Below are 72089 nucleotides of genomic sequence, written 5' to 3'. Positions count from 1 at the left end.
AGATATATTCGGATCAGCTCCAGGTATATCATAGGTATACCCATGTACATAGGTTTTGATGTAAGCATGTAATAATATGTATGTAAATTATTTGAGCAGTTGTATAAAAACTCTTGTAAAACATTTTGGTATGTAATTAAATGTAAATTATTGTAAATATAAAGTTGAGATTTCATTTACTTGAATAGTTTGGTATTATAAATTTTGAGTCTTGAAATGAATGAAATATTTCTTTATGATGGGACTAGTTTGAAAATGAACTGATTATGTATTGAGAATTGAATTGTGAATTGAATTGAAGTTACTGAAGTTGTATTTGAGAAAACATATTGGGAGCATTTTTCTTTTGCAGGATTGAAGAACTGTTTTCTCAAAATACAGCCGGCACTTTGCCGAAATTTTAAAAAAAATTTTATAACACCAGATTTTAATCGATGATTTAAATTGCACGAAAATTGTTTAAAAATCCCTTGTAGTATGTCTAATGGGTTATCGGTAGGCGAAGTACGGTAATTCATTAGGTGTACTACGGGATCATGTTACATCTTACAGAGGAGTAGGGTGTGACATGTTTTAGTGGTATCAGAGCAATGGTTTTAAAGTGAATTTTGAACTGTGAATTTGAAATCTTTTTGTCAGAACTACAACTGCTCAAATGTTTGATACATATAGTACATTTACATCATAAATGTGAACTAATGGAGAGGAATCTCCTTGTGTTGGTTGTACAGGAATAGAAAATTCTTGGAAAAAAAAAATGGAAGAGAAGAATGAGACAATAGAACAGTCTGTGATGGCAGAAGAACAAGTTGAGGCCCCAGCTCCACAAAATGTCGAAGGTCCGATCACCAATTTTATGGTACAAATTATCGCACAAATGGCCCAACAAATGGCCACTTTCTTTCAACAAATGGCTGATAATCACACCCCAAGCCCAAGTCTGCACTCCAACCCCCACAAGGGCAGTGTGAAATGGAAAAGAGGGAGAAACCTATGGGTCAGAGCCCGAACAGTAAATTGAGAAAGAGAAAAGAATTTGAGGAACCCAGAGCTCACGGATACGATAGTGGTGAATCATTAAGACAGAGACCACCAAGGTCCAGTCGTCGAACAACTAGAAGTTCCTACCCTTCCCGCCTATGTGAAACTTGTGGAAAATATCATGGTGGGATATGCTATAAGACCTCTGGAGCCTGCTATAATTGTGGAAAACTTGGACACTTTGCTAAAGATTGTACTAAACCACCTCGATCTGCTCTCCGAATTTCACAGACCATCAGTCAGAGTCAAGATAGAAATAGAGTTGGTACTCCTCACCACTATAACACAGTGAATCAACCCGAATATGGTAGCGCACCAGTCAGAGCGTCCACTATGCGCCAAGGAGAAAGAGCAGAAACTTCAGATGTAGCTGCTGGTAAGTTCTTAATTTTTGAAAGAAACAATTAGTTATTATTTGATCCCAGTACTACTTAGTTGTGTGTTAGTGTCAAAACTATATGTTCTGTTGTTATTCCTTCACATGGAAATGAATTTTGATGTATTAGTGACTAGTCCTTTAGGATAATAACTATAATAACAAGTATGATTGACATTAATTTTGGAAGAATTGTTAGTTAAAAGTAATTTCTAACATACCATAAATTATAAAGCTAATTGGCAAGCCTATTTAATGTAAGGCAAGAGGACCTAAAAGTAAGTTACAAGAATAGAATTGCTCTAGATGAGGGCAAATATGTTACTGTTAGTAATTATTAATGGATATTGTAATCAGAACTGGTTTAGGATATTAGTGGATTCGAGAAAGATAAGATGTTGGGAAACCTAGTCCATGAGGTTATGATGTAGTGACTATATAGTGTTCTCAATGTTTGTATTGTAAGCCGTAGATTACAGTACCGACATGGGATTATTGTGTAGTGCTACGTGCTTCCTCGTGGTATAGTAAATTAAGAATAATTGTAAGTAATCTATAAATTGATATAGTTGCACCCGAATAGAGTACTATTACTGGAAATAAATGTGGAAATTTTAGTCAGAAATTTAAGACTTCAGAACTAGCCTATCAAACGACTACACTTGTAAGGTAGCTAGAGTCAGTGACTCAGTTATATTAATGTGAACTACCTGTACCACAGTAATTGTTATAAGCTTAGAGATATCAGTACGACTTATCATCCTCAGACGGATGGACAGTCGAAACAAGTGATTCAGGTAAATTTTAAAACTCATTGAGTTCCTGTAAATAATGAAATGAAATGATAATAATAACCTGTAATGCGTGATAAGCCCTCGAGAATATACTGAGACCTTGTGTCATTGAATCTGAGGGGAGATGGGACAGATACATCCCACTAACAGAATCTGTATACATTAATAAGTGTCAAGCTAGCATAGAAGTGGCACCCTATGAAACATTATAAGGGAACAGATAACTATGGATTTTGTGATGAGAATTCCGAGGACACAGAATAGTCATGATACAGTATAGGTTATAGTTGATAGACTAACCAAGTCTGCTCACTTTTTGCCAGTCCGGATGGACTATAGCCTTAAAAGATTGGCCAGATTGTACATATATAAAATTGTAAAATTGCATGGAGTGCCAGTATCGATTGTGTCTGACAGAGATCCTAGGTTCACTTCTAGATTCTTGGGTAGTCTTCAGAGAGCCCTAAGAACTAGATTGAACTTCAGCACAGCATTTCGTCCACAGACAGATGGCCAATCTGAGAGGGTTATTCAGACATTGGAGGATATGCTATGGGCTTGTGTGATCGAATTTGAAGGTAGTTGGGACACACACTTGCCTTTGATTGAGTTTGCTTATGACAACAGTTACCGATCAAGCATTGGGATACCTCCATATGAAGCTTTGTATGGCAGAAAGTGCAGAACTCCCCTATTTTGGGATGAAGTAGGTGAAAGGAAGATGATTGGGCCAGAAATTGTCCAGCAGACAGAGGAAAAGACTAGATTGATTAGAGATAGACTCAAAGCTGCATCAGACCGTCAGAAGTCCTATGTTGATCTGAAGAGAAGAGATATTGAATATGCAGTGGGTGATAAAGTATTCCTCAAAGTTTCTCCTTGGAAGAGGATTATGAGATTTGGCAGAAAGGGGAAACTGAGTCCTCGTTTCATCGGACCATATGAGGTTCTGGAAAGAGTGGGTCCTTTGGCATATCGGTTGGCATTACCTCCAGAGTTAGCAAGGATACACAATGTCTTCCATGTGTCCATGTTAAGGAGGTACAGATCAGAAAAATCTCATGTACTATCAGTTGAAGAGATTGAAGTAAATCCAGACCTCTCATATGAGGAAGAACCCATAGAAATTATGGCATATGAGGTGAAGCAGTTGAGGAACAAACAGATACACCCGGTTAAAGTGTTGTGGAACCATCGTTCAGGCTAGGAAGCTACTTGGGAACGTGAAGAGGATATGAGGAGACAACACTCACAGCTGTTCAGAGACTAATGTCGTGCAAAAATTTGAGACGAAATTTATTTTAAGGGGAAGAATTGTAACACCCCTATGTTCTAGAGTGCGTTCATCGTTTCCAAAGAACTGTTGTCCGGACAGCTAGGATGCCTAGAACTACACTTCGATATGAGTGAGGAGACATAAAATAATGAAATACAAGAGAAGAAAACACAAGAAAAACAAAGAAAAAATAATAGCAAAGAAATGTAACCAAGTTAAGCGAGCCGAGAAACCTAACAATGGGTGACCGCACTGGGAAGTCACGGCGTGGACCGTTGACTAGCTCCTCGGATCATGGGAACCCCGGAAAACATTTTTAGGACTTAAATAGACCCTTATTGAAGAATAAATATCATTATAAAGATCAAAGAAAAATTAAATAATTAGTAAAAAGAAAAGTGAGAAATCGAAAATGCATAAAACCCAGAGATACCGAAAAATCGGGAATGCAACCCGAACAGGGGCATTATGGTCATTTGACATCCCGAATTGTCTTTTGACCTAAATGTCCATTAAAAATAAATAATATTACACTTAGAAAATGAAATGAAAAATTAATTTGGTGGTACCTAAAGTAAATAGCTAAAATTATGGGTTAATGTGGGATTAAGTGAAAGTTTAACATATTATATGATTAAGTGACTAAGTGGACCACTAAGGGAATTAATTAAACACATAGTGGGACATGTGTACACTTAATATGCAGCTGAAACTCCATCTTCTCCACATGAATTCAACATTGCCGAATTGAAGGAAATAAAAACCTCCATGGCCATTTTCTTCAAGCTCACCTAACTCCCTCCATTTCAACTCCAAATACTTAGATTTCTTCACAAAAATTTGTCCCCACATCACAAGGAAGAGTTTGATACCAATTTCAAGAAGTTTAGTCAAGGTTTAGCAAGTTACAATCAAAGGTAAGTTTACATTTTTTGAGAATTCCTTTGTTAAGTTTTGTGTGCATGTTATGGGTGTTGGTTTGGTGAAGGAAAATTTTGAGTTTGAAGAGTTATTGTTGTTTTCATTTTGGACAGCCATGAGTCACGTTTTTGATGAGATATTTGTGCATATAATTGATGAGAAATAATGTTGATCATGGTGATTTAGTAACCTAGTGAATTATTTCATGTTTATATGGTGATTTATGCACTTGGATGGGAATTGGTAAATTGTAGGGCACTTTGATGTTGAAGAAGGTTTATGCAGCTTGGTAACACTTGAGTAAATGTATATATTGAAGGAAGTGTAGGCAGAATATTAACCTAGAAGGATTGATGATATGTATGTAGATTGATATTGTAAAGTGTATGTAAAATTTGTAATGGTTAGGTGTGTATGTAATGGTACTTAGAAATTGTAAATGTGAATTATAATGGGTGTGTTGAGGGTAATGGTAATCTGCCCAAAGTAATGTTGATGTAATGTAGAAAATGCTTTTGGTAATGTACCAAAACAGATTGGCAGGTAAGTAAACAAATTGCAAAGGCAAATGTGTGTTTGAAGTGGGGTGTGAAAGGCATATTGAGGGAAGTGTACATTTTAGCCTATAACCTTAAATGTGTAACCTCAATTGGTATGAGACCAATTTGAGGTGAAACTAGGCACAAAATGTGCCAACTTTCATTGAGAAACCATACCAAAATTCTGCTTGCAAGGTGACCTAAGAAAATGACCAATTCGGATTAGGTGCAATTAGGACCTGAAAAATGACCAATTGGGCAGCAGTGAGTGTTTAGGCCATAACTCACTCAAACCAGGTCCAATTGACCTGAAATTTTGACCAAGGATAGTTAAGACCCATACCTACAAGTCTTATGAAGACACCAAAGCCCAGAAATGACCATAAGCAAGTCAAACAACTTGCACAAGTTCGGCTCCAAAAACTGGCCGAACCAGAGTTGACCAAATTGACCTAAAATTGACCTAAATTGGTGCCATTTGACCAGCAGTAGTATAATGACCATAACTTGGTCTACTTAACTCGGATTGACCTAAAATTTTGCACCGCGGTCCATAAGACCTAGATCTACAAGTTTGTAGTTTTGACCGAAACCCAAAAACCGAGGGAACTAGGCCGTCCGACTAGGTCAAACCAGTATCCCGGAATCCAGCAATTTGCATTAAAGTGCACTAAGCAAGGAAATGACTTTGGTAAAACATACCAAACCTAAAACCCTATCGAATGTGACATATTAACGACACTAAAACCTAATTTACCTAAAACGCAATGAGGGTCGGTATATTAGGTGATTAAGTGAATAATTGAGTTCAGTGCATTATTTACCAAACACCATCAATAGAGACAGTTTAATTTAGCACTGAAACACTTCAAATTGTATTTCTCAGTTAACAAGGACTCAGCAAAAGGGAAGGAAACACTGAGTCCAGATCAGGGAGACAGTCATCAGAGGTTTGTGCACAACTAGTTTTTAACTGATTTTGTTTTGAATATTTCATATGATTAAATGATATATTTTTCTTATGAATTATGTTTAACAAGCATTGGATTTAATTCAATGATTATTGAAATTGTTATAGTAAGTGTGAATTTATCTTTGTGAAATGGTATTTCCACAAGTATTAAGCATTGTTATGGATTGAATAAATTATGTTTTGGAAAATTGTGATAGAACATGTTTTGAATTGTGATGGTAATTTTCATGGAAAAATGCAAATGTATGATTTGAATTGTGATGAGCATAAAAATTATTGGATATTGGAATTGATTTTGAATCGAATTGTATTGTGATTTATGCTCACTAAAAGGATTGTGATATTGTTTTATATCTCACTATAGATGCTTGACTAGGTGATTACCCGTCTCTCTGATTTGTTGAGAAGACAATGGAGTTAGTTGTGTTTTGATTACCATGGTACATGCACAGGCTTAGATTTTCCTCTGATTTGAGGTTAGATCTAAGTTTATTTTATCGTTATGGCCCTTGCGGAAGATGCATTATTGTGATGGTACTGTGCACGATGATTCGACCTCCCCGACCATAGGGAGTTAGAATCAGATTCGACCTCCCCGACCATAGGGAGTTAGAATCACATCGAATATGGCCCTTTCGGATTAGTCTTGCATAGTTAGTGAGATAAAGATTGATTTTTGAGATACATAATGACTTTTGAGATACAGTATGATTTTTGAGATACATAATGACTTTTGAGATACAGTATGATTTTTGAGTTACATAATGATTTTTGAGATACAGAATGGCTTTTGAATGGTAAGAAAGTGTGATTTCAATTATGGTTTATGTATAATTGATTTTGTTGGAATTACTTAAATGGATATTCATGATTTGATAAATTGAATTTTGTGATCAAAGTCATTTAGACAAATGATTTATATTATTGGCAAATGAATATTTTGAATTGTGGAATTTGATGAGTATTCAGATTTCCAAGTTAGTTACTGTAAATTTTGTCAATGTATATTGTATTATGTTTTAAATTATAGTTGTGCACCACTGAGTTCACCACTCAGCGATAGCTTTGTATGCTATCGCAAGTAAGAAGAGCATAGAGCAGTAAGTAAATTTCGTTGAAGATATATTCGGATCAGCTCCAGGTATATCATAGGTATACCCATATACATAGGTTTTGATGTAAGCATGTAATAATATGTATGTAAATTATTTGAGCAGTTGTATAAAAACTCTTGTAAAACATTTTGGTATGTAATTAAATGTAAATTATTGTAAATATAAAGTTGAGATTTCATTTACTTGAATAGTTTGGTATTATAAATTTTGAGTCTTGAAATGAATGAAATATTTCTTTATGATGGGACTAGTTTGAAAATGAATTGATTGTGTATTGAGAATTGAATTGTGAATTGAATTGAAGTTACTGAAGTTGTATTTGAGAAAACATATTGGTAGCATTTTTCTTTTGCAGGATTGAAGAACTGTTTTCTCAAAATACAGCCGGCACTTTGCCGAAATTTTAAAAAAAAATTTATAACACCAGATTTTAATCGATGATTTAAATTGCACGAAAATTGTTTAAAAATCCCTTGTAGTATGTCTAATGGGTTATCGGTAGGCAAAGTACGGTAATTCATTAGGTGTACTACGGGATCATGTTACATCTTACAGAGGAGTAGGGTGTGACATTTAACATGCTTGATTCCAAGAGAGGATTGTTACCAGTGAGACATGGTATCCATCTTTCTAAAGAGATGTCTCCAAAGACACCTGAAGAAAGAGATAAGATGGCCAGGATTCCATATGCTTCAGCTATTGGAAGTTTAATGTATGCAATGTTGTGTACTAGGCCGGATATCGCATATGCTGTTAGTTTGACTAGCAGGTATCAATCCAATCCAGGTTTGGAACACTGGATAGCTGTCAAGAATATCCTTAAGTACTTAAGAAGAACTAAGGATTTATTCTTGATTTATGGAGGTGGAGACTTGCAACTAGTTGGTTATACAGAAGCTACAGAAGCTGTCAAGAATATGTGTTCATTTGTAATGGAGGTGCAGTCAGTTGGAAGAGTTCCAAACAGAGCACGACTGCAGATTCCACTACGTAAGTCGAGTATATTCTCGCATCGATGTCGCAAAGGAAGTCGCTTGGATAAAGAAGTTCGTGATGTAACTTACAAGAGTTCCTTCCATTGAGTCGCCAGTTCCACTACATCGTGACAACAATGGAGCACCATACAAAGCTAAGGAACTAAGGTCTCACCCAAAATCCAAACACATAGAAAGGCACTACCACATTATCGAGATATAGTTGGGCAAGGCGATATAGCCATGCAGAAAAATAACATCACCAAAAAATCCAAATGATCCATTCACTAAGCCTATGTCACAGCACTCGCTAGACCGACATCTTGAGAAGATAGGTCTAAGATATTGTACTGAATGGCTCTAGTGCTAGTGGGAGATTGTTAGTATTATGCCCTATAGCATATCATTTAGTATGTATCTTGTACATATTTTTATTAATAAAAGCCATTTCCACTTTTCTGTTTACATAATATATTTATGTGTAATAGAAAAGGTCCATTGATATTTTGTTAGAAATATTATTCTTAAGTTGTTAAGAATATGAGTGACAATATTTCTAGCACAAAGTATCATAAATAGGTTCACAATCGAGGATACTTCATAATAAGGACATGACTTATCCAGAAAGATTGTATTCATGTTTGTTCCCAAGTTATTTATATGAGATATAAATAAGATGGAATGGTGAGTCTCATGCCATATAACAAACATGATAGGCACTTATAAATGATAAGTAGGTCGAACCAGTTGACACTTATGACAAGCACATGGAGTTTACTCTTGTCAATGTTTTGTCATAAATCATATCAATGCATATAATCTTTAGACTGAGATAGCACAGATTATCTTGTATATAGGTAGTTTGAGTTTGATATCGCTTTCATACTTGTACCGTGTATGGGTATATGGGCATGTGTTGGCTCCTACTAGTTATATATGGAGGTAGGTGTTGATTAAGATGGAATCTGTTCTCTAAGTAAATAGAGATAAAATCCTATGTTCATTTAATTGTTCTTGATGTTTCAAGTTCCTGCCAGACAGATAGATTTATTCGTAAAAGAGTTTCTAATGAGAAAATCTTTTAATCAAGAACTGGAATTAAAAGAGAACATAATATTCATAGCAAATGGAGTTTGACGTAAACCATGACTCCAAATTGAGTTGGGATTTTGTAAATGCAGAGATTCTAGTGCATGGTAACATATGATTATAGGTTCATTTAAGGTAAACCTTATTACTAATTGGGTGGCCATGGCATGCTATGCTAGGTGTTAACCATGGTCTATGAGGTTCATAAAATGATTTAGAGAAATCATTTATGGTAAGAAAGAGTTCTGATGATATTAAGAGTTGATATCATGTCTCATTGCCAATTAGTGATGAGCCTAGTAAGTCACACACATACACAAGTTATCACCTAATTAAATATGATTTAATTAATTAATTAAAGAGTTTAAATTGATTAATTAAATAGGTTTGGTTTGCAATTAGATTGCAAAGTCCCTAGCATGACTTGAAACCAAATCTAGATTATTGGATGTATAATATAAGTTAAATTTATATTTAAAGTGTTTAAATATGAATTTAATTAATGAGAAATTAATTAATAGAGATTAATTAATTAATTTATATTTGATATAAATTAATTAGAAGAAGAAAATAATTATTTTGGGTTAAGAACTCAAAATTAAGACACAGGGGCATTTTGGTCATTTTGCAGTGTGACACGTGGCACCATGAGATGGTGACACATGACATAACACATAAGCTTGCCAAATGTTTTTTAATCATGTAAGATGATTAAAATCAAGATTAAATATAGGTTTGACACTTGGCACAATGTGATTGGGCCACTTAAACCTAGAGCTAATCAAAGGGTGACATGTGGCAAGGGTTTAATGTGTTAACCTAGCTATTTAAGTGTTGTTATGAGAAAATAAAACACAACCAGCAGCCACACTCCTTTGTCACGCCACTTTGAGGGTTTTTATCTCTTCTTCTTCATCTCTTATCAATTCAAAGAGATTAGCCATCAATCTCTTGAATTAAGAACACTAGAAATTGTTTCTAGTGTCCTGTTTACATCTCTAATCTCTTAAAAGGCAGAACTTGAATTTCTAATTAATAGAAAAGGCTTTAGAAGCTGTTCAAGGGCTGCCATAGGTGTTCTTGGTGTGGACAAGCTAGAGGGACAACATCCGTGTCCTCAAGACGAATCTCAAAGGCGCAGACACTGCAAAGTTGCATCAAGAGGTTAGTGTAATCGTTCTTGATTTAATCTAGGGTTCTAAAATTAATCTGATTAATTTTAAAATCTTAAATGACAAATACAGATCCAAAAACATATTAAAAGAGTTTTAATATATTTTTTATCATTGAAATCAAATAAATAAAAATAAATCTTGCATGATGCATGTGACCCTAGGTGAAAATTTTTGAATTCAATGGTATAAACTTGTATTTTTCACGCTTCCGTTCCTTCAAAAAATTAAGGAAAAATAAAAGAGATGAAATGTGACTAAGTTAAACGAGCCTAACCCGTAGCGATGGGTGACCGCACTGGGAAGTTATGGCGAGGACCGTTGATTAGCCCTAGACTACGGGGGACCCTGGGAAATATTTTCGGGACCAAATTAAAGGTCTACAGAGGTGTAATTGACATTGGAAATGTCAAAAAAAATTTAGTAAGTTAATATAAACAAAAACAAAAATTTAAGGAATTGGCGGTACAAGGGGTAAATCGGTAGCACCGAAAAAGTCTAAATTTGACCCGAAGAGGTGCATTTTGATCAATTGACACCTAGAGTTGACTTTTGACCTCAATGTCCATTAAAATAAATGGTATTACACTTTGAAAATGTCATGAAAAATTAAATTGTGGTACATTATATAAATAGTGAAAGAAATGAGGTAAATGTGCAAATTATGAAACTTTAATTAATTAAACATTAAATTATTCCTAAGTGCTCCACTAACTCTCATCTTGAGCTACCTATATAAGTAATTGGGATAGATTATTCCACTAAACCATCTCATTTTCTTCAAGCTTTCATCCATGGTCGAAATGAAATCCTCCCAAATTCACCATGGCCATTTCATGCATGAGCTCAAGTTCTCCATGATCAAACCATTATTTCTTCAAGCGTCCTTCACGAAAAATGATCCGTACACCATGGGAAACCTATAGGCAGCAAATAGGAGAGGAAATTTCAAGGATTTGTCAAGCTCAAGTTGAGGTTAGTGCTTAATCTTTTCATTTTCCTTCATTAATCCTTGTGTTGAGCTTTGGGTAAGCTGAATTGCTAAGAAAAATTGAGGAAATGATGAGTATTGGTGAACCTTAGTTTTGGCAGCCATGAAAATGCATGGTTAGTGACTTATTCTTATATGTATTTGATGGGATTTAAGGTGGATTAACTCAAATGGAAGTTGAAGTAGGTTAATGTTCAAGTATGTGTTAATGCTTCAATTAAGGGTTTGAAAATGGACTTTGATGCTTTGGTAAACTGCCATGTTTGGAAGCCTATAATATCATGAAATTGTTTGTGAGTATATGTAATTTATTGATGAGATGTCATAATGTTAAATTGTGGGCAGCATGTGTAGTTGATATTGAGGTATGAGTGTATGGAAGTGTATGTGTAAAATTGATATTGAGGTATGTTGAATTTTAGTGGAAGTGAATGTTGAACTTGAATGGTGTATTGTGTGCATTGAACACTTGAGTGTTCTACCCAAAATGCTTACTAGAATTGTGTACAATATAAATAGAAGTGCCATGATTAAATGTTGAAGTATTGGGAGGAGGAGGATTGTCAAAATTGGAAGTGTAATTGTCAAATGCAGGTTGTATGTGTTGGCAGCACCTAAATTAGGTCATAAGTGAAAAACTATGAACCCAATTGGTATGAGGCTAATGGAGGGTGAAACTAGACACCAAATAGGCCAACTTTCGTGTAGAAATGTTGCCAAAATTCTGCCTAGAAACTGACCTTAAAAATGACCATATCCGTAATGTCAACCTTGCAAACTCAGATTTTTGACCATATGAATAGTAGTCATTGGGATGAGCATAACTCACTCAAAACATATCCAATTAACCTGAAATTTTTACCATAGATAGCTTAGACATAGAGCTACAATTCTTATGAAGTAACCAATGCCCAGAAATGGCCATAACCAAGTCAAATAGCTTGCACAATTTCGGGTAGCAAAATTGCCAAAACTAAAAGTGACCTAAAATTGACCAAATTTTGCACTAAAGGTGCAATCTGTCCAGCTTTAGTAAATTGACCATATCTTTGTCTATACAACTCAGAATGACCTGAAATTTTGCCCCGAGTGCAACAAGACATAGAGCTACAATTCTTATGAAGACACCAAAGCCCTGAAATGGCCAGAACTAAGTCAAATAGCTTGCACAAGTTCGGGTACCAAAACTTCCAGAACTAAAAGTGACCTAAAATTGACCAAATTTTGTACTAAAGGTGCAATCTGTCAAGCTTTAGTATATTGACCTTATCATGGTCTATACAACTCAGAATGACCTGAAAGTTTGCCCCAACTGCAATAAGACATAGATCTACAATTTTGCTTCTTTGACCAGAAGCTAAAAACCAAGAAAAATAAGACTTTAAGCTAGACCAATCTGCCACACTAAAATTGAGAATTTGACATTTACATACAATGATGCTTGAAACAATTTGGAAATGAATGCCAACTTGTAAAAATGGTAAATTGCACTATACTGGCAGCATATTGAAATACGAATTATGACATATTGATACTAGAATCAACTTATGCATGATGTATGAAAACGTCAACATTTTCATTGACCAGTGAATTGTATAATGACCAGTAAACCCTAAAAATAAATATTTAATCTTGTAATATGCCCTAGTTTGCCTAGTTGACTAGTTTGGATAGGTTGGCATGCCAATAGGATTCTGACAGCTGTTTTGTAAATGACTTTACGCCATATTGTGTTTTATGGCTTATTATGCCATATTATGATTTTAATAGCCTATGGCTATACAAATTGTGTTATTATACTCAGCTTACTGCCTGATTTATTATATGGCTTTTTAGCCACACTGTTTGCACACCGGGAGATACTTTGTGAACGATGGTGTGACGGCCTGAGGTACTAGGTACCCAGTGCTAGTATATCCATTTATCCAGTCTGGTCAGTGTATAGGCTACATGGGCAGTCAATTAAAACATTATTCAATTCAAGGAGTTAAGTTAAGTTAAGTATAATGAAATTTCAGTACAATTAAATTAAGTATTGAATGAATGAGTAAAAGAGATTAGAAAAAGAAACATAACAAAAATATAAATTACAGAAACGTAGAGACTTGAAATACAATATAGTTAGAATAATTTGTATACTGGGTAGTATTACTGAAAAGTTATAAACTAAGCACTTTCAAAAAGGAACAAACTAGTATATAAGATTATTGATACTAAAAAAACCATACCAAATTAAATTGATTCCTGAGTATCTGAATTATGATTTATTTCTTTCTTTATTTTTATATATTATTTCTTGTTATACTATTGCATCACTAATCAGAAATGCTTAGCGCGATGGAATTTCTTCCTCGCGCAGGTACTGAAGTTAAAACTAGTAAACTGTCGACTGAGATTTTTGGAGTCCAGATCTGCAGAAGTGTTAAAAGAGTTCAAGGTTGTCACCTCCTCAGCAATGCATGTAGATAGGGCTCATTTTAAGCATGTTTTCTAATCTGTACATTATAATTACTGCTTATGTTGTAATGTGAATTAGTAACTGTAATTTCATTTGTATATCCTGTACTTGACAAATTTATGTACTAAATTGGCAAATTATATACGTTAATGAAATATAAAAATTCTAATATCTAAGTTGATTATGTAATCATAATGATTTTGAATGAGATTGAGTTTGAGAAATTTTGAGACTGAATCTGAGTTTGAAAAACTATTGAGAATGCTTTGAGACAATCTGAGATATGAATTTGAGTATATATTGAAATTATTGTTGGGAGGTTCAGAAGAACTGTTAGTCTAAATTACTGTCGGCACTCTGCCATATTATCGTTAAAATTTTTGAAATTTCCAAAATAGTTAGATTTTGATAAAAGTAAAAATAGCCTAAACCTCAGATAAAGTTTTTGAACAAGTAAATCTAGAACTATAATGAAATCAAATAAGATCAGGTGCTCCGGCACGCTGTGTAGCACTCCTCACTCAGCTACACTGTAGACAGGTGACGGGTGTTACATTTAGTGGTATCAGAGCACAGTTTAGGCATTCCTAGGCAAAGATAAGTGGAAAGATAGTGTGCATACATGCATTGCATTCATAAGAGTCAAGGTGACACTAATGCAGATCTGTTTACTTTTAATTATTCAAAGTTAAAATATGGACTCAGAGTCGTAGAGGGCATTAGAAAAAGAAGTAGAAAACTTAGTTCATGAGGTTATAACGTAGTGACTATGTAATATTCTCGATATTTGTATTGTAAGCTGCAGATTACAGTATCGACATGGGATTATTATGTAGAGCTGCGTGCTTCCTCGTGGTACTATAAAATAAGAATATTTATAAGTAATCTATAATTTGATACAGTTACGCCCGAAGAGAGTACTATTACAAGAAATAAATGTGAAAATTCTAGTAAAAAATTTAAAACTTCAGAACTAGCTTGTCGAAAGACTACACTTCTAAGGTAGCTAGAGTCAGTGACTCGGTTACACTAATGTGGACTACCATTACTACAAAAATTGCTATGAGCTTAGAGAATTCAGTATGGCTATAAATTAGAAAGAACACCATGAGGATGAAGATATCTGGACATCGATATGGAGTCTTATCAGTATTTTAATATTTTTGACAGAAAGGAATGATGTAGGTATTTGAGAATACATTTAGAAATTGTATTGATGCTCTCACCAGAAGAAAGAATAGATAACTTCCACTGATGGAGTTCGTGTGTAGTGATAGTTATTAAATAAGCATGATGATAACAAGATATACGATTTTGTATGAAACAAATGCGGAATGCCTAGACAATGGCAAGTTAACAGAATTGGAATTGGTAAAAGAGACTGAAGGACCAATAAGGATTCTAGTGTGAGAAATCGGAGAACTAATGAATAATAGACTCTTATGAGTAGAAATAATAAAGGCAGAGGAAAACATTGATGGGAAAGTGAATAAAATTATGAGATAATGATAAGCTCAGTTGTTTGAATCCGATGAATTCCGAGGACGAAATTCCTTTTTAGAGGGGAAGAGTTGTAACATCCTCATTTTTGTAGTTCGTACGTTCTACTACTCTGACGGCTAATGCCTACCTTGGAAAGTCGGAATGTCTGAAACTACACTGTAATGACAGTGAGAAAGTATAAAATAATGAAATATGTGATGAGAAAAATTAAGGAAAAATAAAAGAGATAAAATGTGACTAAGTTAAACGAGCCGAACCCGTAGCTATGGGTAACCGCACTGGGAAGTTACAGCGAGGACCGTTGACTAGCCCTAGACTGCGGGGGACCCTGGGAAATATTTTCGAGACCAAATTAAAGGTCTATAGAGGTGTAATTGACATTGAAAATGTCAAAGAAAATTTAGTAAGTTAATATAAACAAAAACAAAAATTTAAGGAATCGGCGGTACAAGGGGTAAATCGGTAGCACCGAAAAAGTCCGAATTTGACCCGAAGAGGGCATTTTGATCAATTGACACCTAGAGTTAACTTTTGACCTCAATGTCCATTAAAATAAATGGTATGACACTTTGAAAATATCATGAAAAATTAAATTGTGATACATTATATAAATAGTGAAAGAAATGAGGCAAATGTGCAAATAATGAAACTTTAATTAATTAAACATTAAATTATTCCTAAGTGCTCCACTAACTCTCATCTTGAGCCACCTATATAAGTAATTGGGATAGATTGTTCCACTAAACCATCTCATTTTCTTCAAGCTTTCATCCATGGCCGAAATGAAATCCTCCCAAATTCACCATGGCCGTTTCATGCATGAGCTCAAGTTCTCCATGATCAAACCATTATTTCTTCAAGCTTCCTTCATGAAAAATGATCGGTACACCATGGGCAACCTATAGGCAGCAAGAAGGAGAGGAAATTTCAAGGATTTGTCAAGCTCAAGTTGAGGTTAGTGCTTAATCTTTTCATTTTCCTTCATTAATCCTTGTGTTGAGCTTTGGGTAAGCTGAATTGCTAAGAAAAATTGAGGAAATGATGAGTATTGGTGAACCTTAGTTTTGGCAGCCAAGAAAATGCATGGTTAGTGACTTATTCTTATATGTATTTGATGGGATTTAAGGTGGATTAACTCAAATGGAAGTTGAAGTAGGTTAATGTTCAAGTATGTGTTAATGTTTCAATTAAAGGTTTGAAAATGGACTTTGATGCTTCGGTAAACTGCCATGTTTAGTAGCCTATAATATCATGAAATTGTATATGAGTATATGTAATTTATTAATGAGATGTCATAATGTTAAATTGTGGGCAGCATGTGTAGTTGATATTGAGGTATGAGTGTATGGAAGTGTATGTGTAAAATTGATATTGAGGTATGTTGAATTTTGGTGGAAGTGAATGTTAAACTTTAATGGTGTATTGTGTGCATTGAACACTTGAGTGTTCTGCCCAAAATGCCTGCTAGAAAAGTGTATAATATATATAGAAGTGCCATGATTAAATGTTGAAGTATTGGGAGGAGGAGGATTGTCAAAATTGGAAGTGTAATTGTCAAATGCAGGTTGTGTGTGTTGGCAGCACCTAAATTAGGTCATAAGTGCAAAACTATGAACCCAATTGGATGAGGCCAATGGAGGGTGAAACTAGACACCAAATAGGCCAACTTTCATGTAGAAATATTGCCAAAATTATACCTAGAAACTGACCTTAAAAATGACCATATCCATAATGGCAACCTTGCAAACCTAGATTTTTGACCATATGAACAGTAGCCATTGGGATGACCATAACTCACTCAAAATAGGTCCAATTGACCTGATATTTTTACCATGGATAGCTTAGACATAGAGCTACAATTCCTATGAAGTAACGAATGCCCAAAAATGGCCAGAACCAAGTCAAATAGCTTGCACAAGTTCGGATACCAAAACTGCCAGAACTAAAAGTGACCTAAAATTGACTAAATTTTGCAATAAAGGTGCAATCTGTCCAACCTTAGTAAATTGACCATATCTTGGTCTATACAACTCAGAATGACCTGAAATTTTGTCCCGAGTGCAATAAGACATAGAGCTACAATTCTTATGAAGACACTAAAGCCCAGAAACAGCCAGAACCAAGTCAAATAGCTTGAACAAGTTCGGGTACCAAAACTTCCAAAACTAAAAGTGACCTAAAATTGACCAAATTTTGCACTAAAGGTGCAATCTGTCCAGCTTTAATAAATTGACCATATCTTGCTCTATACAACTCAGAATGACCTGAAAGTTTGCCCCAAGTGCAATAAGACATAGATCTATAATTTTGCTTCTTTGACCAGAAGCTAAAATCCAAGAAAAATAAGACTTTAAGCTAGACCAATCTACCACACTAAAATTGAGAATTTGACATTTACATACAATGATGCTTGAAGCAATTTGGAAATGAATGCCAACTTGTAAAATGGTAAATTGCACTATACTGGCAGCATATTGAAATACAAATTGTGACATGTTGATACTAAAATCAACTTATGCATGATGTATGAAAATGTCAACATTTTCATTGACCAGTGAATTGTATAATGACCAGTAAACCCTAAAAATAAATATTTAATCTTGTAAAATGCCCTAGTTTGCCTAGTTGACTAGTTTGGATAGGTTGGCATGTCAATAGGATTTTAACAGCTGTTCTGTTAATGACTTTACGTCATATTGTGTTTTATGGCTTATTATGCCATATTATGATTTTAATAGCCTATGGCTATACAGATTGTGTTATTATACTCGGCTTAATGCCTGATTGATTATATGGCTTTTTAGCCACACTGTTTGCACACTGGGAGATACTTTGTGATCATGGTGTGACGGCCCGAGGTACTAGGTACCCAGTGCTAGTATATCTGTTTATCCAGTCTGATCAGTGTATAGGCTATATGGGCAGTCAATTAAAACATTTTTCAATTCAGGCAGTTAAGTTAAGTTAAGTATAATGAAATTTCAGTACAATTAAATTAAGTATTGAATGAATGAGTAAAAGAGATTAGAAAAAGAAACATAACAAAAATATAAATTGCAGAACCATAGAGACTTGAAGGGTAGTATTACTGAAAACTTATAAACCAAGCACTTCCAAAGAGGAACAAACTAGTATATAAGATTGTTGATACTAGAAATACCATACCAAATTAAATTGATTCCTGAGTATCTGAATTATGATTTATTTCTTTCTTTATTTGTTATACTGTTGCACCACTAAGCAGAAATGCTTTGCGCGATGGAATTGCTTCCTCGCACAGGTACTGAAGGTAAAACCAGTAGACTGTCGATTGAGATTTTTGGAGTCCAGATCTGTAGAAGTATTAGAAGAGTTCAAGGTTGTCACCTCCTCAGCAATGCATGTAGATATGGCTCATTTTAAGCATGTTTTCTAATCTGTACATTATAAGTACTGCTTATGTTGTAATGTGAATTAATAATTGTAATTTCATTTGTATATCTTGTACTTGACAAATTTATGTACTAAATTGGCAAATTATATACGTTAATGAAATATAAAAATTCTGATATCTAAGTTGATTATGTAATCATAATGATTCTGAATGAGATTGAGTTTGAGAAATTTTGAGACTGAATCTAAGTTTGAAAAACTGTTGAGAATGCTTTGAGACAATCTGAGTTATGAATTTGAGTATATATTGAAATTATTGTTGGCAGGTTCAGAAGAACTGTTAGTCTAAATTACTGTCAGCACTTTGCCGGATTATCATTAAAATTTTTGAAATTTCCAAATTAGTTAGATTTTGATAAAAGTAAAAATAGCCTAAACCTTAGATAAAGGTTTTGAACAAGTAAATCTAGAACTATAATGAAATCAAATAAGATCAGGTGCTCTGGCACGCTGTGTAGCATGCCTCACTCGGCTACACTGTAGACGGGTGAGGGGTGTTACAGAAATAATTTTGGGATTTAATTAAAGGTTTATTTAGGTAAAAATGATATTAAAGATGTCAAAGAAAACTTAAGAGAATTTATTAATCGATATAAACAAAAATAACCCAATAAGCACAACGAAGGACATTTTGGTCATTTCACCACCAAAGATGAAGTTTGACCTAAATGTCAATTAAAAATGAGAGAAATTAAAATAATTAAAATAAATTAAAAGTATAAATTGATTTATGAAAATGAGAAAAGAAAGAAGAAGAAAATAAAAGAAAAGAAAAGAAATAGACTTATGACATAAACAATGATATTATAAAAAAATTAAGTATAATAATTATATGTATATATATTAGCATAAGAGTCAAAACTCACCTACCCAAAGTCATCTTCTCCATATCTTCTCTCTCTTTGGCTGGCCACCATGTTTGCTTTCTTCCACCATTTTTATCAAGCTTTAAGCTTGAATATCCCTTCATTCACTTACCAAAACTCATAGTCCCCTTCATTAAAAATTAATCCTACACCTAGACAAAGAGATTTGAAGCAAAGAAATTTGGAATTAGTGAAGTTTGGAAAACTTGAAATTGAGTCACAAGAGGTTAGTGCAAGATGCCACTCCATCTATTCTTTAAATCTTGTAAGCATGATGAAATGAGTGAGTATAACATGAAATTAAAGACAAATGATAAGAAATTTAAGAACCCTAATTTCGACAGCCATTAAACTCCTTGGGGTTTGATGCTTTTAATTAATGAAAATTGGTTCGATGAGGATGTTTGATAAGTTGATATGATTAGAAGTTTGAATGAGTTAAGTTTGTATAAATTGGATATTTGAAATTAGGGTTTGTGTACATGAATTGGGGATTTTGGGTAGTTGCTTAAAATTGACCTAATTGAGATGAAATTGTTACTTATAGAAGTGCTTTGTATGCCAATTGAAGTAAGGGAGTTGGAGGAAATTGAAAAATTGGGAGTGCTTTTCTCTACATGTTTGGGACTCATTGAGTCCAGCTTGAGTTTTGAACCATAACTAAATTTTTATTGCTCTAATTGGTATGAGGCTAATTGGAGGTGAAACTAGACCCAAAACACTCCATTTTCCATAAAGAAAGGATGCCCAAATTCTGTCCAAACTTGACCAAAACACTGTCCCAATCCGGATGACCATGCACAAAACCCAAAAAATGATCAAATGAATAGTACGCATTCATTTGGTCATAACTCCCTCTATATTAGTCCAAATGACCTAAATTTTATACCATTGGAAAGATTAGACATAGGACTACAACTTTCATGAGGACTACAGAGCCCATAAATGCCTTAAACCAAACCAAAATGCTGGCCTAATTTAGGTCACAAAACTATCCAGAACTAAGTTGCCTAGAAATTGCTGGGTAAAAACTTATCCGACCAGTTTTGGCAAAATGCCATAATTTGGTCTACAAAAATTCAAATGTAATGAAACAATTGGAAAAATGTCCACAAGACATAGATCTACAAAATTTGTACTTTAACCAAAACCCAGAAATTAAGAGAACTAGGTCAAATTGCTAGAACAAGTTAATACATCAAAACCTAGAATCTGACCAAACTTCATTTGAGTCTATAATAGTTTTTTAGTTATATCTCCCACTAGAAAAATCCAATTGGGATGAGCTATGCTGTTATGGAAACCTAAGAAATAGGGATCCAACTTTGTTTTAGAAACCTTCCTCAAATTATGAACTTAAAAACCTTAAAAGTTAACTTGCAGTCACTAACCTAGACTGAAATTCTATTAGCACAGGGTACATGAGTCCAGGCTAGTTAATTGGTTCTAAATAATTTCACAAAACTTGAAAAATTGTGATTCAAATTTCTCAATGATCATAAGACATAGGGCAACAATTTCTATGAAGATCACTATGCCTAAAAGTGACTGCAACATGTTCCAATAATTAGGTAAACTTTAAGTCCAAAAGCTGCTTAGTTAAGGAACCAAAATTAGGAAATGAATCAGTTATGGTTATCCGACTATAACTTGAGTTCTAAAAACCTAATTGACATGATTCAAAAGGAAAAATAAAGACAAGACATAGAGGAACAGCTTCAATGGGGAAATGTGGCGAAACAGTGGCTATAAACTGATCAAATGGATGGGTAAAGTTAAGACACAAAAACTGAACCTAAAGAAAGGTTCATGAGATAAATTATCTTATGGTAGGAATTTAACCCTAATAAGCCATTAACCACTAAATCACATAAAAGAGGTATGTGGGACCTATTTTCGCACTATAAAGTAACATGAACATTTCTAATAAATAAGTAATAAAGTTTAATTGCCCATAGTATACCTAGACTTATTTATTTGATTTGGATCAATTGGTATACCAATTAGGGACTACAGATAGTAGTACTGCCCATAAGAATAATCATTAACAGATAAAATATGTCTGACATGATTATTCTACAGGCCTTATACCTGCTCGTTGGTCATTGTGCCTAATATTATATTTGGCTTAAATGCCTGCCCGCAGACTTCATGCTTGACATGATCGATGTGTATTGGATAGACATGTGGCTGTCTAACTAGTATACTCCCGTGTATCTAGCTTTTATAATCTATTATAGGTTTCTTGGGCACTAATAAGGATTAATTAAGACTTAATATACAATAAGTAAAAAGAAAAGATTCTGATAATTTCAATTATTTTCAAAGTGCAATAAAAAATGTAAAAGACCTAAAAATTATGAATTTCCATGTAGAATTATCATTACAATTGTTTAGTTATTGTTATTATAAATTATGCATCACTAAGCGTTATATTTAGCGCGTTGGTTGTTGCATCATGAGGTACCGGAGATCACCCCACCGTCGCAGTGAAGAGTAGCAGAGCGATGAGTGCTCATACAGAGGCCGATCAGATTTGCCAGTGTCTACTAGTCACCTCAACAGTTGTAATTTTGTTGGTAGGGCCCATGTATGTCTAGATTTTGTCTTTTTGTTCATTGTACATAAACACATGATGTATTTCATTTTGAATTGTAATTAAATTTTGAGATTGTACATAAACTTATAAATTATTGTCTATAAATTTCTATATGAATGCAATAGACGATGCCCTTTTGAGATCTCATAAATAATTGTGAATGACATGATACAATTGAATATGATATGGAAAAATGTGAAATAAATATAAACATGTTAACGGGTAATTAGAGGAACCCGCTAGATGCTAACAAAACAGAGAACGCTTTGTCTGGGTCTCTATAAAAAAAATATATATATATATATATTCTACACTTGGATTACCTATTTTTAAATGATATTAAAAATTTACAATGGACATGATAAGACAAGATATGGTGCTCCGGCACCAAATTTGGCACTTCTTGCTCGGCTATACAGTAGGCGGGTAAGGGGCGTCACACTACTGAGTTGAGCTAGACTCACTTATGTTATGTTATGCTTTTATGGGCCAGATTATGTGTTTGATAATAATAAAGCTTACTACAATTTTTGGGGACCTAATACCGACCTAAATCCTAGTGTCAACCACAATCCAATATGTTGGGCCGTGATAAAATTGGTATTTGTGTTTAAATTCTAGAATCATAGAAAAGTTTAGATAGGGCTATCACATGCAGAGTATAGGATCCCTTTTGTCTTTGGTAATTATTCTTCCTTACGTCTAGCTTCAGCTCTTTCTATTCTACGGTGGAAAAGGAATTCTCCAACTCACAATATTCTAATGATTGTGAGAGTTTGGCATGACCAATGCAGAATATCAAAGATTGTATAAAAGCTGAAATAACAAATTAATGGGGCTATTTTATGGGCATTTATTATGATTTAATTTTTGTTTATTAACAAAATATTTATAAGTTAAATGTATTATTTTTTTATTATTTAAGAACAAAGAACTTTTTAAATAATCATATCTATAATAAAAAATATCTCTTATTAAAATCTAAATATTGTAATACGAAAAACTATACAAATGAATTTTCTGATTCATTATCGCATTTCTTAAAAATAATTTTAGTTTTTTAAAATAAAAAGTTATAATAACAAATTAAAATTATAAAAAAGATGGTCGTCTTTATTTTATTGGCTGACTTTTAAAAAAGTATTTTAAAAACTAAATAGCAAAAATAAAAAATATATAATTGATACTAAATAAGCACTACTTGAAAGCAATTTTTTCATTTAATTTCTATACAATACAAAGAAATACAAAGATGTCAAGCTCCATGCTTAAATGCCAAACGAATTTTTAAAAATGTAGAATTATATTATATTATTTTTCTTTAGTTGAAAAACTACCAAAAATAATCATTTTCACAACAATGTTAACGTTTTAAAAAATTAAAATTTAATATTTAAGATATTAAGATATAATATAAATTTATAATTTTTCTAAATTAGGATTAAAATTGTAACTAATATTACTGATTAATATATAAAAAAAAAAGATATTATGAAAAATCTCAAAGAAATTTTAATAATTGTCATATTCTTAAATACACTTCATAAAATATAATACAATTAGCTTTTGATAGTTATTTTAACTTTTGTAATTAATTCATTAGGTAATAAATACACATGAACTTGTTAACATGATGTATTGTTTAAGATAAAAAAAATTATATTTTATTAATGGTTTCACTTTCTATTAAAAAATATTTTTATAAATTAAAAAATTCAGTTCAAATTAAATAATTTTGAGTAAAAACCATTCAATGTCAAAAATTCAAATTGATGTTAAAATTTAAAGATCAAAATTAATAAACTTAAAATTTTTATTTGAATTTTTTTTTTATGTCACTACAAATAAGACCTTCGCAATAAATTAAGAGATTTCAAGTTTTAATCCTCCTTAGTAATAAATTAAGAGATTTCAAGTTTTAATCCTCCTTAATCTCTAATATCAGCATGATTTAGTTGTTGATTTATTTTTGCATATTGTTATTTAAAAACATTTTATCGAGATTAATTTTAAATTTTAAAATAAATTAATTATAGATTAATTCTTTAATATGTCATATTACGACTTTTTTAAGAATTTTTATTAAATTAAAGTAGATGGCATACTTTTGTAAGTTATATTTTACCATATGATGATTTTTAAAAATATTTATTGAACTAGTCATCTGCTAGCGTGTTGCGCAGTAAAAATTTAATTTTTTTTATTTTTAATTTTTATTCAAAAATAACTAATCAATTAAATTAATTAATTATTTTCTTTATATATTAGCAAAAAATTTAATTACTATATTAATTTGTATCAATATATATTGATTTAGTTGTATTTAGTTTAAATCAAAATAACTGATTGAAGTAAAATTTTGAATTGATAATTTCCTTATTCATTAATATAAACATTTGTTTGTGTTCTACACATATAAGTGCTAGAAACTGTGTTTACTATTCAACCTTACTCAAATTGGATACCTCTGGTCTGTAATTTTAATATTGAGAATAAACAACCAGTTTGCCATTAAGATATTCCTGAAATATGTAGTGTAAAGTGGGGCGTTTGCTAAAATTAAAAAAAGCATAGCATCTCAAATAGGTTAAAAAAAAAAAAAAAAGTGAAAGATAAACAAGGCCTTTGGATTAGAAGAAGTTGCTAGCATACCTTCAAAGAGAACTTTTTTAGCTTCTCTTTCTTAGGCCCTTATTAGAAGGCCTTGAAAGTTTTTGTTAGAGTTCAAGTCCAATTGGAATTAGGAAGTATAATTAATTTAGGAAGTTTAGTAGAATTTAAATTATGAAGTTTAATAATTAGAGTCCTAAAAGGACTAGGTTTTAGTGGCATATATATATGAATAGTTGGTTGACCATTATATGGAATGTATTGCAGAGAGCTCACAAAATGGAGAGGTGTGTTGAATTCCATGAGTTTTGTTTTAGTGATTTTGATAGTGAGAAAAATAATTAATAATTGTAATTATTTTTCCTTGATAGTGGATTTGTTTAATGGAACAGGCTTACGCTGAACCACGTTAAATTTTGTGTTCTTTATTTTGTGTGGGTATGGTTTTTACACAACAAGAGGTATCAAAGCCTGGTTCGAGATGTCAAATATGGCAAGCATAAAATTTGAGGTAGAGTTGTTTGATAGGAAAAATAATTCAGTTTATGGCAAAGCACCGTGAAAGATGTTCTTGTACAATAAGGATTAATTAAAGCATTGAACGAGAAGAAACCAGCGATCATGAAAGATAATGATTGGGAGGAGCTTCAACAAGGGGCTGTGAGTACGATTAGATTGACATTAGTTTAGTGGAGTAAGCTTACGCCAAACCATGTTAAATTTTGTGTTCTTTATTTTATGTGGGTGTGGTTTTTACACAACAAGTGGTATCAGAGCCTGGTTTGAGATGTCAAAGATGGCGAGCACAAAATTTGAGGTGGAGCTGTTCGATGGGAAAAATAATTTTAGTTTATGAAAAAGCACCATGAAAGATGTCCTTGTACAACAAGGATTAATTAAAGCATTGAACGAGAAGAAACCAGCGACCATGAAAGATAATGATTGGGAGGAGCTTCAACAAAGGGCTGTAAGTACGATTAGATTGACGTTAACCCCAAATGTGAAGTACAATGTCTTGGAGGAGACCTCGCCTGTTGTTTTGTGGAAGAAATTGAAAAGCTTGTACATGTCAAAATCACTCACAAAATCATATGTACTTGAAGAAGGAGTTGTACCAACTCAGAATGGATGAAGGTACTGATGTTAGAGATCACCTTAATATTTTTAATAAATTAATTGCCTAATTGGCTAGTATTGGCGTGAAGGTTGATGAAGAAGATAAAGCTCTCTTGCTTTTAATCTCTCTCCCACACTCTTATAAAAGCTTGGTGACAGCTCTAACAGTTGGTAAGGAGACTTTGAAGTTGGAGGAGGTTATCACAGTTATCTTGGATGATGAGAAGTTCAAGAAGACATGTAGTAGCAATGAAGGTGGAGCCTTTGTTGCTGGTTCTAATTATGGTAGAAGCAATTCACATGGAAATAATTGGAGAAGGAATAATAGATCGAGTTTGAGACCACCAGCAAACCATAAAGATAGAGAATGCTACTACTGTCATAAGAAGGGCCACATTCAATACCGTTGTATGAAGATGAAGGAAGATCTTGCAGAGTTTAAACAATTCAAGAAGAGTCGTAGAAAAGAAAAAGAAGGAACTGCTACAATTGCAATTAATGATGGTATTGATAGTGAATGTTTGAATGTGGATGATGATAAGGAAAAGGCAAAAGATCCATTACAAGATGAGTGGTTAATGGATTTTGCTTGCCCATTCCATATTTGCTCAAAGGAGTGGTTTGATGTGATTGAAGAAAAGAAAGAAGAAAAAGTGAAGCTAGCCAATGGGATCAAAATGGAAGTTAAAGGTATTGGAAGAGTGAAGATCAAGCTGCATGGTGATCAAGTAAAAGTGTTCGATAAAGTGAGATATGTTCCTAAATTTGAAAGAAACTTAATTTTCTTAGGTAAATTGGATTCTTTGAGTTATGGATGTTCGATTCATGGTGGAGTCATGAGAGTTAGTTGAGGTGCTCTTTTGATCATGAAGGGTGAGAAGATTGGTACAAAGAATCTCTACAAATTGGAAGGAAGCACATTGATTGGAAGAATGCAACTGGAAGTAAGAGGCAATATCAAAATCAAGAGTGCAAGGAAGTACCGAAGAGAAAATTGACTTTTCCAGAAATTGTGAAGACTAATTCCATTTGACTTGGAGATGGAGATTGTTAGAGTCCAAGTTTAATTGGAATTAGAAAGTATAATTAATTTAGGAAGTATAATTATTTTAGGAAATTTAGTAGAATTTAAATTATAAAGTTTAATAATTAGAGTCCTAAGAGGACTAAGTTTTAGTAGCTTATATATGAATAGTTGGTTGGCCATTATATGGAATGTATTGCAGAGAGCTCACAAGGTGGAGAGGTGTGTTGAATTCTGTAAGTTTTGTTTGAATGATTTTGAGGGTGAGAAAAATAATTAGTGATTGTAATTATTTTTCTTTTATAGTGGATTTGTTTAGTGAAGTAGGGTTATGCCGAACCACGTTAAATTTTAAATTCTTTATTTTGTACAGGTGTGATTTTTACACAACAGTTTTGTATTCAAAACCTACATTTCCAATTTTTCTTTAATAGCACTAAGTTTCTATCCTTTCTTTGTCCTATTATAATCTTCCTTTAAGTCATCCTAATGATTGTCTACATTTTGTTCCACTTCTTACTGACTCAAATTCTCTTCCCCTTGAAGAAACGTTTATTTCTTACATAATATCCTAAATTAGCTTCTGTGCTTCCCAAGATTAATTCACAATCGCCCTCATCCAAATGTACCATATTTAGAATAGGTGATGCATCTAATTCTTTAGTTCTTTAAGCACAATTTTGAGGATTTTTGTATAGATAAGCATTAATATAAAATGATAAAATTAACCTATATTTAATATCAATATTAAATAAATAATTTTATAAGAAACAATATGTGCCTAATGTTATAAGAAAAGCCAATATTGTATGTGTTTATTGCAATTATAGTTAAATATTTTTAATCAATTTTGGTTTAACTCATAACATTAATATTTATTGTGGCCCCATCAAAGTAGAGGAATTGGGGACACTAACGTGGCACTTTACATGGTAAAAATTATATTTTTTTAAATGTTGTTGCTAATGTGGTATGAGTTTTAACATTCTTATTGACGTGGTGGGTGACGTGACAAAGTTATTATTATTTTATATGTTACTGTTGTTGTGGCATAACTTTAATAATGAAAAAATTTCGAAACTTTTTGAGTTTTGTCAATCATAGCTAATTCTATAAGTTTATTTCATTTATATTAAGTTGACTAATTTGATCCAACTTAGTAAAAAATTAATATTTTATTATTTAATACAATTGTAAAATATAAATATTCATGTTACTTAGTATATAAAAAAAATATTTTCCCATCTCTGTACTCTCATATTTCTTTTACAATATTTATGTAACTCATTTATGAAAATATAGATATTTATTTATTTATTTATAATTAAAAATATCTCTCCACCTGCTTTTCTCTGTCTCCCTTTCTCTTTCCTCCAATCCACTATCATCCAATAATATATATACAACCCTCTACCCATATCTCTCTAAAAAAATATTATTATACTCACCCCCTCTCTCTCTTCCTCTCTCCTCCCACCCGTTGTCACCTAATAATATATACAACCCTTGCACACACCTCTCCCTCTAAAAAGTAACTTTATACCCTCCCTTTCTCTCTCTCTCTCTCTCTCTCTCTCTCTCTTTCTCTCTCTATGTGTGTGTATGTGTGTGTGTGTGTGTGTGTGTGTGCAATGACATAACTAGGGGCTGCTATCGGTACTAGGGAATGGTTTAGCTTAAGTTTGTTAAAACCCGTAACAAGCCTAAAACCTAGTAAAAACATTTCTTTATTCTATATAAACAAAAACCCAAAGCAATGCATAGGCAACTACACTTTAGCATTTTTGCTATAGCATAAAACATTTTATTTAAAATAGCTAAGGATTTTGAGCTCTTTCATAACATTCATAAATGCTCAAGCATAGTTCCTTCATTCATACATAATCATAAAAGAGAGCTTATATATTAAGGTAAGCATACATACTATTCTTGTTCTTACATATTACATACTGACAAAACACTAAAGCCAAGTACAGCATTTAACAATTAATAATTATATGTCCACTATAAAATCTCAATTCATACATATAAAACTTGCTAGACCTCAACTGTTTGCTATCTTTTCTGGTAGATGTCTTTGATCTTGCAACACTCCACCTGGGGTTAAAGGAAGGGGGTAAGCTTTGGAAAACTTAGTGAGTAAACTAACAGTTATCATATTTTGTTTTATTCAATACATGCATATGTAATGCAATCAAATGCATTATTTTTCACGACACAAACAATTCATATAAGATAGATTTGTCGCCAGTGATTTTCCATAACCAATTTGCCCGTCTCATAAAGATGTTTCTCAGGATTTCCTCTTAACACATAACATAACTAAAGTGCCCAGCTTATAAAGAAGCTACTTGGGTTTTCCTCTATAATAAATATTAGGCCAGGGCCTCACCTAATCTTACTACATCATATCATGTATGATCATAATATATCCACAACAAATCCATAACATAAGGGAAATTAATTGTGACACCCCTTACCCGTCTACAGTATATCCGAGTAAGATATGTCACACAGTGTACTGAAACACTCTATTTTATCTCAATCATTTTTATTCTTCCTTAATTTATTTTTATCATAGTTTTGAATATAATTTGTGAAATATAATTCATTTAAGTCATTTATTGAAATTATAATTTATTTGAGGTTCTGAAAATTTTATAGAAAATCTGGCAGAGTACCGACTAAAAATGGAGAAAACAGCTCTTCGGAACCTGTGAAAAACACTTCCAATAATTATTTCCAATCATTCTCAAACTCCAATAATCATCAAAATCTCAATATTTTTCAACAACATTTCCATTTCTCAATCATTCATTTCTCATGGTATTCATATATAAGCAATAAATAAATACTCAATTTTCCATTCATAAACACAATTTCCACTATTTGCATTAACATCAAAATACATTACATAAGTCTCAATTACACAAGAGAAAATAAAAGTTAGTTACAAAATACCAAAATGAAACCTAGTGTCCTACCAATGCACTGAAGACGATGAGGTGACACGGACACTATGCAGAGCTGCTGGAGGTCTCACCCAGTCTGTGGTCTACTGGGCTCTCGGTCAGTATATCTAGAACCTACGCATGGCAAAAGCAACGCGCTAAGCAATAATGCTTAGTGGTGCCAATAATAAAATAAAAAGAAATAATAGGAAGTAAATATGCAGTGCATGTTTTGATGTCTTATGCAGACAATTTTTTTTTTTATCATTATTGGTAATCGTATTTATTATGTACTTGTTCTATTCATTATTTCATTAAATTTGTTCACTTTCATTTTTGGGTGCCCAAGTAACCTATACTGGATGACTGGACTGGATAAACGGGTAAACTGGCACTGAGTATCTAGTACCTTGGGCTGTCACACCATCAGTCACATATGCATCTCCCGGTATGCAACAGAACAGCTAATAAGCTGTAATAACAATAGGCACAAGGCCAAATACCAACACAATGTTAGAATGGCTAAAAGCCATGAAATCACAGAATGACATAATGCAATGTGCAGTACTGCTAACTGAACCCTATTGGCATGCCAAGCTATCCAAACCAATCTTGTTAGGTATACTAGGGCATTTCACACTTTTAAGTTTCACAATTTTTGGAATTTAAGTTTTAGTGTTACTATTCCATTCATTGGTCAACAAAAATGTTGACTTTTGCATAGGCAATAGGTACATTGGTTTTAATATCATCAACATACCACATTTTGCATTTAAAATTTGTTGGTATTAGTTGCCAATACCATTTCTAAGCTTAATGTTAGTTGGGCACAATTTTCACTTTTTATGCCTTTTTTTTACTGTTCCATTGGTTAATTTTGCAGTGGGAATTTAGCAAAATGACCAACATGAAAGTTGTTCCTTATTTTGTCTAGTTGCATTTTATTTTTTGAATCACTCCATTTGGAGTTTTTTAGCTTAATTTATGGTCCAAAAACCACAACTGGCCGGATTGAAATTTTTCTAGACTGACCATATCTATAGTGCAGTGAACAGTGATTGAAACTCACTTGTTGGATAGGTTCTGGTCATAATATGGGTTAGGTTTCTTCATAAAAGTTATTGGTCTATATCTCAACTTGTTTCTGGTAAAATTTCAGGTCAATTGGACCATTCTACACTGAGTTATGGCCAAATGACCAAATACTGTTCATTTGGTCATTTTGCAGAAACAGACTGTAGGTCACCCGGATTAGGGCAAGCTTTTGGTCCACTTGGTTTGGTTTTATGGGCATGGTTTCTTCACTAAAGTTGTTCCATTATGTGTCTAGTTTCATGTCCAATTGGCCTTGCACCAATTGAACCTGTAAAATTCAAGTTATGGCTGCCCAAACCTGCTGGACTCATACTCAGTCTTGCAGGTCAGCCAAGGCAGCTCACCTAAACTCAAATCCAACATCCTTACTCACTTCAATTCCTTCTCACACACATTCAAATGGTCACTAATTGACCATTACAAGGTTAATAAATCATTACATGAGCAAACCCTATTGTTATTAATTGTCCACATTTTCCATGTTCATACATGCCTAAATTTTGTATTTCACTTACCCAACTAGGTCCAATTACTCATTTAATACCAAGGGCAGCCCATGAACCACTTTACTTCAAGCAAACTCATCAACCCTAATCAACCCTAAGGTGCCAAAATTATAGGAAATAAAAACACATAATTTTTATTTTGTTTTTCTTACATTTTCTACTTATCTCATGGCATTAAGCATGAATTAAGTAAAAATAGTAAGAGTTTGGACACTAACCTCTTGTAGCTCAAATCCAAGCCAACCAAGACTTTAATTTTTCTTTACTTTCTTAGTCTTTCTTGGCTGCCAAACACTTCTCCTTGGTGTGGGAATAATTTTTAGTGAAGGGAGGATAAGGTTTTGAGGTGAATTGAAGTGGGAAATGAAGCTTAAGGGAGCTTTAATGGTGGTTTGGGTGGAAGGGAAAATGGGTTACGGCTGAAATGGGAAGAGAATTGCAGAAATTGTGTTTTTTTTTTTTACTTCATTTTGTTGTATTTATCTCATTTTAATTGGCTTGTCAATTTCTAGTTGGTGGGAAGCTTTTTAATGATGTCATTCTATGTCATAAATCTAATTTAATTCCATTTTCTTTTTCTTTTCTTTTTTACTTATTTTCAATTTAATTTTTAGCAATATTTGTTCATATTTTAGATCATAATAATTATTTGCTTAACTGGACAAGTCGGCCAAAAATCATCTCTGAAGACGAAATGACCAAAATGCCCTCCGTTTGGCTTAACGGGCCAAAATTGTCTGTACCGATTGAAAAATTTTTCTAAGCATTTTCTTGGCATTCTAATGCCATAAGAACCTCAATGACCCTTCTCTGGAGTCCCAAAAATTATTTTATAATTTTCCCCCTGGTCTAGGGCTCCTAGTTGCAAGAACCGTAACTTCTCACTAGGTTACCCATCGTTAGGGCACCGGCTCATTTAACTTGGTTGTATTTTATTTCTAAAATTTTTCCTAATTTTTTCTTATTAATATTTGAGTTAATTATGGTTCCTCACTTTAGTTTAAATATTTTTCCGGACGTTCTAACTGTCCGGACCGACACTGGTCACCAGAACAGTAAAATGTACGGAGTTGCTACAGGGAGGGAGGGTGTTACATTAATAGGTCATCCAACATCTATTGAGCATCAATAATTAACTATGCAGTAATGCAGCATATTAGTGTTCTACATACATATAACCTAATAATATCATGAAATGATGCATGTGATTGATTACGAGTTCAGTTCAATTAATTGAAAAGATTATCATTTATTAGGATTAGTGTTACTCACCTCTTGTAGTCTATCAAACACAAAACATGAACGGTCGTTATTCCTTTCAACTTTGGCTTTCCAGGTTCCTCAAGTCTAATCCTATAAAAAATGGACCCTAATGAGTTATATGAATCTCTATAACATTATACATACATCATACAACTTATTCCAGGTCTATTCTATACATGAAATTGGTTTTTGGAGTCTTGAAATGAAAAGGAAAAATGGGCAGGCAAAAGCAACTTTGGCTGCCAAAGTAGGAAATTTTGGCTGCCAAAGTCCTGAAACTGAAATGCCCATAGCAGATAGTAGCTACTTCAGTTGCCAAAACAGGGAAATTCAGTTGCCAAAGTTCTGAACCTTAAATGTCTTTAGTAGGTGGTAGTTACTTCGGCTGCCAAAGTAAGGAACTTTGACTGCCGAAGTCCTAAACTTTAAAGTGCTCTTAAGAAGAAGTAGCTATTATTACTTCCAAAATAATGGTTTTAGATAGCTAAACCTGGGAATTTCTATAATTCCTAATTTGAAATTGTAGAAAACTAACTAGGATAAAACTTGATCTTTTTTCTTTTCCAAGCTAAAAACTCAACTCACAACATATCATCATGCCATAAACAAAACAACTAACCCTATTAAACCTGGAAAATCAACATGCATTTGAAAATTCATCAATCCAACCACAATTGCAATACTCATCTTAACTTTAAAATGTTTAATCAAAACTCCTATCTTACATGCAAAGCATTTTACTCAACATTTCCCATTCTAAAACATATAAGAAGATCATTTTGAAGGTTAGGGTGAGCTATCTTTCTCCTTTGAGCTTGAAAAGAAGAAAATTGACAGAGGAAGAAATCCAATTTAACCCTTGATACTTAGAATTTCTAATGGATCTTTAAGCATTCAAAACATGCAAGTTGTTAAGAATGGATCAACTTGTTTCAAAATAGAGAGAAACTTAACTCTTGCATGTAATAATAAAGAGAGAGAGAGAGAGAGAGAGAGAGAGAGAGAGAGAGAGAGAGAGAGAGAGAGAGAGTTTAAAATTTTGATACCTATTTTAAAAGAATTTCAAGCCATAAAGGCTATTTATACCCCTTACTGTCTAAAGGACTTTTGGCTACTAAAGGTCATTCTTCTGGCTACTGAAAGTCTCATTTACAACAACCCTTAATACTCTTCCTTAAAACCAAAAACAAAAGAACATTTACAAAACCTAACTTTTGTGATAAAACAAGGATTTTACAAACCCTAACTCTTCCTAGATCCTTACTAGGGTTTATAAAACCTACTTGGAACCTCCTTCCATGGTTGATTTTGGTCATCGAAGATTAGGAGATGTTACATTCTCCCCCTCTTAAGAACATTTGTCCCCAAATGTTAAACAATTCAAGAACATACCTAAAATAGGTGGGATATTACTGTTAAATGGAGTCACGATCTCCTGCATGCACTCTTCTATGTTGTGGTGACTCCACAAGGCTTTAACCATTGGTATCTCCCTATTCCTTAACCTTCTGATCTGTGTATCTACAATCTGGACAAGCTGATCAGCATAAGAAAGATCTTCTAAAATTTTCATATTCGACTCATTTATAACCTTGTTCGGATCTAACTCACATTTTCGTAACATCAAAACATGGAAAACAGGATGGATCCTCTCCATCTCTAGCAGTAAACCTAGCTTGTGAGATACTTTTTTGACCTTTTGTAGCACTTTATATGGCTTCATGTACCTTAGAGCTAGCTTACTCTCACCTCCAAACTGGATTGCACCTTTCATAGGAGATACCTGCAAAAGCACCATGTCACCTTCTTAGAAAACTTTTTTTTTCTACGAAGATTTGCATAACTCTTATGTCTATTGGCTGCTATATTTAACCTTGCCTTGATTAAATGCATTGTCTGATTGCTATTTTCACCAACTAAGTGCCTGCTAGAGCTCGCTCACCCACTTCTTTCCAACATACTAGAACCTTCATTTCTTCTGACACAAAGCCTCATATGGTGCTATTCCAATACTAAAGTGATAGTTGTTGTTGCATGTAAACTCAACTAGAGGAAGATACTTCTTCCATGATCCTCCAAAGTTAAGTACACACATCCTTAGCATATCTTCTAGAGTTTGTATAGTTCTTTTTAACTATCCATTAGTCTGAGGATGAAAAGTGATATTGAAAACCAAACTGGTACCCATTTCATTTGGAAGACAATGCTATAATCATGAAGTAAACTATAGTCCCCTATTTGAAACTATTGTCATTAGAGCTCCATGCAATCTTACTATTTCTGCAACATACTCCTAAGCTAACTTCTCCATAGAATAGTTAGCTCTTATAGGGATGAAATAGGCAGTCTTAGTCAACTTATCCATTATTATTGAGTCATGGATATTGGAGCTATTGGCAAACCCACAATAAAGTCCGTGGCCACATTTTCCTATTTCCACTATGAAATGGGCAGTGGGTTAAACATCCTTGTCAGTTTTTGATGTTCCAGCTTCACCCTCTGACACACCTCACATGCAGACACAAACTGAGAAATCTCTTTTTTCATAGAAGGCCACCAATACACTTTCTTCAAATCTTGGTACAATTTGGTGGTCTGAGATGTACATCAGACATAACATTATGATATGTATACACAATCTAGTACATACAATCTACTGCCATACTTTAAAACTCTTTTTCCATCAAACCAAAACTCACTATTCTTACCCTTCTAAATTGCCTCTACTATCTTTACTAATTTTGGATCTTTAAGCTATTTTTGTGCCACTTGTCTCAAGTGCACTAGTGCTACTTTCATTTGTGTTATCAATGTGCCTCCAGCTGATAACTCCAACTATAACCCTTTGCCTAACAATTGGTGGAACTCTTTCAAGATGGGCCATTTTTCCACTGATATGTGAGCCAAACTGGCAAATGATTTTTGGTTAGGGGCATCTACGACTACATTTGCCTTAACCAGGAGTACTGGATAGTACAATCATAATCACTAAGTAGTTCTACCGACCTTATTTGTCTCAAATTCAACTTCTTCTGATTGAAGATGTATTAGAGACTCTTATGGTATGTGAAGATTTCATATTTTGCCCTATAAAGATAATGTCTCCATATTTTAAGGGCAAAAACTATAGATGCCATTTGTAGATCATAGGTGGGTTAGTTAGCTTCATACTTCTTAAATTGCTTCAAAGCACAAGCTATTACCTTACTATTTTGCATGAGAACACACCCTAACCCCACCCTGGAGGCATCACAATACATTGTGAAATCTTTATTCCCTTAAGGCAAAGCAAATACTAGTGTCGTAACCAAACACTCTTTCAACTTTTAAAAACTTTCTTCACATTGATTTTTCCATTCAAACTTTCTATTCTTCTGAGTTAACCTAGTCATAGGAGCAGCTATCTTGGAGAAGTTTGATATAAATCTCCTATAATAGCTAGTCTGTAACACCCTTATATTAAAGCAGTCTATGCATTCTACTGTTCCAGTGACCGGTGTCGGTCTGAATAATTAAGGGGATTAAAACTACGTCTAAGACACTTAGATAAGCCTTCAACACAAATAATTAGTAATTGCCAAATAATTAAGTATAAATAAGAAAAACAGAACACAAAAAGTTAAATGAGCCAAGAGTCACAGCGATGGGTGACCTCCTCGGGAATGACTGTGAGGTCAGTCTAAACTCAAATTTTGAACCGTAAAATGTGACGCTGCGGTCCTTAGGACTATTACAAACATAGTGAAAAAGAGAAAATCACAGAAAAGAATTGTTAAGTAGGTCAAATAATTAGGTCAGAGATCCAGAAGAAATATCGAATAATTTGCAAACCGGATTGAACCAGCGAGGGGCAATTTAGTTAATTCACCCCTAGACTCCTAACCTAACTGTCCAATAAAATGTGAGAAATTAAAATTGTGAAATATATAATTAAATTAAAGAAGTGACGAAAAGAAAAGAGAAGAAAAGAAAAGAGAAGAAAATAAAGAATTATGACATCATGTGTGTGACATCATGCATGACTTCATAATTCATTTTAAATTAATGACTTAATTTGACTAAGTAAAATTTAGGATAAATATACAATAAATGAAAATAAAATAAAAGAAATTTGGTCTTCTTCTTTGCCACTCCAAGCCGCCCCATCTTCTCTCTCTAACTCTCTCATTTTTTCCTCCATTAACATACCTTAAAAGCTCACAAAACCTTACTTTCCTTCATGATCTTCATAATCCTTAACACTAAATATTGAAATTTCATCTTGGGTTGATAGTTGAAAGTGAAAGAAGAGGAGAGGAAGGAGATTTGAAGAATTAGAAAATTCATAATTTGAGGTAAGTTAATCAAATCTCTTTCTTTAGTATAAATGCTTGAAGTTGAGTTCATGTGGATGAATTATTGTAGAAACAAATGAAAAAGAAATCATGCATGTATAGTAACCCATTAAATTCGTCCATGTTAGAGATGAATAGGATTTGATGGGTTTGGATGCAATTAAATATGTAGGCAAGTTAGATTGAGTGTGTAGATAATGTTTATGCACTTTGATTTCATGATTTGAAGCTATTGAAGAATTAGGCTTCCTAACCCTTAGGGTTTTGGGGAGGAAATTTAAGAAATTAGTAAATTGATGTATTTTGACCTAAATGAGACTCAAAATGGTCAATTGAGACAAATTAGGATGTGTTTAAATGGTTAGAAGTAAAACCAAATTCGGATAGGTAGGGTTCCAATTCTAGATAGCCTGACTTAGGTCCCTTTCAGGGACCAAAACAGTAATTCTGCCACTCCAATTGGTGTGAGGCCATTTGGAGATGAAAATAGACACATAATGACAAATTTTTTATGAGAAACCATGCCCAGAAAGTGACTCTAAGTTAGTGAACAATTAGGTTAAACCCGGAATTAGCACTCTGCCACTGTACAAAAATGACCAAATAAACAATGTTCATTCATTTGGCCATAACATGGTCTAGGAAGGTCCAAATGACCTGATTTTTGAACCATTAGAAAGCTAGGACATAGTACTACAACTTTCATGAAGAAAACCAATCCAAATTCTATCCATAACTAAACCATTTTGCCACCCAAAGTTAATGGTCCAAAACTGCCATAATCACATAGGTGCCTAGAAAATCTGGGTTAAACCAATCCGGCCAGCCATGTTCAAATAGCCATATCATTGGCTAAAAAACTCCAAATGGAGTGATTCAAAAAGAGAATTAAAGATAAGACAATAAGTAACAACTTTGGTGAAGGACACTTAGCCAAATTTCTACTGTAGACAGACCAATGGAATAGTATAAATAAGTAACCCAAAACTGAAATTTTAAGATTTAACCCTAATAGGCTTTGAATTGAATTTGGCAATCAATGCCAATGAAAATATGACTCAAAATGTGGTATGTGGGTATAATTAGAATTATCATATCTAATTAGTATGAAAAAGTCAATATTTTGACCAAATGGTCGAATGATTTGTAGCCACAATTATACTAAGTACAAAGGACTCAATTTTATGGGATAAATTAAATTTATAAAATTAAATTATTAAATTTATTAATTGAAAATAAATTGAACAGATATTGAAATACTTTAGTCATGTGTTTTAGTGGGACAGGAGCCCTCCAAGGAAGGAGGAAGAACTGAACTAAGACAAGCCTAGATAAGAGGTTTGTGCACAACTAACTCTTTTGTTATTTTTCACTTCCAAATTGATTTGAACAAGTTTATTTTATGATTTATGATTTTGTTGTGTTGAGAATTTTTACTTATTGAATGAAATTGTATAATTTAAATATAAATTTCTTATGCATTTAAGGATTTATTGCATAGTTTGGATAATTGTAGATTTTAAGTTTGATGTGTTGCCAACCTTGAGCATGAATTTATAATGATTAAATATGTTAATGGTTTGTAAACACTTTTGTAAATAGAAATTGTTTTGACTATGATTTGAAACCACAGTTGATATGGCAATATGTTTTGAATTCTCATTAGCTTGTCTAGTGAGATATCTCCTCTACTAGATGGGGTGAGTTCCTCCTTCTCTGGCTTGCCAGTTGGGGAAGAATTTGGATGAGTACTCATATATACTAGCTAGTCTTTGTTCCTTCCTTTTAGCCTCAGTTATTGGGAGAGTTTGAAATGTCATGGTGTACAACACGATATCTATTATGAATTTTGTGTCATGGGTCCAACTGTGTGAATTATTAGCAATGCCCTTTAAATTATGCACAGTTTGATAAATTGTAGTTGAAATAAATAATTTGTCAGTGATTAAAAATTTTTGTATTGTTTCATGATTTAAAAGAAATATAAATAAATAGTTATTATTTGATAAAAATGTTATTCAAATGAATAATTTGCATTAATGAAAATAATGATTTCTGGATGTTATGAATTTTGAAGAATTTAGAAATTTTAAATTTTTATTTGTTATGAGTTGTCAAAGCATAAATTGTATTAAGTTTTAAATTATTAGTTGTGCACCACTGAGTTCACCACTCAGCGATAGCTTGATATGCTATTGCAGGTAAAAGAAAATATAAAGCAGCTGAGCGAGATTACTGAAAGACACTTGAAACTATTTTCGGGTATATCATAGATATGCCCTGTACATTAGATTTTGATGTAATTCTGTAATTATATATATGTAATTTCATTTGAGCTGTTGTATCAACTCTTTTGTAATATATTTTTGGACTGTAATCAAATACAAATTATTGTAATATTATCTTGAGATTTTATGTACTTTTAAAGTTTTGTACTACTAAATTTTTAATGCTCCCATGAATGTAAATATTAATTTTGTTACTTTAATGAGATATTTCAATGCTGATTTAATTTAGTGTATTGAGTTGCTTGCGCTGATTTGTGAAATAAAATTAAATAATGGAGTTGTGGTTAAGAAATACATTGGGAGTGTTTTTCTTTTCAGGTTTTGAAGAATTGTTTTCTCAAAATACAGACGGCACTCTACCGAAATTTTTGTAAAAATTGCGGAGATTTTAAATATCAAAAAATTTGATTTATGTTTGGACTTTAAATAAAGGTTTTCAATATCTGAAAAAAAAAATTTACCCACCAATTTAAAAATGAACGAAAATTATTTTAAAATCCCCTGTAGTATATTTAATGGGTTACCGATAGGCGAAGTACGGTAATCCATTAGGTGTACTATGGGAGCATGTTACATCTGACGAGGAGTAGGGTGTGACATGTTTAGTGGTATCAGAGCTAATTTTTAAAGTAAATTTTGAACTGTAAATTTGAAATATTTTTTTTATAAGTACAACTACTTGAATGTTTGATACATATAATATATTTACATCATAAATATGAACTAACGGGGAGGAATCTCTTTGTGTTGGTTGTACTGGAAGTAGAAAAAAAAATCCTATGAATAGATATGGACAAGGGGGATAAAACGGTAGAGCAGTCTGATACGGCTGACGTATAAGGAGAGGCCCCAATTCCACAGAGCGTTGGAGCTCTAACTGCACTAGTCCCTCCTATATAAATTACTATACAAATATAAGTACAAATATAGCCACAATTATACTAAGTACAAAAGACTCAATTTTATGGGATAAATTAAGTGTATAAAATTTAATTATTAAATTTATTAGTTAGAAATAAATTGAACATATATTGAAACACTTTAGTTATGTATTTTAGTGGGAAAGGAGCCCTCTTCCAAGGAAGGAGGAAGAATTAAACCAGGACAAGCCTAGATAAGAGGTTTGTGCACAACTAACTCTTTTGTTATTTTTCACTTCCAAATTGATTTGAACAAGTTTATTTTATGATTTATGATTTTGTTGTGTTGAGAATTTTAACTTATTGAATGAAATTGTATAATTTAAATATAAATTTTCTTATGCATTTAAGGATTTATTGCATGGTTTGGATAATTGTAAATTTTAAGTTTGATGTGTTGCCAACCTTGAGCATGAATTTATAATGATTAAATATGTTAACGGTTTGTAAACACTTTTGTAAATAGAAATTATTTTGAATATAATTTGAAACCACAGTTGACATGGCAATATATTTTGAATTCTCATTAGCTTGTCTAGTGAGATATTTCCTCCACTAGATGGGGTTAGTTCCTTCCTCTCTAGCTTGCCAGTTGGGGAAGAGTTTGGATGAGTACTCATATATACTAGCTAGTCTTTGTTCCTCCCTTTTAGCCTTGGTTATTAAGAGAGTTTGAAATGTCGTGGTGTACAACACGGCATCTATTATGAATTTTGTGTCATGGGTCCAACTGTGTGAATTATTGGCAATACCTTTTAAATTATGCATAATTTGATAAATTGTAGTTGAAATAAATAATTTGTCAGTGATTAAAAATTTTTGTATTGATTCATGATTTAAAAGAAATGTAGATAAATAGTTATTATTTGATCAAAATGTTATTCAAATGAATAATTTGCATGAATGAAAATAATGATTTCTGGATGTTATGAATTTTGAAGAATTTAGAAATTTTAAATTTTTGTTTGTTATGAGTTGTCAAAGCATAAATTGTATTAAGTTTTAAATTATTAGTTGTGCACCACTGAGTTCACCACTTAGCGATAACTTTGTATGCTGTCGCAGGTGAAAGAAAATATAAAGCAGCTGAGCGAGATTACTGAAAGACACTGTGAAACTATCTTCGGGTATATCATAGGTATACCCTTGTACATTAGATTTTGATATAATTCTGTAATTATATGTATCTAATTTCATTTGAGCAGTTGTATAAACTCCTTTGTAATATATTTTTAGACTGTAATCAAATACAAATTATTGTAATATTATCTTGAGATTTTATATACTTATAAAGTTTTGTACTACTAAATCTTTAATGCTCCCATGAATGTAAATATTAATTTTGTTACCTTAATGAGATGTTTCAATATTTGATTTAATTTAAACTGTGTATTGAGTTGCTTGTGCTGATTTGTGAAATGAAATTGAATAATGAAGTTGTGGTTGAGAAATATATTGGGAGTGTCTTTCTTTTTAGGTTTTGAAGAACTTTTTTCTCAAAATACAAATGGCACTCTACCGAAATTTTTGTAAAAATTGTGGAGATTTTAAATATCTAAAAATTTGATTTATGTTTGGACTTTAAATAAAGGTTTTCAATATCTGGAAAAAAATAATTTTACCCACCAATTTAAAAATGAACGAAAATTGTTTTAAAATCCCTTGTAGTATATTTAATGGTTTACCGGTAGGCGAAGTACGGTAATTCATTAGGTGTACTACGGAAGCATGTTACATCTTACGAGGAGTAGGGTGTGACATAGTCAAGCCTAGGAAGCTTTTGATCTCTACCACGGTGGTTGGCCTTGGCTAATCTACCACTATTTTAACTTTCTTATGGTCCATTTCAATACTATTCTTTAACACCACATGCCCTAAGAAAGATATACTCTTCAATCAAAACTCGCACTTTGAAAAATTGACATATAACTGATGCTCTTTTAAAGTCTACAGAACCACTCTCAGATGTTATATGTCCTCTTCTAAGCTTTTGAAATACATTAAGATGTCATTGATGAAGATGATCACAAAGTGATCTAAAAAAGGTCTAAATGCCCTATTCATGAGATCCATGAATGCAGTTGGGGCATTAGTTAACTCAAATGGCATCACAAGAAACTCATAATGCTTGTATCTGGTTCAGAAAATGGTCTTTGGCATGTCTGTCTCTTTGATTCTCAATTGGTGATATCCAAACCTTAAATCAATCTTAGAGAAACAATTAGCTCCTATTAGCTGATCAAACAAATCATTGATACAGGGCAAAGGGTATTTATTCTTTATGGTTACTTTATTCAACTACTTATAATCTATGCATTGCCTTAGAGAACCATCTTCTTTTTAATAAATGGTACCAAAGCACTCTATGGAGAGGTACTCGGTCTGATGAACTTCTTATCTACTAAATCCTACAACTGCTCCTTTAACTCATTTAGTTTTATAGGGGCCATTTTGTAAGGAGGGATAGAAATAGGTCTAGTACCAGGTACTATATCAATCTCAAAGTCTATCTCCCTTTTCGGTGGTAACCTAAGTAATTCCTTTGGAAAAACATCTAAGAACTCTTTCACCACTAGAACTAACCTTAGTTTGTCTCTTGTCACATTAACTTCCTTGATATGAGCTAAGAACCATCTATATCCTTTTTTGAGCATCTTTCTAGCTTGCATAATAGAAATCACCCCCTTCAAACTAGTATCTAATCTCTTTGAAACACTACTTTTGACCCATCTTGTCACCTAAACTTCACTACCTTATTTTTACTATCCAAGGTAGCATAATTAACAGAGAGCAAATCCATCCTTAGAATGATGTCAAAGTCAATCAACTCTAGAACCACTAGGTCAGCTGGAAGGCATTTGTTCTCAACCATAACGGGACAGGTGTAATAGATCATATCTGTCATGAAAGGTTACTTTTAGGTCCACTGACCAACAATGGACACTCTAGCCTTGAAACCATTATTCCTAGCCTTTGGATTGTATTAAGATAACAAAAGAATGTGAAGCACTCAGATCAATCAAAACATACACATTGAAACTTCCCATATGAATTTTACCTGACACCATTGTGTTGGAGGTGTTTGCTTCTTGTTGTGTTATGGTGAAGATCTGAGTCAGTGTTGTACCCTTCCTTGAGAACTTGCCATTAAGGAAGAAGTCCCTCTTCCTCTCCCGTATCCTCTGCCCTGAGAAGGAACCATAGCAACTTGCCTTATAGTTGGTTGAGCCATATTACTTGACCCTGCTTGCTTTTATGAGGCTTTGTAGGGTCGCTTATGGGTTTTCCACTTTTCACATACCACGATGTATCTAAACCCAAACTCGATCCACTCCCCATTCCAAGACTAGATTTGATCCTATTCTAGAACTTATTATTCTTTTGTTTTCAAGCAAACTTTCCTCTTTTTTCTTTCTTAATTCCAAATGAAAAAGTGGTCTTAATCAATTGACTGAACCTCCCAGCATCTATGGCTTAAGGAATAGTGGACTTCTCGGCCTTAGTACTTTTCAGATCCATAATCCCTTCAATGATAGCTCCCACTTCCATGTTGCTCATAGCATTTATTATAGAGTGGAAGCTATGGGTTTCTGTAGCCAAAATCAGTGAAGAGTAGTGAGAATACAACCTTTGATTGTACCATTTAGCCTTTTTCTTATCTATGCAATACTCCTGCCCCACATACTATAGATGTTAGTAGTATGCCCTAGAGCATATCATTTAGTATGTATCTTACACATGTTTTATTAATAAAAGGCATTTCACATAAGATATTTATGTGAAATGGAAAAGGTCCATTGATATTTTGTTAGAAATATTATTCTTAAGTTGTTAAGAATATGAGTGACAGTATTTCTAGGACAAAGTATCATAAATAGGTTCACAATCGAGGATACTTCATAATAAGGACATGACTTATCAAGAAAGATTGTATTCATGTTTATTACCAAGTTATTTATATGAGATATAAATAAGATGGAATGGTGAGTCTCATGCCATATGACAAACATGATAGGCACTTATAAATGATAAGTAGGCCGAACCAGTGACACTTATGACAAGCACATGGAGTTTACTCTTGTCAATGTATTGTCATAAATCATATCAGTGCATATAGACCTGAGATAGCACAGTTATCATGTATATAGGTGATTTGAGTTTGATACTGCTTTCATACTTGTACTATGTATGGGTATATGGGCATGTGTTGGCTCCTACTAGTTATATATGCAGGTAGGTGTTGATCAAGATGGAATTTGTTCCTCTAAGTAAATAGAGATAAAATTCTATGTTCATTTAATTGTTCTTGTTGTTTCAAGTTCCTGGCCAGGACAGATAGATTTATTCAGAAAGGAATTTCTGATGAGAAAAATATTTTTAATCAAGAACTAAAATTAAAAGAGAACATAATATTCATAGCAAATGGAGTTTGACATAAACCATGACTCCAGCTTGAGTTGGGATTTTGTAACAGAGAGATTCTAGTGCATGGTAACATATGATTATAGGTTCATTTAAGGTAAACCTTATTACTAATTGGGTGGCCATGGCATGCTATACTAGGTATTAACCATGGTCTATGAGGTGCATAAAATGATTTAGAGAAATCATTTATGGTAAGAAAGAGTTCTGATGATATTAAGAGTTGATATCATGTCTCATTGCCAATTAGTGATGAGCCTAGTCAGTCACACACATACACAAGTTATCACCTATTTAAATATGATTTAATTAATTAATTAAAGAGTTTAATTGATTAATTAAATAGGTTTGGTTTGCAATTAGATTGCAAAGTCCCTAGCATGACTTGAAACCAAATCTAGATTATTGGATGTGTAGTATAAGTTAAATTTATATTTAAAGTATTTAAATATGAATTTAATTAATGAGAAATTAATTAATAGAGATTAATTAATTAATTTATATTTGATATAAATTAATTAGAAGAAGAGAAATAATCATTTTGGGTTGAGAACTTAAAATTAAGACACAGGGGCATTTTGGTCATTTCACAGTGTGACACGTGGCACCATGAGATGGTGACACATGGGATTACACATAAGCTTGCCAAATGTTTTTTTTTAATCATGTAAGATGATTAAAATTAAGATTAAATATAGGTTTGACACTTGGCACAATGTGATTGGGTCACTTAAACCTAGAGCTAATCAAAGGGTGACATGTGGCAAGGGTTTAATGTGTTAACCTAGCTATATAAGTGTTGTTATGAAAAAAGAAAAGCAACCAGCAGCCGCTCCTCCTTTGTCACGCCATTTTGCGGCTCTCCATCTATTCTTCTTCATCTCTCATCAATTCAAAGAGATTAGCCATCAATCTCTTGAATTAAGAACACTAGAAATTGTTTCTAGTGTCCTGTTTACATCTTTAATCTCTTAAAAGACAGAACTTGAATTTCAAATTAATAGAAAAAGCTTTAGAAGCTGTTCAAGGGTTGCCATAGGTGTTCTTGGTGTGGACAAGTTAGAGGGACAATATCTGGTGTCCTGAAGACGAATCTCAAAGGCGCAGACATGCTGCAGTGCATCAAGAGGTTAGTGTAATGGTTTTTTATTTAATCTAGGGTTCTAAAATTAATCTGATTAATTTTAAAATCTTAAATGGAAAATACAGATCCAAAAACATATTAAAATAGTTTTAATATGTTGTTTATCATTGAAATCAAATAGATAAAAATAAATCTTGCATGATGCATGTGACCCTAGGTGAAAATTTTTTAATTCAATGGTATAAACTTGTGTTTTTCACGCTTCTGTTCCTTCAATTGGTATCAGAGCCACTATATTTGCCATTTAGTTTGTTGATTATATAATTAATTGTGTGTTTTGATCATGAGATGATTTATCCATTGCTGGTTGCAATGGAGGTGTGGCGACATGCTTGAAAAAACACCATCAATGGTGCGCATGGTTTGGCTTCCATGGGTGGTTCATGGATTGGCTTTTAATTATGCAATTGTTGTATGATCTAAGGCCTATTCTTTGACTAATTAAAATGTTTAATTAATAGTTTTAATCACACAATTAAATTATGATTCAAATCATAATTTTAAAAATTGTTTGAATGTGATTAAAATCTGAATTTTAAAAGTTGTTTGAATGTGATTCAAATCTGAATTTTTAAAGTTGTTTGAATCATATTTAAATCTGATTTTTTAAAGTTGATTGAATAATATTCAGATCCGATTTTTTTAAAAATGTTTGAATGTGATTCAAATCTAATTTTTTAAAAAATGTTTGAATATGATTCAAATCTGAATTTTTAAGGTTGTTTAAATGTGATTCAAATCTGAATTTTTAAATTTGTTCGAATGAGATTCAAATCTGAATTTTTAAATTTATTTGAATCATATTCAAATCTGGATTTTTAAGTTGAATATGAGATATTCAATTTAATTTAAATATGTATGTTTTATTTAATTGTTAAATAGTGATATGCATGATGGATGATCATGGACTATAAAAGACCAATGTGATTGGATTTATTTCTTTTATGTTTCTTTGGGATTGTAAATTAATTAATTTATTTTAATTTATTTTAGGCATATATTATTAAGTTTGTAATAATTTTTGGGTTGTAATTTCATTTATTTAAGTTCTTGTAAATTCGCCTTGGTATGCCAAGGATTACTATGTAATTGGATTGCAAGAAGTTCAAGGAGGTCAAGAGCATTGGTGGGACCAGTGGGAGGAATTCAAGATCAAGTGTTAATTATGTACTCCTTCAGCAACTCTTGTAAAATGAATGAATGAAATACACCTAGGAATGCCCTGATTCAATTCATGGTGGCTCATAATTGAATCCCTTAGAAAGTCCATGATCATACGATATTTACTGCTTATCCATGAATGCATGAGATGTATGGGAATGTATGCAATTATATGATATATGCATGCTAAATGGATAATGTGCAAAGTGAGACCTTAATAGTAATTAGGATGACTATAAAATCTTCCAAACAAATGATTAAGTTGGAAATACTATAATTAAAGTAATTATAACATAGGCCCTCCATTGGGGCAATTATTTTAAGAAATTTTAAATAGTTGCATAAGATGCAATTAATTTAAGAGATTTTCTTAAGAATAATTGTTAAGCATGAGATGTTTTAAATATGTAAATGGTTTGGTGGCCAATATTGGATGTACCTGAGGACATTAAAATTATTTGCATAATTACTGGCTCAATGGGATCAACTTAACTAATGCAAGATAAGTCAATAATGGATGTACCTGAGATTTTGAGCATTAGGGGCTAGGTAAAGGATTGAACCTCACATGAGATGTGATGGGCAAGGAGTTACACACTTATAGTTTATTGTAATTCCAATAACGGATGTACCTAAGGATGATCAATAGAATTATAAGAATTCAATCACCCACTAGAAATCCATCCAACTAGGATTTTCATTTTCTACTTTGGAAGTGTAGGATTCGCTAAGTTAGTGGGAGGACCAATTTGATTAAAAGACCATAATCATTTTGGTTAATTACATGATACATTTACTAATTAATCTGGTTATTTTCTGCAGTTAATTTTCTGATAAAAATGAGCACAGAACAACCAGCACCATCCAATATCCTTGCAAGCATACTTGATCGCAATAGGTTGACAGGACCTAATCTCTCTGATTGGCTAAGAAATTTGAAACTTGTCCTGAACCTTGAACATATAGGATATGTTCTAGATTCAAATGTTCCTGGTCCCTTACCTCCAGAGGCCACTCAAGAGGAACATGAAACTTTGGACAAGTGGAAGGAGCATGATATGAGAGCTAAGTGTTACATGCTTGCTTCCATGAGTAATGAGTTACAGAAGCAGCATGAAAACATGAAGAGTGCAAGTGAGATCCTCCTTCACCTACAAGAGTTGTATGATGAGCACAGTAGGAATGCTAGGTATGAGATATCTAGGTAGCTGTTTCGCATGAGGATGTCTGAGGGACAGAATGTTGGGGATCATGTCCACAAGATGATTCGGCTGATTGAGCAGTTGGAACATCTTGACTTCAACATGGATTTCCAACTACAGACGGATTTGATCCTTCAGTCCCTTCCTGAGTTTTTTGGGAATTTTGTGACAAATTTCCATATGACTCAACAGGAATACACCTTAGCTGGTTTACTCAACATGCTGGTTATTGCCCAAAAGAATATGCGGGGCAATAAAGGAAAAGAGGTAGCTTTGATTGCTTCTTCTTCTGCTGGAAAGTCCAACAAGAAGAAGGGCAAAAAGAAAAAGAAATCTCAGATTCCTGGTCCTTCTAAGAAAATAGCTAAACAAAAAGAAAAACCAAAGCTGACAAAAGGCAAAGGAAAGTGTTTCCATTGCTAATAGGAAAGTGTTTCCATTGCCAACAGGAAAGTGTTTCCACTGGCCAGAGTATAGCAATCTAAATGAATGCAATGCCATGGTGAAAACCAACTCAAGTTCAAAATATATTTGGCACTTAAGGTTATGTCATGTTGCAGAAGATAGGATTGCAAAATTGGAGAAAATGGGGATTCTATCCTCATTGGGCTCTGAGCCTACTCCAACTTGTGAATCTTGCCTTCAGGGCAAAATGACTAGATCACCCTTTGTTGGACAAGGGCTAAGAGCTGAAAACATTTTGGAGCTAATACATAGTGATGTATGTGGTCCATTTAAAGAAATGGCTAGAGGGGGCTTTCATTATTTTATTACCTTTACTGATGATAAATCAAGATTTGGGTATTTGTATTTGATGAAATACAAACATGAATCCTTTGAAAAGTTCAAAGAATTTAAATCTGAAGTAGAAAATCAAACAGGAAAGAGTATTAAAGCTCTTCAATCAGATTGTGGAGGTGAATATTTGAGTACTGAATTTGATGAATACTTGAGAGAGCATGGCATTGTTTCCCAGCTGACTCCTCCAGGAACGCCACAGCTGAATGGTGTATCTGAAAGGAGAAATCGTATCCTATTGGATATGGTACGTAGTATGATAAGCTATACTGATATGCCAATCTCCTTTTGCGGATTTGCATTAGAATCAGCTTTGTATATTCTGAATAGGATTCCATCAAAATCAGTTTCTTCCACACCTTATGAGATATGGCATGGAAGAAAACCAAGTCTTAAGCATGTTAAGATTTGGGGTTGTCCAGCTTATATCAAAAAGCTGAACACTCATAAATTGGAGATGTCACACCCTACCCCTCTGTAAGGCATAACATGATCCCGTAGTATACCTAATGAATTACCAACTCCGTCTACTGATAACCCATTAAATATACTACAAGGGATTTTAAAAACTTTTCTTACTTCTTTTACAGTGGTGAGCACTATTTACAGGTATTAAAAACTTTGGTGAACTGAAGTGAAACAACTAACTCATTTGGTTTATTTGGAATTTCTGTAAAAATTTTGGCAGAGTGCCATCTGTATTTTGGACAAAACAGTTCTTCAGAAAACCTGTAAAAAGCACTTCAATAATTTTCCAAATCTCAACTCCAATACATTTCTCAACACAACAATTTATCAACTCAATTCCATAGAAATTTTTCAAAGTCTGAGATAAGGAAATATAATACAATTTTTACAAGTCAAACAACTCATAATTAATTTACAACTTCAAGGTACAATTTGAATTTACAACTGCTCAAAACCAAAAACAAAATGTACATACAGTGTCATACATTATAGTACAAAATGCAAAATACTGGTATACTCATAATACCAGGTAATCCCTCGCTGGATGTATATGCAGCCTAGTCTGCTGCCCTGTCTGTCTCTCTACCTGCGACAGCAATAAAAAGCTATCGCTGAGACAATGTCTCAGTGGTGCACAACATTAACCAAATACAATTTAAATCACAATTCATAAATCATGTAAATAGTGGATACTTAAAACCATAGTCAAATTTAAGACAATAAAGGTCAATAAGAATTTAAACTCCATTTCTCAATATCACAATAGATTTTCATAAGTCAGGTCATGTTTGAATTCAAAAGACAGTATATGTCAATGAGAGTTTAAATCCATTTCACAATCTCACAATACACATCAATAAATCACACACAGCTTAATCATGATCCATAGTTCAATTCGTCCCAAAAGCCGATGGCTAATGAGGTATTCGATTCGTCCCAAAAGTCGATGACTAATGAGGAATAACATGGCTAGCTAGCAAAAATATGAGTACTCATCCAATTCGTCCTCAATGCACACACCTCAACACTTCACGAGAGGGAATTCAATTCGTCCCACTAGACAAGCTAATGAGGAATACAATCAATATACATGATAGCTGTGGTTTCAAACCATTTCCAATGCTTTTCAATCAATAAGTAACCATCAATGTCATTCAAACAATTTTTCACAGTTTCAAATCATTCACAATATTTTTCAATCAATAAGTGTCCATCAAACTCATTTACACAATTTAAAACAATAATATACAAATAGTCAATATTTATTTCAATTGAAAATAATTCAAAAGAAACAGTTGTTGTGCACAAACCTCTGATATTTGTCTCCTGGACTTGACTCAGTATTTCTTTCCCTTTTCTTTGAGTCCTTGTTAATCGAGAAACACAATTTGAAGTGTTTCAGTACTAAATTAAACTGTCTCTATCGATGGTGTTTGGTAAATAATGCACTGAACTCAATTATTCACTTAATCACCTAATATACCGACCCTCGTTGTGTTTTAGGTAAATTAGGTTTTAGTGTCGTTAATATGTCACATTCGATAGGTTTTTAGGTTTGGTATGTTTTACCAAAGTCATTTCCTTGCTTAGTGCACTTTAATGCAAATTGCTGGATTCCAGGATACTGGTTTGACCTAGCCGGACGGCCTAGTTCCCTCGGTTTTCGGGTCTCGGTCGAAACTACAAACTTATAGATCTAGGTCTTATTGCAGGCGGGGCAAAATTTCAGGTCAATCCGAGTTAAGTAGACCAAGTTATGGTCATTACACTATTGCTGGTCAAATGGCATCAATTAGGTCATTTTTTTGGTCAATTTGGTCAACTCTGGTTCGGCCAGTTTTTGGACCCAAACTTGTGCAAGCTTTTTGACTTGCTTATGGTCATTTCTGGGCTTTGGTGTCTTCATAAGACTTGTAGGTATGGGTCTTAACCATTCTTGGTTAAAATTTCAGGTCAATTGGACCTGTTTTGAGTGAGTTATGGCCTAAACACTCACTGCTGCCCAAATGGTCAGTTTTTAGGTCTCAAGTGTACCTAATCCGAATTGGTCATTTTTCACATCACCTTGCAAGCAGAATTTTGGTATGTTCTCTCAATGAAAGTTGGCACATTTTGTGCCTAGTTTCACCTCCAATTGGTCTCATACCAATTGAGGTTACACATTTAAGGTTATAGGCTAAATTGTACACTGCCCTCACTATGCCTTTCACACCCCACTTCAAACACATATTTACCTTGCAAAGTTTACTTCCATACCCTACCAATCTGTTTTGGTACATTACCAAAAGCATTTTCTACTTTTCATTAACATTATTTTGGGCAGATTACCATTACCCTCAACACACCAAGTATAATTCACATTTACAATTTCTAAGTACCATTACATACACACCTAACCATTACAAATTTTACATACACTTTACATCATCAATCTACATACATATCCATCAATCCTTCTAGGTCAATATTCTGCCTATACTTCCATCAATACTTACAATTATGCAAGGGTTCCCAAGCTGCCGAAATTGTCCTTCAATACCACATTGCCCTACAATCCATCAATTCTCATCCAAGTGCCAAAATCACCATATATATGTGAAACAATTCATTAGGATATTAATTTACCATGATCAACATTATTTCTCATCAATTATATGCATAATAAATCATCAAATGTGTGACCCCATGGCTGTCCAAAAATGGCTATCTCAATAACTATTTAAACTTCAAAATTTCCTTCACAAAACTAACACCTACAACATAAACATAAAGTTTAACAAGGAAATTCTCAAAAATGCAAACTTACCTTTAATTGTAACTTGCTAAACCTTCACCAAACTTCTCAAAATTGGTATCAATATCTTCCTTGTGATGTGTAGACCATTTTTCATAAAGCTACTTAAGGGATTGGAGTTGAAATGGAGAGAGGAAATCAAGCTCATGCAAAACGTCAATGGTGGATTTTTTTCATCTTCATTCACGGCATGGTTGAGCTAAGTGAGGAAGATGAGGTTTGAGTGGGAGAAATCTGCCCACTTATGAGTATTTTTAATCCATTTAATGTTCTTAGTGGTCCACTAGCAAAATTAAATCATATTTTAAGCTAACTTCCCACTTATTCCACATTTAACCCATAATTTCCACTATTTATTTTAGGTACCACCAATTTAATTTTTCATTTTATTTTCTAAGTGTAATACTATTTATTTTTAATGGAAATTTAGGTCAAAAGACAATTCGGGATGTCAAATGACCATAATGCCCCTGTTCGGGTTGCATTCCCGATTTTTCGGTAACACCGTATTCTGTCTGTTTTTCGATTTCTCACTTTTCTTTGTACTAATTATTTAATTTTTCTTTAATCTTTCTTATGATATTTATTCTTCAATAAGGTTCTATTTAAGTCCTAAAAATGTTTTCCAGGGTTCCCCGCAGTCCAGGGCTAGTCAACGGTCCACGCCGTGACTTCCCGGTGCGGTCACCCATCGTTAGGTTTCCCGGCTCGTTTAACTTGGTCACATTTCTTTGCTATCATTTTTCCTTTGTTTTTCTTGTACTTTCTTTTCTTGTATTTCATTATTTTATGTCTCCTCACTCATATCGAAGTACGGTTCTAGGCATCCTAGCTGTCCGGACAACACTAGTCACCGGAGCAGCAGAACGCACTACCGAACTTTGGGGTGTTACAGGAGACCAGATCAGAAAAAGGTCAATTTGTTGGATATCCAAAAGATAGTTTTGGATATTATTTTTATTTGCCTACTTCACAAAAGGTTATGATAAGTAGAGATGCTACATTTCTTGAAGAACAGTTTGTTCAAGAAGGAGGCAAAGGAAGGCAAATAGAGTTAGAATTGGAGAATTCTAACCAACCAACAGATCAGCTGGATATAGATCCATCTAGTCAACCTATACCCGTTAATGAAACATCTACAACTGTTCCTCGTAGAACAACCAGGGTATCTCACCCACCAGTGAGATATGGTTTCCTTCATGAAGAAGAACAAGAGTTGTCTACTCATGAAGAAGTAGATCATGGAAATGATCCACTTACCTATGAAGAAGCTATATCAGATATAGACTCTTCAAAATGGATTGATGCTATGAAATCCGAGATTGATTCCATGTATAAGAATCAAGTTTGGGATCTTGTTGACCCAGCTGAAGGTATTATACCTATAGGGAACAAATGGGTTTTCAAGAAGAAAATTGGTTCTGATGGAAAGGTAGAGACCTATAAGGCAAGGCTAGTAGCGAAAGGGTTTCGCCAAAGGCAAGGAATCGAATATGAGGAGACTTTCTTGCCTGTTGCCATGCTTAAATCAATTAGGATTCTATTAGCAATGGCTGCATACTATGATTATGAGATTTGGCAGATGGATGTCAAAACAGCTTTTCTCAATGGATACATTGAAGAAAATATTTTCATGGAACAACCTAGGGGTTTTGAATCCCAAGATGGTTCCAAGGTATACAAGCTAAAGCGATCCATTTATGGGTTAAAACAAGCTTCGAGGAGTTGGAACATCCATTTCGATGAAGCCATTAAATCCTTTGGTTTTATAAAAAATGAGGATGAGCCATGTGTATATAAGAAGGTTAGTGACAGTGCTATCACTTTCCTTGTCTTATATGTGGATGACATACTGTTGATGGGTAATGACACAGGTATGTTGACAACTATAAAGGTATGGTTGTCAAATACATTCTCCATGAAAGACTTAGGGGAGGCAACCTATATTCTTGGGATTCGCATCTATAGAGATAGAGCGAAAAGAATAATTGATTTATCCCAAAGTCTATACTTGGAAAAGGTGTTTAACATGCTTGATTCTAAGAGAGGATTGTTACCAGTGAGACATGGTGTCCACCTTTCTAAAGAGATGTCTCCAAAGACACCTGAAGATAGAGATAAGATGGCCAGGATTCCATATGTTTCGGCTATCGGAAGTTTAATGTATGCAATGTTGTGTACTAGGCCAGATATTGCATATGCTGTTAGTTTGACTAGCAGGTATCAATCCAATCCAGGTTTGGAACACTGGATAGCTTTCAAGAATATCCTTAAGTACTTGAGAAGAACTAAGGATTTATTATTGATTTATGGAGGTGGAGACTTGTAATTGGATGGTTATACTGATTCTGACTTCCAATCAGATATCGATGATAAAAAGTCTACCTCTAGATATGTGTTCATTTGTAATGGAGGTGCAGTCAGTTGGAAGAGTTCCAAACAGAGCACAACTGCAGATTCCACTACAGAGGCTGAGTATATTACTGCATCAGATGCTGCAAAGGAAGCTGTTTGGATAAAGAAGTTCGTGACAAAACTTACAGTAGTTCCTTCCATTGAGTCAGCAGTTCCACTACACTGTGACAACAATGGAGCAGTCATATAGGCTAAGGAACTAAGGTGTCACCCAAAATCCAAACACATAGAAAGGCACTACCACGTTATCAGAGATATAGTTGGGTAAGGCGATATAGCCATGCAGAAAAATAACAACAGTTGAAAAATCCAGCTGATCCATTCACTAAGCTTTTGTCACAAGCTCAGATAGACCGACATATTGAGAAGATGGGTCTAAGGTATTGTAATGAATGGCTTTAGTGCTAGTGGGAGATTGTTAGTAGTATGCCCTAGAGGATATCATTTAGTATGTATCTTGTACATGTTTTATTAATAAAAGGCATTTTCACTTTTCCGTTTACATAAGATATTTATGTATAATAGAAAAGGTCTATTGATATTTTGTTAGAAATATTATTCTTAAGTTGTTAAGAATATGAGTGATAGTATTTCTAGGACAAAGTATCATAAATAGGTTTACAATCGAGGATACTTCATAATAAGGACATGACTTATCCAGAAAGATTATATTCATGTTTGTTACTAAGTTATTTATATGAGATATAAATAAGATGGAATGGTGAGTCTCATGCCATATGACAAATATGATAGGAACTTACAAATGATAAGTAGGCCGAACCAGTGACACTTATGACAAGCACATGGAGTTTACTCTTGTCAATGTATTGTCATAAATCATATCAGTGCATATAATCTTTAGACCTGAAATAGCACAGTTATCTTGTATATAGGTGGTTTGAGTTTGATACTGCTTTCATACTTGTACTATGTATGGGTATATAGGCATGTGTTGGCTCCTACTAGTTATATATGGAGGTAGGTGTTGATCAAGATGGAATCTGTTCCTCTAAGTAAATAGAGATAAAATCCTATGTTCATTTAATTGTTCTTGATGTTTCAAGTTCCTAGCCAGGACAGATAGATTTATTCAGAAAAGATCTGAGGAGAAAAAATTTTTTAATCAAGAACTAGAATTAAAAGAGAATATAATATTCATAGCAAATGGAGTTTGACATAAACCATGACTCCAGCTTGAGTTGGGATTTTGTAACAGAGAGATTCTAGTGCATGGTAACATATGATTATAGGTTCATTTAAGGTAAACCTTATTACTAATTGGGTGACCATGACATGCTATGCTAGGTGTTAACCATGGTCTATTAGGTGCATAAAATGATTTAGAGAAATCATTTATGGTAAGAAAGAGTTCTGATAATATTAAGAGTTGATATCATGTCTCATTGCCAATTAGTGATGAGCCTAGTAAGTCACACACATACACAAGGCCGTTGGAACCTATAACAAGCCTAAAACTTAGTAAAAATATTTCTTTACTCCATATAAACTAAAGCCCAAAGCAACTTATAGGCAATTACACATTAGCATTTTCATCATAGCATAAAAAATTTCATTTAAAATAGCTCAGGATTTTGAGCTGTTTCATAACATTCATAAATGCTAAAGCATTGTTCCTTCATTCATACATAATCATAAAATAGTGCTTATGGATTAAGACAAACATACATACTATATATTACATACTGACAAAAGACTGAAGCCAAGCACAATATCTAATAGTTAATAATTAAATGTCCACTATAAAACCTCAATTCATACATATAAAACTTAATACACCTCAGCATCTTGCTATTCTTTCTGGTATATGTCTCTAATCCTGTGACACTCCACCTAGGGTTAAGGGAAGGAGCTAAGCTTTGGGAAGCTTAATGAGTAAATTAGCAGTTATCATAGTTCATTTTATTCAATACATGATATGTAATGCAATCAAATGCATGATTTTTCACAACACAAACAATTCACATAAGATAGACTTATCATCAGTGATTTCCCATAACTAATTTTCCAAGCTCATAAAGATGCTCCTCAGGACTTCATCTTAATACATAATATAACCAATGTGCCAGGATCATAAAGAAGCTCCTCGACTCTCTATCATAAATACTGAGCCAAGGGGTTATTAGGCCTCACCTAGTCTTAACACATCATATCATGCATGATTATAACATATCCACAACATATCTATAACATAGGGAAAATCAGTGGGTCAACCAACATCTATCAAGCATTAACAATTAACTATGCAGTTGTGACACCCTTTACCCATCTACAGTATAGCCGAGTAAGATATGTCACATAGTGTACCGGAACACCCTATTTTATTTTAATCCTTTTTATCCTTCCTTATTTATTTTTATCATAGTTATGAAGTACAATTGGTGAAGTATAAGTTATTTAAGTTATTTATGGAAAACATCAATTTATTTGAGGTTCCGTAAATTTTATAGAAAATCCGGCAGAGTACTAGCTAAAAATGGAGAAAACAGTTCTTCGGAACCTGTGAAAAAACACTTCCAAAGTTTTCAATTAATCACAAACTCCATTTCATCATCAAAATCTCAATATTTTTTCAACAATATTTCCATTTCTCAATCATTCATTTCATATGATATTTATGTAAAAATCATCAATAAATATTCACTTTTTCATTCATAAACACAATTTTCACTATTTACATCAATACCAAAATACATTACATAAGTCTTAATTACAGGTGAGAAAATAAAAATTAATTACAAAATACTCAAAATGAAACCTAGTGTCCTACCAATGCACTGATGTTGGTGAGGTGACACGGACACTATACAGAGCTGCAGAAGGTCTCACCTAGTTTATGGTCTACTGGGCTCTCGGTCAATCTCTCCAGAACCTACGCGTGGCAAAAGCAACGCACTAAGCAATAATGCATAGTGGTGTCAATAATAAAATAAAAAGAAATAATAGAAAATAAATATGTAGTGCATGTTCTGATGTCTTATGCAGACAAAGACATAACTGGCAGGATTGGACAGAATCCAAAATTCTGGGCAAAACTGGTTCTACCAGATTTGGTAACCTAAGTTTGGTTGGCATTTGGCTAGGTTATGGTCAGAATTTAGAATTGTGTTCTCCATGAAAGTTGTAGATCTATGTCTCAGATTTCTGATGGCAAAATTTCAGTTCAATTGGACCTTTCTACACTGAATTATGACTAAATAAATAAACACTGTTCATTTGGTCATTTTGCCCAGGCAGAATGTAAGTCTCCCGGATTAAGGCAATTGTTAGGTCAACTTGGTTTAGTTTTCTGGGCAAGGTTTCTATACCAAAGTTGTGCCATTATATGTCTAGTTTTATGTCCAATTGGCCTTGCACCAATTGAACCACTACAACTCCATTTATAACTGCCCAAACCTGCTGGACTCATGCTCAATCCTGCAGGTCAGCCAAGGTAGCTCACCCATACACAAATGCCAAGCCTCAACTCACTTCATTTCCTCATTATACACATTCAAATGGTTACTAATTGACTATTACAAGGTTAATAAACCATTACATTAGCAAACCCTAATATTGTTAAGTGTCCATATTTTTCCATGTTCATACATACCTAATCCTTGCATTTCACCTACACAACTAAGTTCAATCATGCATTTAGCACTAAGGGCTACTTTTCAACACTTTGCTATCAAGCAAAATCACTAACCCTAACTAACCCTAGCTGTAGGGTGCACACACACACTTGTTTGTTTCATTTTCTTACATTTCCTACACATATCATGCCATTAAACATGAATTAAACTAAAAAGAGCAAGAGTTTGGTCATTTACCACAAGTGAGCAGAATTTTCTCCCTTCACAACTTCAGTTTTCTTGGCTTTTCTTGGCAGCTAATCACCTTGCCAAGTTGTATAGACAAATTTTGTTGAAGTGGACTTAGGATTTCAAGTGAGATTTGGTGAGTTGGAAAGCTTGTATAAGCTTTAATGGTGATTTTGGGTGGGTTGAAGGGAAACGGCAAGTTTGTTGAAGGAGATGAAATCTGATTGCTTTTGGTTATTTTGGTCTCAATTATCGCTTTTTAATAAGTTAGCTTAATTGTGATTGGTAGGGAGGCTTTAAATGTCATAAGCATGAGGTAAAAATTCACATTTAATTCATTTTCTCTTCTTTTCTCCTCTACTCATTTTCAATTTAATTTTTAGCAATATTTATTCACATTTTGTTTCATGATAATTATTTAATTAACTAGACAAGCGGCCAAAAATCACTTCTGAAGGCGAAATGACCAAAATGCCCTCCATTTAGCTTAACAAACCAAAATTGTCTATACCGATAGAAAAATTTTTCTAAGCATTTTCTTGGCATTCTAATGCCTTGTAAACCTCAATGACTCTTCTCTCGAGTCTGAAAAATTATTTTATGATCTTTATCCCTGGTCTAGGGCTCCTAGTTGTGAGGACCGCAGCTTTCCACTGGGTTACCCATCGCTAGGGCACCAGCTCATTTAACTTGGTTGTATTTTATTTCTAAAATTTTTTCTAAATTTTTCTTATTGATATTTGAGTTAATTATGGTTCCTCACTTTAGTTTAAATATTTTTTCGGACGTTTTAGCTATCCGGACTGACACTGGTCACCGGAACAGTAGAATGTATGGAGTTGCTACAAGGAGGGTATTACAGCAGTAATGCAGCATATTTATGTTCTAGATACATGCAACCTAATAATATCATAAAGTGATGCATGTGAATGATTATGAGTTCAATTTCATTTAATTAAAAAGATTATCATTTATTAGGATTCGTGTTACTCACCTCTTCTAGCCTATCAAACACCGATCCTACAAATGACGGACCCTAATGAGTTATCCGAATCTCTATAACTCTATGCATATATCATACAACTTATTTTAGGTATATTCTATACATGAAATTGAGTTTTGGAGCCATGGAATGAAAATGGAAAATGTGCAGGCAGAAGCAATTTCGGCTGCCAAAGTAGAGAATTTCGATTGTCGAAGTCCTAAACCTTAAATGCCCTCAGTAGACAATAGCTACTTTGGCTATCAAAATGCTAAACCTTAAATGCCCTTAGCAGACAATAGCTACTTCACCTGCTGAAGTCTTGAACTTCAAAATGTTCTTGAGAAGTAGTAACTACGAACTTCAAAATGTTCTTGAGAAGCAGTAACTACTCCGGCTACCAAAATAATAGTTTTTAGCAGTTAAACCTAGAAATTTCCAGAATTCCCAATTGAAATCTAAAGAAAACCAACTAGGCTAAAACTTGATCCTTTTTTTTTTTTTTTCCAAACTCAAAACTCAACTGACAACATATCATCATGCCATAAACAAAACAACTAACCCTGTTAAACCTAGAAAATCAACATGCATTTGAAAATTCATCAATCCAACCACAATTGCAATACTCTTCTTATCTTTAAAATGTTTAATCAAAACTCCTACCATAGATGCAAAGCATTTTACTCAACATTTCCCATTCCAAAACATATAAGAAGATCATTTTGAAGGTTAAGGTGGGAAGAGGAGCTATCTTTCTCCTTTGAACATGAAAAGAAGAAAATTGATAGAGGAAGACATCTAATTCAACCCGTGATACTTGAAATTCCTAATAGATCTTCAAACATCCAAAACATGCAAGTTGTTAAGAATGGATTAGCTTGTTTCAAAATGGAGAGAAACTTGACACTTGCATGTAACAGTAAAGAGAGAGAGAGAGAGTTTGAAATTACCATTTCTTTTTTAAAAGAATTTCAAGCCATAAAGATAATTTATACCCCTTGCTATTTAGAGGACTTTCGGCTGTTGAAGGTCATTCTTTCGGCTGCTGAAAGTCTCATTTATAGCAACCCTTAATAATCTTCCTTAAAACCAAAAACAAATGAGCATGTATAAAATTTTAACTTTTGTTATAAAATAATGATTTTAGAAACCCTAATGCTTCCTGGATCCTTATTAGGGTTTCCAAAGCTTGCCTAGAACCTCCCTCCATAGTTGATTCTTATCATTAGAGATTAAGGGACGTTACACTCTCTCTCCTCCCCTTTCTCTCACCCTCTCTCTCTCTTTCTTTCCTTTCCCACACATGTTTGCTGGTTTTTGATACACTTGTATTATATAGATGTTTTTAAGTACATTTGTATAATATTTCATAGCATTTAGATAAGTAATCTCATGCATAATCATCAATTTCATATACTCTTGTAAATTCCGTTGCCAAACTCTGAATTCTATGTTTTTTGTATGTTTCCTGGTGTTTTGTAGAGGTTCCAAGGCACAGGAGCAGAGTAGATAGCTTGGAAAGGCCAAAGAATTGAGAAGTGTTGCAGATACACCTTACACGGGTCATGTAATCAAAGCCATAGACCTGTGTAACTTACTGCCAGGAGAAAGACAAAGAGCCAAGGAAGAATCAAAGTACATGGTGTGACACCCCTTACCCGTCTGCAGTGTAGCAGAGTAAGATATGCTACACAGTGTGCCAGAGCAACCAATCTTATTTTATTACAATTTACCCTTTTCTTAATTTATTTATTTATCACAAAGTGAAATTTATGTCATTTAATTTATTTATTGAAATTTTGAATTAATTTAAGGTTTCAAAAATTTTACAGAAAATCCGACAGAGTACCGGCTAAAAATGGTGAAAATAGTTCTTCGGACCCTATAGAAACACTTCCAATAATTATTCAAATCCACAACTCCAAATATGTCATCATTTCTCAATAAATTTCTCATCAAATTCTCAATAATTCCTCAATTTTTCATTCATTCATTTCATATCAAAATCATACTCAAATTATGAATAAATACTCAAATTTTATCCATAAACACAAATTTACAGATAATCACATTAATACAAAATTACATTACAGAAGTTTTAAATATACATAATAAAATAAAATTTTAATTACAAAGTTTACAAAAATTATAAAATACAAAATGTAACCTAGTGTCCTACCAAATGCACTGTAGCCTGATAAGTGACACAGGACACTCGCAGATCTGATTCTCACCCGAACTGAGGTCTACTGGGATCACTCTCTGTATCTCTAGTACCTACGCGTGACAAAAGCAACGCGCTAAGCAATAATGCTTAGTGGTATCAATAATAAAATAAAGAGCTAAAAAGAAATAAACATGCAGTGTATATGTTGATTTCTCATATGGATAAATTTTTGGTAATTATCTGTAGTATTATTTATTTGGTGCTTTTTACTTTAATACTTGATTAAAATTTATCAATATTTTTTTTTGGTTTCCCAAGCAACCTATACCAGTGACTAAACTAGATAGACGGGTAAACTAGCACTGGGTACCAAGTACCTCGGGCCGTTACACCATCGGTCACATAGTGTCTCCCGGTGTGCAACAGAACAGCTAACAAGCTGTAATAAATATTAGGCACAAGACCAAGTATCACAATAAGGTCCAAATGGCTAAAAGCTATAAAATCACAAAATGTCCATTTAAGCCATGAATTACAGAATGGCATGATGCCATATGCAGTACTACTAACAGAACCCTATTGGCATGCCAAACTATCCAAACCAATCACACCAGGCCTACTAGGGCATATTACACTTTTAAATTTTACAATTCTTTGAAATTGAAGTTTAATTATTACTATTCATTTCATTAGTCAACTAAAATGTTGACTTTTTCATAGACAATAGGTATATTGGTTCTAATATCCCCAACATATCACATTTTGCATTCTAATGTTGTTGGTATTAGTTGCTAATACCATTTCAAAGCTTAGTGTTGGTTATTTATAATTTTCAGATTTCAAGCACTAAGTTTATTGTTCTATTGGTAATTTGTACAGTAGAAATTTGACAACATTGTCTTCATGAAAGTTGTTCCTTTATGTCTCTTCTTTAATTCCCTTTTTGAATCACTCCATTTGGAGTTTTTTAGCTCAAGATATTCTAATTTGAACAAGGCTTGCCGGATTGGTATCTGCCCAGAATTTCTGGGTAGAATCCCATTCTGCCAGATTTGGTAGCTCAACTTTGGCTAACAATTTCATTTGGTTAAGTTCAGAATTAGAGTTTGTGTTCTACATGAAAGTTGTTCTAAATTGTCTAAACTTTTTATTGATATAAATTTCAGGTCAATTGGACCTTTCTACACTGAGTTATGACCAAATGAATGAATACTATTCATTTGGTCATTTTGCCTAGGCAGAATGAATGGTATCCAGATTTGGTCAATTTTTAGGTCAGTTTATTGTGGTTTTCTAGCCAGGGTTCCTTCATCAAAGTTGTGACATTATGTATCTAATTTCATGTCTAATTGGCCTTGCACCAATTGAACCTACTCAACTCCAGTTATAGCTGCCCAAATCTACTAGACTAACACCCAGTCTTGTAGGTCACACTAGGCAGCATACCTAACTTCAATTCTCATGGCACAAATCACTTCACTTCCTAATCACACATAGCCAAATGATCACTAATTGACCATTAGAACTTTATTGCACCAATACATGAGCAAAATCTCAAATTTGTGCCCCAAACCCTAACTCCAACCATTTCAATTCTTCAAACACATATATCAATGGATCAATTCATACTCCCAATGATGCATACACAAAGTTTAAAGGATTAATTGACACTAACCTTGAATGGAGTCACTTCTAAGCTTGCTAAACCTCACTTTTTCTTCTTCTAATTGCTGCCTCAAGCTTGCTCTAGTGGTAGGGATAAATTTTTGTGAAGAGAGGATGAGATTTTAAGGTGAATTAGAGTGGGGTTGAAAGCTTAATGAAGCTTTAATGGTGGATTGGCGTTGGAGAGGGATTTCAGCTGGGTTATGGAAGGAAGAAGAGTGAAGTTTTTCTTTTCAATTTTCTTCCCATTTTACTCTTTTAATTGGGTTTATAAACATGTGTCACAATGTGAATGGGTGGAAGTGTTTTAATGACATCATAGTGATGTCAAAATTCTAATTTAATTCATTTTCTTTCCTTTTCTTTTTTACTCATTTTCAATTAAATTTTTAGCAATTTTTATTCATTTTTTATGGAATAATAATTATTTATTTAACTGGATAAGTTGGCCAAAAATCATCTCTGAAGACGAAATGACCAAAATACTCTCTGTTTAGCTTATTGAGCCAAAATCGTCTATACTGATCTAAAAATTTTTCTAAGCATTTTCTTGGCATTCTAATGCCATTGAAACCTCAATGACTCTTCTCTGGAGTCCCAAAAATTATTTCACAAAATTTTCCCTCGGGTTTAAGGCTTCTAGCTGTGAAAACAGCAACTTCCCTTTAGGTTACCTATCGCTAGGGCACCGGCTCATTTAACTTAGTTGTATTTTATTTCTAAAATTTTTCTTAAATTTTTCTTACTATTATTTGAGTTATTTATGACTCCTCACTTTAGTCTAGATATAGTTCCAGACATTCTGGCTGCCTGAACTGACACCGGTCACCAGAATAGTAGAATGTATAGAATGGCTACAGTGAGGGTGTTATACACGGGCCGTATACCATGCCCCATGTAAAATATGAAGACCATTGTAAGTCTCTGCGGTGCCAAGCTTGAAGATTTCTCTGAAGTACAAAAGTACACAGGCTGTGTAATTAGGCCTGTGTAACTACCTAAGGCTCGTGTAAAGTCCTGTCCTGATACAAGATGCAATAATTCAAGCTCCAGTAAGTTACATGGCCCTAGGCTGTGTAGTGACACACGGGCCATGTATCACGCAACAATCAGTTCTTGAATTGGTTCTAACTCCAGCTTTGATAGAGAGAAGAGACTCCTAATGCCTTGAGGACTTTAAAAACCTAACCCTAGTTCATTCAATATAAATAGAGGAGCCACAGAAAACAGAAGAAAGTTTTTAGTTTTGAAGTTTTAGGAGAGAAATCTTAATTCCAGACCTAATCTCACCTTCATATTCACATCCTTCACAGCCGTTTTGGAGAGTAGATCATCAATACAAGAGGGAAGCCTCCAGCTGAAGTTCCATAAGTTTAAGGCTGTAGGAAATCCTCATCGGTTATTTAATTCTATTTCTTTAAGACCGTTCATGTTCTTTTATTTTATTTCTATTATGTTTGTTAAACTCACCATGAGTGAGTAAATCCTTGATTCTGGAATTGGGAGAGTAACGCTTGTAATTATTATTATGGATGAATACTGAGTTTTATTTATTGGATTTGAGTTTTGCCATTTGATTCAATTTGTTGTGATCTTAATACATGCTATGTGCAGGTACCCACTTAGTATTGATTACAAATATTAATTGAAGGACTGAAAGGTGAAGATTAATATTAGAAAATCAGGATTTTGAACCTAGAAAATTTGACCTAGAGATAGGCTAATGATCTTTGTGGAGTTTTAAAATTAATCATAGATCTTAAAGGGTTTTTTTAGGACTAATCACCAATGAAAGTAGGGTTTGACTCTAATTGGAACACACCTTAGATGCCTTGAGAGAGGACTTAGGATATCCTAGGATTAATTTCCATCAAAGTGATGATCCTCAATCCAATGAATAGACGAGATTAAAATCCATCATAAGATTACAGTGTAAAATCTTAATTCTGGAATTGTTTCAATAGATAGTTTTATTCAAAGTTTATTTTTAGCATCCAAAATAAGTTTAATCTACTCTTCATTCATATTCGGTAGCTTAAACAGTCAGAACTGCTGTGTAGTTTAGTACTTACTAACTAAATTCCTCATGGGATGATACTTCACTCACTACTTTATTATTTGTTAGCGATCCGTGCACTTACGGGGTTGAAACACTAGCAAACAAGTTGTTTGGCGCCGTTGCTGGGGATTTTAGTTTTAGTAATATTGAGCAATAGGAAATTTAGCTGATTTAGGCATTTATATTTATTGTTTAGTTTTATTTAATTTGTTTTATTTCTTTTCTTTTCTCTCAGGTATTTGGTCTGGTGCATGACCAAAGCAAAATAGGAAGAAGAAGTTTTGGGCTTAGATCCCGAGATAGATAGAACTCTGAGAGCCATCAGGAGAGAAAGGAGACACCAAGAGCAAGATCAAGGAAATCAAGAAATTCTAATTATGGCCGACAATAACAACAGGCCAAGACTCTTGAGAGACTATGGAGCTCCATCTATCCAAGGATATCAGACCTACAGTGGAAGCTAACGACTTTGAACTGAAATCAGCATGGCTCCAAATGATTCAACAGACCTAGTTTGGAGGTTCACCAATAGAAGATCTATACTACCACCTCCAATGCTTTCTTGCCCTATCTGACACATTCAAGATGAATGAAGTATCTGATCAAGATATAAGACTCAGAGCATTCCCATTCTCCTTTTGAGACAGAGCAAGGAAGTAGTTACTTTCTCAACCAGCTGGAACATTCACCACTTGGGAAGACCTCTCACAAGCTTTTCTAGTAAGGTATTTCACACTTGTAAAGACTGCAAAGTTGAGGGTTGAACTCAATACCTTTAGACAAAAGGAAGGTGAATCACTCTATGATGCATGGGAAAGATATAAGGACCTATAGAGTGAATGTCCACACCATGGCATAGAAGATTGGCTCCTAGTTCAGAATTTCTATAATGGGCTACTACCTTCTACAAGGAGCATGGTAGATTCAGCTGCAGAAGGTGACCTAATGGAGAAAACAGTGGCACAACCACTTAAACTTCTGGAGAGGATCATATATCACAACTTCGAGTGGTCAAATGAAAGAAGAAACATAAGGAGAACAGTAGGGATCCTGGAAGTGGATGCCCTAAGTGTGATAAATGCTCAATTTGATCAGCTCACGAAACGGCTTGATAGAATGCAAGCCAACACTATTGGTATAAGCAACCAGCATAGCGACTACTATGGAGGAGGATATACTACTTCAGAATTCAATAACTTTAATGAATCCTCCATAGAACAAATGAACTATGTGAATAATGGAGGGAACTTCAACCAGAGGTAGCTAAACAATCCATACTCAAATACTTACAACCGGATTTCTCATGGTTAAATTCCCAAAATCAGCTAATGAACAAACAACAAGGGTACAGACCACCAGCACCCCCTGGGTTTTAGAACAGAGGACAAAACTTTGCCCAGCCACCACTACCACTTCTACCTCAACAGCCTGAACCGAAGATGACCATGGAATCCATGATGGAAGGCCTCCTAGCAGCTCAACAATAACAGAATGAAATGATCAAGCAGTTGACTTCCAGAATGGACCAACTTGCTACTCACAACAAGATGCTTGAAAATCAAATTGCCCAGCAAGTAAGTTTGTCACACCTTACCCCTCGGCAAGGCATAACATGATCCCGTAGAATACTTAATGAACTACCGAACTTCACCTACTGATAACTCATTAACTACCCCACAAGGGATTTTAAAATCATTTTCTTACTTTTTGGAAGTGGTGAGCATTTTAGTAGGAATTAAAAACATTTAATTGAGGTTTGAAAACTAGTTAAGATTTTTGTCCCATTTTATTTTTCTGCAAATTTTATAAAAATTTCGGCAGAGTACTGTCTGTATTTTAAGAAAACAGTTCTTCAAATACCTGAAAAAAAATACTTCCAATAAATTTTTTCACAACTCCCCACCCAAATCAACTAAAAATTTATCATCTCAAAATACTTCACAAATTCATTCACATTGCAAATAGTACTAAATTTACAAATACATATCTTAATTTACAAAAAGAAAATTTAAAATATCATTATTACAATTTATTATACAACTGCTTAACTTTACATTGATACATAAAACATTACAATATTTACATCAAATAACTACAAGGTATAATTAAATACCCATACAAAAAGATCGGTGAAGTCCCAACAATCAGTAGCTCACTCTACTGCTTTTTCCTTGTCTCTATCTGCGACAGTAAAGAAAGCTATCGCTGAGTATAAAAGTACTCAGTGGTGCATAATAAAATACAAAATGTATAATATAAAACATTTATGAACAATTCATAATTCAAAAATCTCACAATCACATTTCACAATTTTTTTTCAAATCACGTTTATAGTAAATCATAATTTTCAAAGCTTAATATAACACAAATTTGATTGAACAATTTAGTAATCATAGTGTTGCCAATCAATAACACAACTTAGGCCATGACACAAAATTTCTGAACATGCTGTGTGTGCATAACGACAAGGCAAACTCACCCCACTAATCGAAATCAATGAGGGAGGTGGCTAGCTAGCTAATGAGTACTCATCCAAACTCACCTCCTGACTAGAAAGCCAAAGAAGAAGGAAAGTGATCAAATATCAAACTCACGCCACAAGTGGAGGAGGAACATATTAATATTGTCATGCCAAGTGTGAATTAGAAACAATTAAAATCAAGTTATTCAAATATTTTATGCAAAACACAATCAATTTCTAAAGTCAAATTTCCATTCCCAAAGTGGCAACACAGTAGTTCTCAAAACCCATAATTAACACAATAATTTCACAATGCATAACTAAACAAATTTTCTATGAGAAAATGATAAATTAAGGTTTATTGTGCACAAATCTGATGTGAGTCGCCTCTAGGCCTTGAGTCAGTTTGTCCTATCCTTTTCTAGGTCTTTTTCAGCTGAAACATGAAATTTATAGTGTTTCAGTATCTTATCTCACAATAATTTGAATAATTAATTTATATATGTTCAATTCTAGCTCCAATATGCTTAAACTTACATTCTTGAAAATTTTCATATTGAGGTTATTATTCATGGTACTATTCAAGTCAAAGTATTGACTTTCCTATACTTAAAAGGTATGAGAACTCCAACTATACTCACATACCACATTTTGATCACCAATTTTGTTGGTTTTGGTTGTTTTCTCAAAACTTAGGTCTTTTAGGCAAAATTGTAAATTTTCAGTTTTGGTGCCCTATTTTGTACTGTTCCATTGGTCATGTTGCTGTTAGAATTTTGTGACACCCCTTACCCGTCTACAGTGTCGCTGAGCAAGTTATGCCACTCAGTGTGTCGGAACACCAATTCATGTTTCAATATCAATTAATCCCCTTTTAATTCATTTATTTATAATTTTTGATAAATCTAAATTACTCTGCAAATTTTATAGAAAATCCGGCAGAGTGCCGGCTATAAATTGGAAAAACAGTTCTTCTGAACCTATTAAAAACACTCCCAATAATATCATCACCTTATTCTCAATCAACCTCCAGTATATTCTCAACAATTTCTCAATTTACTTCAGTATCTCAAAATTCAATTAAATTCAAACCACAGTCAACTCAATGAAAAATACCTAATTTATTACTGAACATATTTCATAGATACTTACATCAAAAGCTTAATTACATGAATTTATAATATACATTACAGAAGGTTACAAAATACAAAATATCAGAATATCAAAGTGGCCTAATGTCCTACCAAATGCACTGCAATGTGAGGTGACTCTAAACTCTGAGTGCAGATATGAAGGTTCACCCTGTATGAGGCCTACTGGACTCCCCAGCTATGTCCCCAGTACTTGCGCGTGACAAAAGCGACACGCTAAGCAATTCTGCATTGTGGTGACAATATAAAATAAAATAAAATAAAATAAAAACATGTGTACAGAATGTATGTTTACATTTTTGGGTGAACTAAGTCTCAAATGTTTATTGTAATATTATTTAATTGAAGTTTAGTAAGATTTATTAATACTGCCCGAGTAACCTATACTAGTTGACTGGACTGGATAAACGGGTAAACTGGTACTGGGTACTAAGTACCTCGGACCATCACACCATCGGTCACATTGTGTCTCCCGGTGTGCAACAGAACAGCTAATAAGCTGTGATAATTATCGGGGATTAAACTCGAGTATAACAACTCAATATCATAGCCAAAGGCTATTATGTCACAGAATGGCATGGGAAGCCATGAAATACAGAATGGCATGAAGTCATCTGCAATACTGCTAACAAAACCCTATTGGCATGCCAACCTATCCAAACCAATCACATTAGGCCTACTAGGGCATTTAACACTTTTTATTTATGTAATTCTTTGAAATTGAATTTTTATGATTACTATTCATTTCATTGGTCAACCAAAATGTTGACTTTTGCATTGGCAATAGGTAAATTAGTTTAAATATCATCAACATACCACATTTTGCATTTTAAACTTGTTGGTATTGGTTGCCAATACCATCTCTAAGCTTAATGTGAATTGGACAGAATTTTTAGTTTTCAAGCTTTGGCTTTACTATTCCATTAGTTACTGTTGCAGTGGGAATTTGGAAAAATGATCAACATAAAAGTTGTTCCTTATTTGTCTAGTTGAATTTCCTTTTTTGAATCACTCCATTTTGAGTTTTGTAGCTCAAGTTATGGTCCAAAAACCATAATTGGCCGGATTGAAAATTTTCAGGGCTGACCATATCTACAGTGCAGTGAACAGTGACTGCAACTCAATTGTTGGATAGGTTCTGGTCATAATTTGGGATAGATTTCTTCATGAAAGTTGTTGGTCTATATCTCAGCTTGTTGTTGGTAAACTTTCAGGTCAATTGGACCTTGCTACATTGAGTTATGGCCAAATGACCAAATACTGTTCATTTGGTCATTTTGCCCAGGCAGATTGCAGGTCACCGGGATTGGAGCAAGGTTTTGGTCCACTTAGTTTGGTCTTATGGGCATGGTTTCTTCACCAAAGTTGTGCCATTTTGTGTCTAGTTTCATGTACAATTGGCCAAACACCAATTGAACCTCTACAATTTAAGTTATGGCTGTCCAAACAGGCTGGACTCACATCCAAACCTGCAAGTCACACAAGGCAGCCACTCCAACCTCAAATCCCACAACCCAATTCACTTAATTTTTTATTCAAACCAAACCAAATGGTCACTAATTGACCATTAAAACCTACTCCCATCATCACAAGATCAAAGTCTCATTCTTCAACCCCAACCCTAACTCAACATTTCCAAACCATGCATTATCATTGCATTTATCAATTCACTTATAAGATACACATTAAGGGCAGCCTTACTAGCATGTTAGCTCTGCAAAAATCATCATCATATTACCCTAACCATGGCTGCCAAAATTTAGGGTTAGCATACCAATGGTGTTTCATCAAATTTCTTTGTCATTTACACACATTTATAGTTCTTAAACATGAAATTTAAGTGAAATTGACGGTTTAGGTCACTAACCTCTTTTAGCTCAAATCCAAGCCAACCAAAACTTTAATTTTTCTTCAAAATTTTGCCGCCCAAAGCTTCCTCAAGGTGTGGGGTGAATTTTTTGTGAAGACAACTAGGGCTTTTGGTGGAAGAAAGCTGGGGAAATGGAGGTTTAGAAGTTTGTTAATGGTGGTTATGGTGGAATGGTTCACGGCAAGAGGAAGAAGAAAGAAAGAAAAGTCTGATTTTCTTCATTTTCCAGCCCATTTGACCTCTTTTAAGTTAGTTTATGCCATGTGTCACCACTTGAGTGGGTGAAGGCACACTAATGACATCATGTGATGTCATAAATTCCCATTTAATTCATTTTTTTTCTTTTCTTTTCTACTCATTTTCAATTCAATTTTTAGTAATATTTATTCACATTTTATGTTATAATAGTTATTTACTTAACTGGAAAAGTCAGCCAAAAATCACCTTTGAAGGCGAAATGACCAAAATGCCCTCCGTTTGGCTTAACGGGCCAAAATTGTCTGTACCGATTGAAAAATTTTTCTAAGTATTTTCTTGGCATTCTAATGCCATAAGAACCTCAATAACCCTTCTCTGGAGTCCCAAAAATTATTTTATAATTTTTCCCCCGAGTCTAGGGCTCCTAGTTGCGAGAACCACAACTTCTCACTAGGTTACCCATCGCTAGGGCACTGGCTCATTTAACTTGGTTGTATTTTATTTCTAAAATTTTTCCTAAATTTTTCTTATTAATATTTGAGTTAATTATGGTTCCTTACTTAAGTTTAAATATTTTTCCGGACGTTCTAGCTGTCCGGACCGACACTGGTCACCGAAACAGTAGAATGTACAGAGTTGCTACAGCGAGGGTGTTACAACTCTTCCCCTCTAATTTAAATTTCGTCCTCGAAATTTACCTGATGCAAACAGTTGAGGAAACTGTTGCCTCATCGTCTCTTCCCTTTCCCAAGTTGCCTCCTCGGTGTTATGGTGCCTCCAAAGCACTTTCACCAGTGGGATCTGTTTATTTCTCAACTCTTTCACTTCCCGAGCCAGGACCCGTATGGGTTCTTCTTCATATGTCAAATCCGATTGTACTTCAATTTCTTCCATGGAGATGGCATGTGAAGGATCTGAGTGGTATCTTCTTAACATAGACACGTGGAACACATTGTAGATCTTGTCCAGCTTTGATGGTAAAGCTAGCCTATAGGCCACTGGACCCACACGTTCAATGACTTCATATGGGCCAATGAACCTAGGGCTTAACTTACCTTTTCTTCCAAACCTCAGTACCTTCTTCC

The 72089-nt window shown here is 33.7% G+C and overlaps 1 protein-coding gene and 1 non-coding gene across 2 annotated transcripts; both read right to left on the bottom strand.

Annotated features, from left to right (window-relative positions):
* Positions 1–33798: 33798 nt before the first annotated feature.
* LOC110672147 (uncharacterized) lies at positions 33799–34482 on the bottom strand. Its single transcript, XM_021834843.1, has 2 exons — positions 34077–34482; positions 33799–33857 (listed from the first exon to the last, which is right to left on the bottom strand). Exons 1-2 carry the CDS (start codon positions 34480–34482, stop codon positions 33799–33801), a joined length of 465 nt encoding a protein of 154 aa, XP_021690535.1.
* Positions 34483–66074: 31592 nt separating this feature from the next.
* LOC131180323 (small nucleolar RNA R71) lies at positions 66075–66181 on the bottom strand. The gene has a single exon (XR_009149099.1). It is a non-coding gene; the product is annotated as a small nucleolar RNA R71 (small nucleolar RNA).
* Between the last annotated feature and the right edge of the window lie 5908 nt (positions 66182–72089).

Source organism: Hevea brasiliensis, chromosome 5 (assembly GCF_030052815.1).
Source record: "Hevea brasiliensis isolate MT/VB/25A 57/8 chromosome 5, ASM3005281v1, whole genome shotgun sequence".
NCBI lineage: Eukaryota > Viridiplantae > Streptophyta > Magnoliopsida > Malpighiales > Euphorbiaceae > Hevea > Hevea brasiliensis.
Note: the sequence above shows the minus strand (reverse complement) of the source record. Positions and strands in the feature narration are given on the sequence as shown.

Bases quoted from the DNA above. Each gene is read 5' to 3' on its own strand.
- LOC110672147 (XM_021834843.1), bottom strand. From the start codon at position 34,482: ATGGTGCTTTTGCAGGTATCTCCTATGAAAGGTGCAATCCAGTTTGGA. The intron at 33,858-34,076 runs GTATGTTCTTGA...TTTGGTTTTAAG, and splicing joins TAATATCCCACCTATTTTAG to GAAGAGTATTAAGGGTTGTT.